General features: G+C 57.3%; 7 protein-coding genes across 7 annotated transcripts; 6 read left to right on the top strand and 1 right to left on the bottom strand.

Annotated features, from left to right (window-relative positions):
- The first annotated feature begins 1,159 nt into the window (after window positions 1-1,159).
- On the top strand, window positions 1,160-2,428 carry LOC133359812 (histone H4). Its single transcript, XM_061578348.1, has one exon. It carries the CDS (start codon window positions 2,065-2,067, stop codon window positions 2,374-2,376), a length of 312 nt encoding a protein of 103 aa, XP_061434332.1. The 5' UTR covers window positions 1,160-2,064; the 3' UTR covers window positions 2,377-2,428.
- Window positions 2,429-3,031: 603 nt separating this feature from the next.
- On the top strand, window positions 3,032-3,706 carry LOC133359800 (histone H2B type 3-B-like). The gene has a single exon (XM_061578332.1). The coding sequence runs from the start codon at window positions 3,241-3,243 to the stop codon at window positions 3,640-3,642; it is 402 nt and encodes a 133-aa protein (XP_061434316.1). The 5' UTR covers window positions 3,032-3,240; the 3' UTR covers window positions 3,643-3,706.
- Window positions 3,707-5,039: 1,333 nt separating this feature from the next.
- Window positions 5,040-7,138, top strand: LOC133359787 (histone H2A-like). Its single transcript, XM_061578317.1, has 2 exons — window positions 5,040-5,151; window positions 6,312-7,138. The coding sequence occupies exons 1-2, from the start codon at window positions 5,081-5,083 to the stop codon at window positions 6,718-6,720; spliced, it is 480 nt and encodes a 159-aa protein (XP_061434301.1). The 5' UTR covers window positions 5,040-5,080; the 3' UTR covers window positions 6,721-7,138.
- Window positions 7,139-23,483: 16,345 nt separating this feature from the next.
- Window positions 23,484-25,265, bottom strand: LOC133359760 (uncharacterized). The gene is made up of 2 exons (XM_061578291.1): window positions 25,238-25,265; window positions 23,484-25,001 (listed from the first exon to the last, which is right to left on the bottom strand). Exon 2 carries the CDS (start codon window positions 24,860-24,862, stop codon window positions 23,597-23,599), a length of 1,266 nt encoding a protein of 421 aa, XP_061434275.1. The 5' UTR covers window positions 24,863-25,001; window positions 25,238-25,265; the 3' UTR covers window positions 23,484-23,596.
- A 28,258-nt stretch (window positions 25,266-53,523) lies between these two features.
- Window positions 53,524-54,539, top strand: LOC133359768 (histone H1.5-like). The gene has a single exon (XM_061578299.1). It carries the CDS (start codon window positions 53,556-53,558, stop codon window positions 54,216-54,218), a length of 663 nt encoding a protein of 220 aa, XP_061434283.1. The 5' UTR covers window positions 53,524-53,555; the 3' UTR covers window positions 54,219-54,539.
- A 611-nt stretch (window positions 54,540-55,150) lies between these two features.
- LOC133359817 (histone H4) lies at window positions 55,151-55,572 on the top strand. The gene has a single exon (XM_061578353.1). It carries the CDS (start codon window positions 55,209-55,211, stop codon window positions 55,518-55,520), a length of 312 nt encoding a protein of 103 aa, XP_061434337.1. The 5' UTR covers window positions 55,151-55,208; the 3' UTR covers window positions 55,521-55,572.
- Window positions 55,573-56,220: 648 nt separating this feature from the next.
- LOC133359806 (histone H2B type 3-B-like) lies at window positions 56,221-56,806 on the top strand. The gene has a single exon (XM_061578340.1). The coding sequence runs from the start codon at window positions 56,372-56,374 to the stop codon at window positions 56,771-56,773; it is 402 nt and encodes a 133-aa protein (XP_061434324.1). The 5' UTR covers window positions 56,221-56,371; the 3' UTR covers window positions 56,774-56,806.
- Window positions 56,807-57,373: the final 567 nt, after the last annotated feature.

Below are 57,373 nucleotides of genomic sequence, written 5' to 3'. Positions count from 1 at the left end.
CGACCAGACGCAGCTCGAGCCAGCGACCCGAACGTCCGTGCGACGCACCGAGGCACGCGGTTAACACAAGGATCAGCGGACCGCCGTGGACACTTAACAGTGAGTAAGAAGGGGAATTAGAATCATAGCCGATAAATAGGGAATAGGTACAGGTTTAGTGGAATAGGCCAGCCTCGTCGACTCACTGATTCAACATCAATTCGCAGGTGGCATATAATAAATCATTAATAGCGAAGCGTGGTCTCGCGTGATCTTGTCGTGCAGTGTGAGCGTGTGGGGGCGCTGTGTGCACAGTGGTTCGCCACGTGAGTGAGCGCTGCGCGGAGCTGAGCGCGCGGGTTGCGTGTGGGGACGCGTGTGGTACTGTGTGTGCGTAAGCTCGCGGCGTGCGTAATCGGCGTACCCCAGGTGCGCGATTGTAACGTGAGCGGCCAGCGCGGCGCAGAGAAGCGCAAGAGTGAGTGCCGTACAGAGCTGTGTGTGTGGGTGTGCGCGTACGTAATTAACCATGCCTGCTACGCGGACCCGCGGTGGAGTGGAACCCTCGGGCGACGGCTCCCACACCATGGGTGAGGAACTTAGCAGCGGTTCGCTTAGCAGCGGGGGGGCGATTGATGATGCTAGCCCGGCCGTTAGCATTATCGAGGGAGGGATTTCGGGGGCTAGCGACCCCCACACATCCTAATTACTCCCTTACCCTTCCTAACAATGGGGCCTGCGCGCTCAAGCGCAATTATCCCAACCCCCCATGACTATGCGCAACAGCCCCTGTGACCCCGCTATTCATGCTGTCTCGTGCCTCCCCTGCTTGCCCCGTCGACTCGTGGGGGTGTGTGTGGGGGGAAATGCGCCTCAACCGCGGTGGCCGAATGCCCCACGCCGCGACCACACAATATTAAGGCCGGCAGCAGCGCCGCGGTACCACGTAGCACGGGGGAGGTCATCCAATTCCCTGATCGCCGGAAACCGTGAGAATTAATCCCGATAAGGGTCTCTCGGATAAAAACCGGTCGATCAGGTAACCTTCCCTTCCAGCTCTATGGGGGGGGGGGGGGATGCGTGCGGGTGTGTGCTTATGTGGGGCGGGTGATGGGGGGCAGTGCGGTGGGGGAAGCCGGGCGGCTCCCTGGCTCGGCAGAACGGCCCCGTCGCTGTGGCACCACAGCTGCTGCGCTTCAATTAGTTCAAATTAACTGTGTAACATTTCACCCACTCGATGTGTTTTAAGCATTGATGTGATGGGAGTGATCGAGCCCGAAAGCAGGGATCACAAACACAGGCGAGGCGGGTGGCAGCTCCCTCACTCGAACTGAGTGCAGAGTAATCTCAGCGACGTCAGCATTCTCGCTGGCGATTCTAATCTAAATCCAGATTCAAAATGATGCATTCTTGACGAACCTCCAATTTGATTATGTGTTGCACCTCTTCATTCCGTCATCATGCTACTGGTGCCAAATATGGAATTTAGTCTAAAAATGTATTGATTCCAGACAGCTTTACTCAATTTGCCTTCATTCGCTCGTTCCGCCTTTTCACTTTGTTTTTGTTTTGTAAACATTGCGGTGCACCATTTAAACTTCTATAAAATTAATTTCTATACGTAAATATCGCATTGTTTGCAATGTCTTTCTTACTTTGGGAGAACTAGTTGGTGACGTTCACTCAACTATTGTGTTGGAAGCCGTTAAGCTTCACACGATTATAAAGTTAGTTCATCTTGTTCACTTGAAAACAAGACCTTACACCGATTATTCACTGCACGTGCAATCTTGCAACAGATGGCGTTCCTCTGGCGTTCGCTGCGGGTGTGCCAATATCATTCCAGAGTGCTTCGAAGAAGGGCCATTGCCCAAAACGTCGCATATTATACATGTCAAGGAAGTGTTATTGACGACGGTGGAGGGTTTTCTTCGTCGCAGAGGTTAAAGGTGGAAGGTTTAAGGCGGAGCCATCGCGGAGGGCAGGGGTGGTCGGTGACGTCGCCACGCTTCGGGTATAAAGGCGGCTGCTGCTGCAAGCTGAGCGCGCAGTCTCTCGCGAGGAGCTTTGTCACAAGTAGTCGCAATGTCTGGACGCGGTAAAGGCGGTAAGGGGCTCGGCAAGGGAGGCGCAAAACGCCATCGCAAGGTGCTGCGCGACAACATCCAGGGCATCACCAAGCCCGCCATCCGCCGCCTCGCTCGCCGCGGCGGTGTGAAGCGCATCTCGGGCCTCATCTACGAGGAGACCCGCGGCGTCCTGAAGGTCTTCCTTGAGAACGTCATCCGCGACGCCGTCACCTACACGGAGCACGCCAAGCGCAAGACCGTCACCGCCATGGACGTGGTCTACGCCCTCAAGCGCCAGGGCCGCACTCTCTACGGCTTCGGAGGCTGAGCGCCCATCTCTCGCACACTAAGCCAACCCAAAGGCTCTTTTCAGAGCCACCCACCTCTTCGAAACTGCTTGCGCCAGTGTTGCCAAACACGCTCTGAATGGAGCACATGTCCTGGGTTGTTGTGAGCGTGCTGGACGTTCGCTTGTTGAGTTGGCGAATCTTCATCTGCTTCCACATGAATGAATGAAAGAAATCATGATATTCACGACACGTCACATTTAACAAGGCGTAATTCTTGAACGCCTTAATACAGTACCCATTTCTGGTATTTTTGCGTGAATTATTTCCAGCTGCAGCCGATTCCGATATTACGTAGAGCATTTGGCGCCACAATCTTACAGCACACTCGTCCTAATTGACGTAGCGTGCCGGAATGCTAATCTCCACCTGTACAGCACAACAGCGAAGTTATTTTTCTCCACCGAGCGCTTGTATTTTTCCAAATTGCGTTCATAAAACGCCCGTGCGCCGTATTAGACGAGTGGTGAAACAATCCCTCGTAAGAAACAAAAAAACCCACGCTCAAAACACAATATACTGAATTGGGTTTTCTAGTCATCCTTTTTAAAGCAAAGGCAATGCCATGGCTGCAATTCACTAATACACATGTTTGGACATTACATTGTGTTATATTCTCAAGTCCTTTTGGCAGTAAAATCGATATTAAAGTGAACATCGCGTCCGCGTTTCTCATTGGAGGCTGATGGAGAGGGACGGTACTAAAAGAGCCACTCAGCAGCGCCGCGCACTACGATCCTCTGATTTGCATCTCGCCTCCTATAAAAGGAGCTCAACGCGCGAGCGACATCCACATTCGCTTCCCGTCTGTTCTGACCTGAAGCTGCTGCCTACGACGCGTCGACATGCCCGATCCTCCCGCATCAAAGAGCGCTGGGCCGGCCAAGGTTCCTGCTCCCAAGAAGGGCTCCAAGAAGGCTGTGACCAAGGCTACGCGCAAGGATGGCAAGAAGCGACGCCACCGCAGGAAGGAGAGCTACGCCATTTACATCTACAAGGTGATGAAGCAGGTGCACCCCGATACCGGCATCTCGTCCAAGGCAATGAGCATCATGAACTCGTTCGTCAACGACATCTTCGAGCGCATCGCTTCCGAGGCGTCCCGCCTGGCGCACTACAACAAGCGCTCCACCATCACTTCTCGGGAGATCCAGACCGCAGTGCGACTGCTGCTCCCCGGCGAGCTGGCCAAGCACGCCGTGTCGGAGGGCACCAAGGCCGTCACCAAGTACACAAGCTCCAAGTGAAGCCTCGACTCCACCATTAATTACAAAGGCTCTTTTCAGAGCCACCCACCTCTCCGAACCTGCTTGTACCAGTCCTAGCAGGAGTACTAAACGAAACTTCCAACAAAGCCCCGGTTCACGCGGGGACATTGTTCGCTCATTGAGTGAAATGGAGAGATGGAACGCATTTTAACCTGTTTCCACGTGAATAAAAGCGATAACAATATTCATGGCACATCATATTCACCAGCAGGCATGTCTTGGACTTGTTTGTCCATTGATTTCATCTGCAGCCCATTCAGATACTACATTGGATATTTGGTGCCAAAACCTTGCAATGCAATATATTTAATTCGTGGTTGTATTTTCGGACAGGAACTAACATTTTGCACGTGTGCATCTATGTAAAAGTAAGCGCCTAGCATGGATGACTCGTGCAGTATAATTGATGATCATCATCTCAATGCCAAGAGAATAGATATCTATCCCTGTGATCACCTCTTTCCGTCAATTTTTACGTATTAACTTTGGAGCTTTCGTGACTGCAGGAATTATTCTTTGGTTCTTTCGGTAAAGTCACGTCTATAAAAAAAAAACAAATTGGTGATATCTGTCTACTTATATGTCTGTCTATAATTTTTTCTGGTTCGATTTTATGTCGCTATTTCATTATACCTGATGATGATTGCTTGTGTTGCAATGGAAACGTCGTATGCTATTATTTAATTTATTATTTTTTCTTTATACGTGACTTTACCGAAAGAACCAAATAATCATTTACTGCAGTCACGAAAGTTCTAAAATTAAGATTGATGAAGAAGAGTTGACGACTCGAGATCATTGCACGCTGCCAACCAATCAGCACGCGCCCCTTCTTCGCACGTCACGACTCCGCTGACCAGTGAGCGCGCGCTCTGGGCTACATAAGCCGCCTTCTCCTCCCCGCCTGTGAGAATCTTTGCCCTCACCAAGCCATGGCTCGCACCAAGCAGACGGCTCGCAAGTCCACGGGCGGCAAGGCCCCCCGCAAGCAACTCGCCACCAAGGCGGCCCGAAAGAGCGCTCCGGCCACGGGCGGCGTCAAGAAGCCTCACCGCTACAGGCCCGGCACCGTCGCTCTGCGCGAGATCCGCCGCTACCAGAAGTCCACCGAGCTGCTCATCCGCAAACTGCCCTTCCAGCGCCTCGTCAGGGAGATCGCGCAGGACTTCAAGACCGACCTGCGCTTCCAGAGCTCCGCTGTCATGGCTCTGCAGGAGGCCAGCGAAGCGTACCTTGTCGCGCTCTTCGAGGACACCAACCTGTGCGCCATCCACGCCAAGCGCGTCACCATCATGCCCAAGGACATTCAGCTCGCCCGCCGCATTCGTGGCGAGCGCGCTTGAACGCCCAGCTCGGCCCTCAAAGCACAACACAAAGGCTCTTTTCAGAGCCACCACTTACTCGTGAGAAAGCTTCCATGTGTGTCCTTCAAAGTTCGGGTGCCGGAAACCTTCGTTTGCTGGTCACGGCTCTCACGAGTCGTCAGGCGTAAGCGACAATGAAGTTCATTTTCTATACCCCGCCGCTCGTATTTTTCAACATCACACGTTGGTGTTGTATATAAGCGTTGTGAAACCATGTTTACATAGTGTACAACAAAAGGGTTATTTTGGTGAAATGTATTTTACCTCAGAGTCGCGTGGTGGGTGTGGAGGCCTCGCACCGTGCAGAGCCTCCCGCCTCGCCTGATTTTGCCACCCGGCTGACGCTGGGTACGGGTGCCGTTTCCCCCCCCCCCCCCCCCGCGCTTCAATAATACTGTGTAATCGCTATAATTTAATAATCTACCGACCCTATAATAGTAATAGCACACATTGTGGTCGGGGGGGGAGTAAAGAGGACGTGAAACTTAGATGAATTTACCTCAGAGTCGCGTGTTAATGCGTGCGCCTATTTTTAACGGGAATTAAAGATGGCGTCCACCCCGCAACTGCTAGCCCGGCGCTAGCCGTTGCCAGGGGCAACCGGCGTCGCTAGCCGTTGCCAGGGGCAACCGGCGTCCAATGAAAGTGCGTATGGTCCGACATCCACACACAGACAGACAGACATTCACGATTTTATATATATAGATTAAACCCAAAGATATTGGTGTATGCTGTTTCAAGCCCGAGCTGATAAGAAGTTCACATTTTGCAAACTGAGACTGAATTATTCACGCACATATATTTTTAGGCATTGCCCGAACAGGCGGTTAAAGAAAAATATCTATACACCGTATAGGCACGTGGGCGATCAATCACGAGCTCAAGGCTATCACAATGATTTCTTATAACCAATGCGGTCCCTCAAAATGATGATTATAATCAATAATACATTGATATTTGCGGAATCCGCTTATAAGTTTGACTTGCCAGCACGCGCCCATAAATTAACTCTATCATGCTTAAAACTTGAACCTATTAAGTACGTGTATCGCATTGTTTAATTCATAAGATGCGTGTGCGCATTAAAACATATATGGATACAAATAATGAAAGTCAACATCGAATCCTCGCGTCCCGGCTTGTCATTGGTGGCTCAAGGAGAGGGCGGGACTCGACCGAGAGGAGCCAATCAGCAGCGGCGCGCTCTACGATCCTCGTCTCCGCTATAAAAGCCGCTCCCGTGGTGCGTGTTAACGTCACAAATCGTTCGTACTTTGTCTCCAGTGCTTTTTGCATCCTAGGTCCCTTAACGATGTCTGGACGCGGCAAGACCGGTGGCAAATCTCGCGCCAAGGCAAAGTCCCGCTCTTCCCGCGCCGGCCTGCAGTTCCCCGTGGGTCGCGTTCACAGGCTGCTCCGCAAGGGCAATTACGCCCAGCGGGTCGGCGCTGGAGCACCCGTCTACCTGGCCGCCGTGCTCGAGTACCTTTCTGCCGAGATCCTCGAGCTGGCTGGCAATGCCGCCCGCGACAACAAGAAGACGAGGATCATCCCCCGACACCTGCAGCTCGCCGTGCGAAACGACGAGGAGCTCAACAAGCTCATGGGCGGCGTGACTATCGCCCAGGGCGGTGTGCTGCCCAACATCCAGGCCGTGCTGCTGCCCAAGAAGACCTCTCAGGCAAAGAAGTGAACGCGCCGCCGCCTCTACCACCACAACAACGGCTCTTTTCAGAGCCACCCACTTGCTTGCAAAGAGCTCGGACAGTCGTGCACAGGGGTTTTGTTATTAATAAGGACACCGTCGTCGAGTTGCCCTCGTCCCAAATTGCTCGCAATTAAACGAATGCTTTGCTCATTCCAGGATACCCTTATGTCTAATTTAGGAACGGTATTTGAGCAGCATTCCAACATTGCATCAATCATGGAACATGGTTTAGAATAAATTGGGATACCTATTGGAAGAAAGTATCGTATTTTTTAAAGAATAAAACTCGCTCTTTTTGAGCGGTCAGATTACATGTGAAGAGGAGTCGGTGAATGGTTCAAGCACTTTAAGGGATCTGCGAGCCACCCTCACGCACCACGCAAACACGACATCTCCGCTCTCACGACAACACGCACCAATCGCACGCGCGGGGAAGAGCTGGACGGGGGGGTCAGGGGTTAAAGGGCGGACACCGCTGGTTTCAAGTTCATTTTAAGTTCATTTATTAGGTATAGCCCTGTGAGCCATTCAGCTCTTGAATCGGGTGCAACCGCAACAAACAAAAAACAAAAAACATGAACAAAAAACATCTTAAAGTGAATATGTGACTAAGTGCAAACAGAAAATCCAAGAAAAGACAGCAAAAATATTGCAGAAAAAACACCGTACACCAACGCTGTGTGCAAAAATCCCAGTGGGATGCAAGTCAAACAACAACAACAACCACAAGACAACTTAGATTAAGGCCATCAGTCTAACTCTGTACTACAACAACACAAACATGGCTAAACCAATACACTTTTCGAAATCACCAAAATAAAGCCATGAAAGCAATGAAAAAGCAATCATAGGAACTGTGACGGAATTTTCACAATAAATGGCATAAACAACATGTACTACCAAAACCCTGCAGCCATAGCTGGCTGCATGAGTCACTCCACAGCAGGTCGCAAGAGACTGCGCGTGGCGCTTTGTGTTGCCGTTGCCATGAATCGTCGAAGCGCGTTCACGATCTGTTGTTCTCCTGTAACGCGGTGGTCATTTCGATTTAAAGCTTTCGTGACTGCAGGGATTCATCTGCTTGGTTCTTTCGGTAAAGTCACGTAAGATGGAAATAATAAAATAATAATAAAACAAAAAAGTTATTGTAAAATTTTATTATTAAAATAAAAATGCTATTTAATAATAAACTAATGAAAATAAAAATAATAAGTAAAAGGTTTCTTTTTATTATTTTATTATTTAATAATGACGTCAACACACCCCTCCCCACTGACTCGCGAGCCCACAGAGCGATGACGTCAACACCCCCCTCCCCACTGACTCGCGCGCCCACAGAGCGATGACGTCAACACCCCCCTCCCCACTGACTCGCGCGCCCACAGAGCGATGACGTCAACACCCCCCTCCCCACTGACCCGCGCGCCCACAGAGCGATGACGTCCACACCCCCCTCCCCACTGACTCGCGCGCCCACAGAGCAAGGATTGCAACAGGCGATGTCATTGGCTGCGCCGGATGCGACGGCCATCTTGTTTAGTTCATTTAGTTCACGGATCGCAGGGGGAGCGGGCGGCCATCTTATCAGACAGAGGGACGGCCTCGCGAAGCCTGTCGCAGTAGGCCTCGTGAAGCCTTCTGCACTAGGCCTCGCGAAGCCTTCTGCAGTAGGCCTCGCGAAGCCTTCTGCACTAGGCCTCGCGAAGCCTCCTGCAGTAGGCCTCGCGAAGCCTCCTGCACTAAGCCTCGCGAAGCCTCCTGCAGTAGGCCTCGCGAAGCCTTCTGCACTAGGCCTCGCGAAGCCTTCTGCACTAGGCCTCGCGAAGCCTTCTCTGCAATAGGCCTCGCGACGCCTTCTCTGCACTAGGCCTCGCGAAGCCTTCTCTGCACTATGCCTCGCGAAGCCTTCTCTGCACTAGGCCTCGCGAAGCCTTCTCTGCACTAGGCCTCGCGAAGCCTCCTGCAGTAGGCCTCGCGAAGCCTTCTGCACTAGGCCTCGCGAAGCCTTCCCTGCAGTAGGCCTCGCGAAGCCTTCTCTGCAGTAGGCCTCGCGAAGCCTTTTCCGAAGTAGGCCTCGCGCCGTGCTTTTCGTGCACAAATAAGGCGATTAAATGTATCTTGTCTCTGTGTTAATAAATGTATCTTGTCTCTGTGTTAATAAAACGTGCTGCGTTTCAGTAAAGTAAATTTGAAGCGAAGTTTATTATTACACTTGTTAAGCCAGGAAAGCCCCACTGAGTCAAAAGGTTTTTGTAGGGTCCTGCCAAGTGTTTGCAGTAGGGGGCGATGTTGCTACACCAAATCGGACGATACGAAGGGAGAGATTGAGGCCTAGTTCTAGGCTTTAGGCCTAGCTGTAGGCTTTAGGGCGCTGTGAGTTAATTTTTTATTTAAATGTTTTAATGATTTATATAAAAGCTTTAAATTTAAATGTTTCTATTTAAAAACATGAGGGAATGTAACATTGTTAAACATAACTCCCTTTCACACACGCGAGGGTACGATACGAAGGGAGAGTTTCAGGCCTAGTTCTAGGCTTTAGGCCTAGCTGTAAGTTTTAATTAAAAGCTATCTCAGGGAATAAGGGAATGTTACACGTGTCATGCCAAGTGTTTGCAGTAGTGGGCGATGTTGCTACCAGGATAGCGTCACTGAGTCTAAAGGTTTTTGTAGGGTCATGCCAAGTGTTTGCAGTAGGGGGCGATGTTGATACACGGACGGACGGACAGTCAGACGGACAGACGGATGGACGGACGGACGGACAGACACATTAATCTATTGGTGGTCTGGTCCACTTCGTTCCTTCCAGTATAAAACCCCACCCACTCCCCCCACCCCATCACCCCCCCCACTCCCCCCACCCCATCACTCCCCCCACCCCATCACTCCCCCCACTCCCCCCACCCCCCACTCCCCCCACCCCATCACCCCCCTTCACTCCCCGCCACTTCCCCCACCCCCACTCCCCCCACCCCATCACTCACCCCCACCCCCTCCTCCCCCCACATTGGGGAGGGCCTGACCTGGAGCGCCAACAGCACTGAGCTTCTGAAAAAGGCCCAGCAGAGACTTTACTTCCTGAGAATTCTCAGGAATAATAACATCACACAGAAACTGCTGGTGTTGTTGGGGCCGCTGGTCCCCGGAGTCCCTCCCTGCTCCGTGCCTATGGCAGGGGCTCCGCCGTGCGCCGACCCCTCGCTGCTCTGCGAGCAGCTGCTGCCGTCGCTGGGCTCATCGCCCGACGGCTCCCCTCCCTGGTCCGTCCCTCCGCGAGCTCGTGTGAGAGGCATAGCTCGCCGCACGCCCTCGTTCACCTGCAGACGCTGCGTTGTCTCTCCACGGATCACGCGCTATTAAAACGGGGGTCGGGGGCGAACGGCGCTGCCCTCACACTGCGCGAGTCCCGGCGGCGACAGACGGATCGGGGACCTGCGGACGCACCGACCCCTTCACCCACACTACGAGCGCACACACCTGCACACACGCGCACCCACACGCTCACACTGCACGACAATATCACGCGAGACCACGCTTCGCTATTAATGATTTATTATCTGATACCTGGTAATTTAATGTTAAATCAGTGAGTCGACGAGGCTGGCCTACGCTGATACCTTTATACCTATTCCCGATTTATCTGCTATGATTCTAATTCACCTACTTACTTCCTGCTGGATGCCCACGGCGGTTCGTTGATCCCGTGCTCGCAGCGCACCTCGATGCGTCTCACGGACGATCGGGTCGCTGGACTGGAGAGCGTCCTGTCGCCTGGCGCTGGAGAGAAGAGAGCTATTTTCCCTCTGCGCCCCTCTATTCATCCTCCCTACCTCAAAGGGGATGCTGCGCTAAACAATGGGCTCGCGATCCTCTGGCACGCGCACGGCGGTTCTGGGCGCTGTTGATATGCTAATCAGTGTGCTGCGTGCAAGGCGTAAATCCTACTTAATCCCTTACCCTCCCTAACAATGGGGCCTGCGCGCTCAAGCGCAATTATCCCAACCCTCCATGACTATGCGCAACAGCCCCCGTGACCCCCCTATTCATGCTGTCCCGTGCCTCCCCTGCTCGCCCCGTCGACCCGTGGGAGTGTGTGTGGGGGGAGATGCGCTTCAACCGCGGTGGCCGAATGCCCCACGCCGCGATCACACCATATTAAGGCCGGCCGCAGCGCCGCGGTGCCACGTAGCACGGGGGAGGTCATCCAATCCCCTGATCGCCGGAAACCGTGAGAATTAATCCCGATAAGGGTCTCTCGGATAAAAACCGGTCGGCCAGGCGACCTCCCCTCGGAGCTCTATGGGGGGGGGGGGAAATGAGTGCGGGTGTGTTAATGTGAGGTGAGGTGAGGGGGACGCGGGGTCGGCTCCGTTGCTTGGTGGTGGCGAGGTCGGGGATTTGGTGCCTGCCGAACGGCTTCGTGGCGGCGGCATCACATAGCCCCCCGAGGTGCCAGTCCCCGTCCCGGGTTGACTGGAGCACCTCGCTTGGGCCGCGCCCACGAGGAAACGTTGCGGGGTCCGGGGGATCCGTCCGGACCTGGTGGCTGGCCTCGGGGCGGGTGGTTCCGTCCTCTGTAGCTCCTGCGGCGGTCTCCTCCTCCACTCCAGCGGCTCTCCCCGTCCCCCGGCACCTGTGGGCTGGGGCACAAACTCAGCAGCGGAAGGGTTTAGTGGCCGTCGTCCGCGCCGTCTCCGGACTGGATCGGGGCGTCTCGGGGACCAGGCGGGGCCCATGTAGTGTGCGAGGCCCCCCAACACGAGGGGTGCGGGTACTCCGGGATTTCGGGGCTTTCGGGTGACGGAGTCCTCTCTCGCCGGGGCCGCTTTCCATGGTTTTAAGCGGCGGACATTGACCACCGTCTCTCGACCCCTCTCCCCGCCGTAAATTAGTACCGTCCAGGGGGATATCTGCCGCACCACGGTCCAGGGTCCCCGCCAGTAGGTCGTCAGTTTCCCCACCTGCCCGGCCCCGACGCGAGGGGTGTGTAGCCACACCTTAGCGCCTGTCAGGAATAAGGGGGGTTCCATGCGGGGTCGGGTGCCCTGTTCCTGCCGCCGATGCGCGGCTTCCCCTTGCGGGTATGCTCGGCCTCGGGCTTCTCGCAGGGTCTCCAACAGGTGTTCCACGGGGCGGCTTCCCTCCTCCGGCTGGGGGGAAGGGACGCCGAATAGCAGATCTGCGGGTAAACGAGACTCACGGCCGAACATCATTTAAAACGGGGTTTGTCCCGTCGACGTGTGTACGGTGGTGGCGTAGGCGAAAAGGGCGTAGGGGAGGTGTTCGTCCCAATCCCGTTGATTTGCGGCCGCCATACGTTTGAGTTTCCCCGCTAGGGTCTGATTCATGCGCTCTACCATACCGTTCGCTTGGGGGTGATACAGCTGTGGTTCGGTCCTTCTGGATTCCGAATTCTCGGCACAGTGCCTGGAACAGCTCGGCCTCGAACTCGCTACCCTGGTCGGTGAGGATGTGGGGGTCGCTAGCCCCCGAGATCCCTCCCTCGATAATGCTAACGGCCGGGCTAGCATCATCAATCGCCCCCCCGCTGCTAAGCGAACCGCTGCTAAGTTCCTCACCCATGGTGTGGGAGCCGTCGCCCGAGGGTTCCACCCCACCGCGGGTCCGCGTAGCAGGCATGATTAATTACGTACGCGCACACCCACACACACAGCTCCGTACGGCACTCACTCTTGCGCTTCTCTGCGCCGCGCTGGCCGCTCACGTTACAATCGCGCACCTGGGGTACGCCGATTTCGCACGACGAGAGCTTACGCATACCCCGTACCACACGCGTTCACACTTATAACACGTAACGAGCACACGCCAGCGGGGCACACGCCGACACAACGACTAAAGTCGCCGCCGCCGTGCGCGCGAGATAAACCGTACAACAATGCGCAGCCGATTACGCTATGATCGCGCACCTGGGGGACGCCGATTACGCACGCTGCGAGCTTACGCACACACAGTACCACACGCGTTCCCACACGCTCACACTGCACGACAAGATCACGCGAGACCACGCTTCGCTATTAATGATTTATTACCTGATAACTAATGTTGAATTAGTGAGTCGACGAGGCTGGCCTATTCCACTAAACCGGCACCTATTCCCTATTTATCGGCTATGATTCTAAGTCACCTTCTTACTCACTGTTAAGTGTCCACGGCGGTCCGCTGATCCTTGTGTTAACCGCGTGCCTCGGTGCGTCGCACGGACGTCCGGGTCGCTGGCTCGAGCTGCGTCTGGTCGCCTGGCGCTGGAGTAAGAGAGCGATTTCCCCTCTGCGCTCCTCTATTTATCCTCCCTACCTCCAAAGGGGATGCTGCGCTGAACAATGGGCTCGTGCACCCCAAGCCCGCGCACGGCAGTCCCCAGGCGCTGTTGATATGCTAATCAGTGAGCGACGTTGGCGGCGTACATCCTAATTACTCCCTTACCCTTCCTAACAATGGGGCCTGCGCGCTCAAGCGCAATTATCCCAACCCCCCATGACTATGCGCAACAGCCCCTGTGACCCCGCTATTCATGCTGTCTCGTGCCTCCCCTGCTTGCCCCGTCGACTCGTGGGGGTGTGTGTGGGGGGAAATGCGCCTCAACCGCGGTGGCCGAATGCCCCACGCCGCGACCACACCATATTAAGGCCGGCAGCAGCACCGCGGTACCACGTAGCACGGGGGAGGTCATCCAATTCCCTGATCGCCGGAAACCGTGAGAATTAATCCCGATAAGGGTCTCTCGGATAAAAACCGGTCGATCAGGTAACCTTCCCTTCCAGCTCTATGGGGGGGGGGGGGGGGGGATGCGTGCGGGTGTGTGCTTATGTGGGGCGGGTGATGGGGGGCAGTGCGGTGGGGGAAGCCGGGCGGCTCCCTGGCTCGGCAGAGCGGCCCCGTCGCTGTGGCACCACATAGCCCCCCGGGGTGCCAGTCCCCGTCCCGGGTTGACTTGAGCACCTCGCCTGGGTTGCCCCCACGAGGTATCGCCGCGGGGTCCGCGGGATTCGCCCGGCCCTTGTGGCTGGCCTCGGGGGTGGCGGCTCCGTCTCCTGGGGCTCCGGCGGTGGTCTCCTCCTCCATTCCAACGGCTCCCCTCGGCCTCTGGCACCTGCGGGCTGGGGAACAAACTCAGAGGCGGTGGGGTTTAAGGGTCGCCGTCCTCGTCGCCCCCGGCCCCGCCCGGGGCCCCTCGGAGCCCGGGGCTCCGTGGGGCCCATGTACTGCGCGAGGCCCCCGGGCAAGGGGGGTGGGGGGACCCCGGGGTTTCGGGGTACTTGGACGGCGGGGCTCCCTCCCTCGGGGGCTGCTCGCCACGGCTTCAGTCGGCGGATGTTGACCACCATCTCCCGGCCCCTCTCTCCTCCCTGAATCAGTACCGTCCAGGGTGAGATCTGCCGTCTCACAATCCAGGGTCCTCGCCAGTAGGTGGTCAGCTTCCCCACCTGTCCGGCACCGACGCGGGGAGTGTACAGCCACACCTCGGAGCCCGCAGTGTAGAAGGGGGGCTCCATACGGGGTCGGGCGCCCTGCTCTTGCCGCTGGTGCGCGGCCTCTCCGTGCGGGTAGGCTCGGCCCATGGCCCCTCGCAGGGTCTCCAGCAAGTGCTCCACGGGGTGGCTCCCTTCCTCCCGTTGCGGCGGAGGGACACCGAACAGCAGATCTGCGGGCAGGCGAGACTCGCGACCAAACATCATTAGGAACGGGGTCTGTCCTGTAGAGGTGTGAACGGTGGTGGTGTAGGCGAACAGGGCATAGGGAAGGTGTTCGTCCCAGTCCTGTTGATTCGCGGCCGCCATGCGTTTAAGCTTCCCGGCCAGAGTCTGGTTCATCCTCTCTACCATCCCGTTCGCCTGGGGGTGATACGCCGTGGTTCGGTCCTTCTGGATCCCGAACTCTCGGCACAGTGCCTGAAATAGTTCGGCCTCGAATTCACTACCCTGGTCGGTAATGACTCGTTCGGGGATCCCGCACTTAAGTACGTAGTTTTCCACGAAGGCCCGGGCCACTACGAGGGCTGTTTTATCCGGGATAGCCACCGCCACGGGGTAGCGGGTGAAGTATTCCACCGCTACGAGAATATATCGGTTGCCCCGGTGGGATCGTGGAAAGGGCCCCTGCAGGTCGATTCCGACCAACTGATTCGTCCGACTGACTCGGAACGGCCTCAGGGGTACCTGGTACCTCGCCGGCTTTTGCCCACACTGCTGACAGGCCCGGCAGCCCTGCACCCAGGCGGCCACATCTTGTGCCAATTTGGGCCAGAGATACTGGCGACGCAGGGTCTCTCGAGTGCGTCGTTCCCCATCGTGGCCCCCGAGTGGGTGGTCATGCACCAGCCGTAGCAGCTGGGGTCGCACCTGGGCAGGAACACAGATGCACCCCGGCTGGCCGGCCTCGGTTAACTCCCGTACCACTCCGTTCTGCACACACAACCGGGCATACAAACCGCTCCAGGGTCCTGGTAGTGCATCCTTCTTCTCTCGCAGTGCCGCCTCCACCGCCGCCAGATCCGGATCTCGCTGCTGGGTCTGTCTCAGCTGCTCGTCGTTTAGGCCCGGGAAGGCGCAGCCGACGTCCTCCTGGATCCGTCCGATCGGGTCCCGAGCCGCGGGTCCCGCGCTTGCCGGGCGGTCGACGGGATCCTCAGTGCCACCTGTGAGGGTCTCTGTGGCGCACACTGCACTCTCTCTCGCTGGGGGGGGGTCAGTGGCCGCGGCCTCTCGGGGGTCCGTTGCCTGCCGGCAGCGTCCCCCCGTGAAACACGGGCAGGCCTCCTCCGCCCTCGTCTCGGCGTACACCGTGGGTCGCCTCGACAAGGCGTCCGCGTTTGCATGCGTCCGGCCAGCCCGATACTCGATTTGCAGGTTGTACTCCTGCAACTGCGCCAACCACCGGGCCATCTGCCCCCGTGGCTCCTTGAATGTAAGAAGGAACTGAAGAGCATAATGGTCAGTGCGTACGCGACATCTCCTGCCGTACAAATACGGCCGGAACTGTTTGCATGCGAAAATCACGGCGTACAACTCTTGGCGGGTCACGCAATAGTTCAGCTCGGCCCCACTCAAGGTCCGGCTGGCGTACGCGATGACTCGTTCCGTCCCATCCTGTACCTGTGACAACACCGCGCCCAGCCCGCTGCTGCAGGCGTCGGTGTCCAAAATAAAATCGGTGGTAAAATCGGGGAAAGCAAGGGTGGGGGCGTGGGTGAGGTGGTCTTTGAGAGTGGTGAAGGCCGTCTGGCAGGCCCCCGTCCACTGGTAGGGGTGCTTAGGGGAGGTGAGTTGGGTGAGGGGGCGTGCAATCTCGCTGAATCCTTTTACAAATCGACGATAATAGGTGGCGAGCCCCAAAAATGATCTGATCTCCGTCAGATTCCTTGGCCGTGGCCACTCCACTACGGCGCGTACCTTCTCCCGATCGGTGTGCACGCCTGCCTCGCTGACGCGATGCCCGAGGTACCCCACCTCGCGTTGTGCGATGTAACACTTACGTGGCTTGAGCTTGAGATGAGCCGCTCGCAGTCGCTGGAACACCTCTCGAAGCCTGGACCAATGCTCAGACAAAGATCTACTGAACACTATCACATCGTCCAAGTAAATCAGGCACTGTTCCCACTGCAAGCCCCGCATCACCAACTCCATCAACCGCTGGAACGTCGCGGGCGCGTTAGTGAGTCCGAACGGCAACACTCGAAACTCAAACAGGCCCATCGGGGTGGTGAATGCTGTTTTTGGCCGATCCTCCTCCGCCATCTCCACCTGCCAGTACCCGGACGCGAGATCGAGGGTGGAAAAATATCGCGCTCCGGCGAGGCTGTCGAAGGTGTCGTCGATGCGGGGTATGGGGAAGGCATCGCCGAGCGTGACTGCATTTAGTTTACGGTAATCGACGCAGAACCGGGTTGACCCATCCTTTTTCGTTACTAGTACCACTGGGGCTGACCAGGGGCTCGCCGAGGGCTGAATTATGTTATCGCGAAGCATGTCCCCAACCGCCTCTTTGATCTGGGTGCGTTCGGGTGCGCCCACTCGGTACGCAGGGAGTTTGATGGGTCGGGCTGCACCGGTGTCAATTTGGTGCTTAACAAGGTCGGTCCGACCCACGTCCGAGTCGTGTTCGCTGAACACGTCGGCATACTCCCGCAGTAAATCGCGCAGCCGATCGGCCTCTCCCTTAGGTAAGTCCGCCCATGGTACATGTAACGCGTCGAGCAGGGGAACGACCTCGGCTCGGGGAGTCGGGCCGACTCGCCAGGCCAGGTCCTGCTCACCCTCCGGACGACCGGGGTCCTCAGCCCAGAGTGCGAACACCGAGTCGTTAGAGTGGCGTGCGTGCAGGGGGTGTACGGTGGCTATCGGGGTGCGCCGTCGCATTATCGCTGGGGTATTGTGGGGGTTAAACATCCGCATAAACAATCGGTCCCCATCTGCGTTTACCAACGTGGCGGATCCCACAATCCCATACCGTTTTGCCAACTCCGGGTGAGGAGTTAGCATTACCTCCCCTGATGGTCGGAGCGCGGGGTCGGTGGGGGATGTTGCCACCGGCACCAGCATCTCGGTGAGCGGGCCGATGGTGACTGCCGTCGCCAGGATAGCGGCCACAGGTGCGAAGCGGGGGCGCGTCGGTTCTCGTCCCAAGAACGGTATCCGCTCGCCGTTGCTCTCCATGGTGGCGCATCGCTGGCGGGGTTGCACGTTGAGTCCCAGCCGTTCTAAGAGGTCGGTACCTGCGATACACTCGTGACACAACGCACTCGACACGTAGAACTCCTGGGTGCACACCTGACTGCCTATGCGGACCTCTAGGGTGGCTTTCCCCAGCAGCCCCATTCCGGCTCCGCTCGCAGTGTGCAGCGCGCGGTCCGGGGCCTGCAGGTGACGCACGTCGACCCCGATCGCGCTGCAGTGCGCTGCGCTCACGAGCGAGGCCACCGCCCCCGTGTCCAGTAGGATGCGGGTACGCACTCCGTTTACCTCCCCTTCCACCAGCGACGTGGCCCCCGTGATCCCCGCCACCAGCTCCCGCAGCCAGTCGCCAGGAGTCACCGTTTCCGTGGGCGTTGTTGCTGGAACCTGTGTGGAGATCACTCGCTCGCCATTATTCTCATTATCGTCTATCTGTATCGGGACCGCGTCGATTGCACCCCTAGTTGGTCCGCTCTCTAGGGGGCGTTGGAGTTTAACCCCCCGTGTCTGTCTAGCTCGGGTGATTTCCGGACAATCCCTCACTAGATGCCCTCGGCGATCGCACATATAACATGCCCGGGGAGGGGGGGCGGCTCCGTAGCGGGTCCCCTGTCCGCTCCCTCTCCCTCCCCCAGTACGCAGTTGTCCCAAATCGGACTCTAATTGGGACACCCTCCCGGCTAGTCCCCCTACTGTCGAGCGTAGTTCACCCATCTCAGACTGGAGGGTCTTCATATTTTTATTTGCGTCCTCGCGTACCTGGTTTACCTTGTCGTCTATCTGGGTTACCTGGCCGGAGACATCCTTTATACCCGTTTGTATACCGGCAACCCATCCCGGGGTTGTCTCGCGGGACACTGGAGGCTCTCTTTCCCGGCCCCTTACCCTCCTCGCGAGCTCCTGTTCCTCCTCCTCATCTTCCGAGAGCAGGCTCGCAATGGCGCGCTCTCGTCCCAGCCCCCGGAGCTGCGCGCGTTCGCTGTGAATTCTTTCACACTTACGTGCGCGCTCGACAAGGGCGTTAAAGGGAAGACGTGGGCAGCTCATGTCTGGCTGCCACCACGCCGTGCGAGACAGGTACCGCTGGATTTTCTCGGCGGCCAGTTCCTCAATAACATCAGTTGCGTACCCCGGGCGTGCGATCTTTGTTAACTCGCGCACATCCTCGGCGTAATCACGTAGATCTTCGCCAGGTTGGCGCCGGCGCGCCTCTAAGGCCGATTTTGCTTCCTCCTCGTCACGCGTGCCAAACCGCTGATCGAGTCGGCGCATCAGCTCCTCTAGCTGTGTCTGTGCGCTCGCGGGTAACGCTTCTACAAAATCGGCTGCCCGCCCATCAAGATTCATATTAAGTTGACGTACTGCCTGCGCGTCCGTCCACCCATTAATTTCCTTGGCCCCTAAGAGATTGCGGGCGAATGCCTTCCACGAAGGGGCCCCCCGGCCGGTAAATATTAGTCTTATTTTAGCGTGAGGTAACGCGGGGGTCCGTACCGCTTCCGACACCAATTTGTGGGGGTCGCTAGCCCCCGAGATCCCTCCCTCGATAATGCTAACGGCCGGGCTAGCATCATCAATCGCCCCCCCGCTGCTAAGCGAACCGCTGCTAAGTTCCTCACCCATGGTGTGGGAGCCGTCGCCCGAGGGTTCCACCCCACCGCGGGTCCGCGTAGCAGGCATGATTAATTACGTACGCGCACACCCACACACACAGCTCCGTACGGCACTCACTCTTGCGCTTCTCTGCGCCGCGCTGGCCGCTCACGTTACAATCGCGCACCTGGGGTACGCCGATTTCGCACGACGAGAGCTTACGCATACCCCGTACCACACGCGTTCACACTTATAACACGTAACGAGCACACGCCAGCGGGGCACACGCCGACACAACGACTAAAGTCGCCGCCGCCGTGCGCGCGAGATAAACCGTACAACAATGCGCAGCCGATTACGCTATGATCGCGCACCTGGGGGACGCCGATTACGCACGCTGCGAGCTTACGCACACACAGTACCACACGCGTTCCCACACGCTCACACTGCACGACAAGATCACGCGAGACCACGCTTCGCTATTAATGATTTATTACCTGATAACTAATGTTGAATTAGTGAGTCGACGAGGCTGGCCTATTCCACTAAACCGGCACCTATTCCCTATTTATCGGCTATGATTCTAAGTCACCTTCTTACTCACTGTTAAGTGTCCACGGCGGTCCGCTGATCCTTGTGTTAACCGCGTGCCTCGGTGCGTCGCACGGACGTCCGGGTCGCTGGCTCGAGCTGCGTCTGGTCGCCTGGCGCTGGAGTAAGAGAGCGATTTCCCCTCTGCGCTCCTCTATTTATCCTCCCTACCTCCAAAGGGGATGCTGCGCTGAACAATGGGCTCGTGCACCCCAAGCCCGCGCACGGCAGTCCCCAGGCGCTGTTGATATGCTAATCAGTGAGCGACGTTGGCGGCGTACATCCTAATTACTCCCTTACCCTTCCTAACAATGGGGCCTGCGCGCTCAAGCGCAATTATCCCAACCCCCCATGACTATGCGCAACAGCCCCTGTGACCCCGCTATTCATGCTGTCTCGTGCCTCCCCTGCTTGCCCCGTCGACTCGTGGGGGTGTGTGTGGGGGGAAATGCGCCTCAACCGCGGTGGCCGAATGCCCCACGCCGCGACCACACCATATTAAGGCCGGCAGCAGCACCGCGGTACCACGTAGCACCGGGGAGGTCATCCAATTCCCTGATCGCCGGAAACCGTGAGAATTAATCCCGATAAGGGTCTCTCGGATAAAAACCGGTCGATCAGGTAACCTTCCCTTCCAGCTCTATGGGGGGGGGGGGGGGGATGCGTGCGGGTGTGTGCTTATGTGGGGCGGGTGATGGGGGGCAGTGCGGTGGGGGAAGCCGGGCGGCTCCCTGGCTCGGCAGAGCGGCCCCGTCGCTGTGGCACCACAAGGACTCGTTCCGGGATCCCGTGCTTGAGTACGTAATGTTCTACGAATGCCCGGGCCACCACCAAGGCCGTTTTATCAGGGATGGCCACTGCCACGGGGTAGCGGGTGAAATACTCTACTGCGACTAGAATATACCGGTTGCCTCGATGGGATCGTGGGAATGGCCCCTGTAGATCGATCCCGACCAGCTGATTCGTGCGGCTGACGCGGAACGGCCTTAGGGGTACCTGGTATCGTGCCGGTTTCGGCCCGCACTGCTGACAGGCGCGGCAGCCCTGTACCCAGGCCGCCACGTCTTGTGCCAATTTGGGCCAGAGATACTGGCGACGCAGGGTCTCTCGAGTGCGTCGTTCCCCATCGTGGCCCCCGAGTGGGTGGTCATGCACCAGCCGTAGCAGCTGGGGTCGCACCTGGGCAGGAACACAGATGCACCCTGGCTGGCCGGCCTCGGTTAACTCCCGTACCACTCCGTTCTGCACACACAACTGGGCATACAAACCGCTCCAGGGTCCTGGTAGGGCGCTCTTTTCCTCCCGCAGTGCCGCCTCCACGGCCGCCAGATCCGGATCTCGCTGCTGGGTCTGTCTCAGCTGCTCGTCGTTCAGGCCCGGGAAGGCGCAGCCGACGTCCTCCTGGATCCGTCCGATCGGGTCCCGAGCCGCGGGTCCCGCGCTTGCCGGGCGGTCGACGGGATCCTCGGTGCCACCTGTGAGGGTCTCTGTGGCGCACACTGCACTCTCTCTCGCTGGGGGGGGGTCAGTGGCCGCGGCCTCTCGGGGGTCCGTTGCCTGCCGGCAGCGTCCCCCGGTGAAACAGGGGCAGGCCTCCTCCGCCCTTGTCTCGGCGTACACCGTGGGCCGCCTCGACAAGGCGTCCGCGTTTGCATGCGTCCGGCCAGCCCGATACTCGATTTGCAGGTTGTACTCCTGCAACTGCGCCAACCAACGGGCCATCTGCCCCCGCGGCTCCTTGAATGTAAGAAGGAACTGAAGAGCATAATGGTCAGTGCGTACGCGACATCTCCTGCCGTACAAATACGGCCGGAACTGCTTACATGCGAAAATCACGGCGTACAACTCTTGGCGGGTCACGCAATAGTTCAGCTCGGCCCCACTCAAGGTCCGGCTGGCGTACGCGATGACTCGTTCCGTCCCATCCTGTACCTGTGACAACACCGCGCCCAGCCCGCTGCTGCAGGCGTCGGTGTCCAAAATAAAATCGGTGGTAAAATCGGGGAAAGCGAGGGTGGGGGCGTGGGTGAGGTGGTCTTTGAGAGTGGTGAAGGCCGTCTGGCAGGCCCCCGTCCACTGATAGGGGTGCTTAGGGGAAGTGAGTTGGGTGAGGGGGCGTGCAATCTCGCTGAATCCCTTTACAAATCGACGATAATAGGTGGCAAGCCCCAAAAATGATCTGATCTCCGTCAGATTCCTTGGCCGTGGCCACTCCACTACGGCGCATACCTTCTCCGGATCGGTGTGCACGCCTGCCTCGCTGACGCGATGCCCGAGGTACCCCACCTCGCGTTGTGCGATGTAACACTTACGTGGCTTGAGCTTGAGATGAGCCGCTCGCAGTCGCTGGAACACCTCTCGAAGCCTGGACCAATGCTCAGACAAAGATCTACTGAACACTATCACATCGTCCAAGTAAATCAGGCACTGTTCCCATTGCAAGCCCCGCATCACCAACTCCATCAGCCGCTGGAACGTCGCGGGCGCATTGGTGAGTCCGAACGGGAGTACTCGAAACTCGAATAGCCCCATCGGGGTGGTGAATGCGGTTTTCGACCGATCCTCCTCCGCCATCTCCACCTGCCAGTACCCGGACGCGAGATCGAGGGTGGAAAAATATCGCGCTCCGGCGAGGCTGTCGAAGGTGTCGTCGATGCGGGGTATAGGGAAGGCATCGCCGAGCGTGACTGCATTTAGTTTACGGTAATCGACGCAGAACCGTGTTGACCCATCCTTTTTCGTTACTAGTACCACCGGGGCTGACCAGTGGCTCGCCGAGGGCTGAATTATGTTATCGCGAAGCATGTCCCCAACTGCCTCTTTGATTTGGGCGTGTTCGGGTGCGCCCACTCGGTACGCAGGGAGTTTGATGGGTCGGGCTGCACCGGTGTCAATTTGGTGCTTAACAAGATCGGTCCGACCCACGTCCGAGTCGTGTTCACTGAATACGTCGGCATACTCCCGCAGTAACTCGCGCAGCCGATCGGCCTCTCCCTTAGGTAAATCCGCCCATGGTACATGTAACGCGTCGAGCAGGGGAACGACCTCGGCTCGGGGAGTCGGGCCGACTCGCCAGGCCAGGTCCTGGTCACCCTCAGGATGCCCGGGGTCCTCAGCCCAGAGTGCGAACACCGAGTCGTTAGAGTGGCGTGCGTGCAGGGGGTGTACTGTGGCTATCGGGGTGCGCCGTCGCAGTATCGCTGGGGTATTGTGGGGGTTAAACATCCGCATAAACAATCGGTCCCCATCTGCGTTTACCAACGTGGCGGATCCCACAACCCCATACCGTTTTGCCAACTCCGGGTGAGGAGTTAGCATTACCTCCCCTGATGGTCGGAGCGCGGGGTCGGTGGGGGATGTTGCCACCGGCACCAGCATCTCGGTGAGCGGGCCGATGGTGACTGTCGTCGCCAGGATAGCGGCCACAGGTGCAAAGCGGCGGCGCGTTGGTTCTCGTCCCAGGAACGGTATCCGCTCGCCGTTGCTCTCCATGGTGGCGCATCGCTGGCGGGGTTGCACGTTGAGTCCCAACCGTTCTAGGAGGTCGGTGCCTGCGATACACTCGTGACACAACGCACTCGACACGTAGAACTCCTGCGTGCACACCTGGCTGCCTATGCGGACCTCTAGGGTGGCTCTCCCCAGCAGCCCCATTCCGGCTCCGCTCGCAGTGTGCAGCGCGCGGTCCGGGGCCTGCAGGTGACGCACGTCGACCCCGATCGCGCTGCAGTGCGCTGCGCTCACGAGCGAGGCCACCGCCCCCGTGTCCAGCAGGATTCGGGTACGCACTCCGTTTACCTCCCCTTCCACCAGCGACGTGGCCCCCGTGATCCCCGCCACCAGCTCCCGCAGCCAGTCGCCAGGAGTCACCGTTTCTGTGGGCGTTGTTGCTGGAACCTGTGTGGAGATCACTCGCTCGCCATTATTCTCATTATCGTCTATTTGTATCGGGACCGCGTCGATTGCACCCCTAGTTGGTCCGCTTTCTAGGGGGCGTTGGAGTTTAACCCCCGCGTCTGCCTAGCTCGGGTGATTTCAGGACAGTCTCTCACTAGATGCCCTCGGCGGTCGCACATATAACATGCCCGGGGAGGGGGGGCGGCTCCGTAGCGGGTCCCCTGTCCGCTCCCTCTCCCTCCCCCAGTACGCAGTTGTCCCACATCGGACTCTAATTGGGCTACTCTCCCGGCCAGCCCCCCTACGGTCGAGCGTAGTTCCCCCATCTCAGACTGGAGGGTCTTCATATTTTTATTCGCTTCCTCGCGTACCTGGGTTACCCTCTCACCTACGTGGGTTACCCTCTCCCCTACTTGGGTTACCTTACCGTCCATTCGGTCTACTCGGCCAGCAATATCTCCCATGCCGGTCTGTAACCCAGCTACCCAACCCGGGGTTGTCTCGCGGGGTTTCTGGGCCTCTCTTGCCCGTCTCCCCATGGGGCTGGCGGGCTCATCCTCATCCTCCTCCTCGTCAGGGATCAGGCTCGCCACGGTGTACTCCTGTCCCGACCCTCGGAGCTGCGCGCGTTCGCTGGAGAGCTCCTCACACTCCAGCGCTTGCTCGACTAGGGTATCGAAAGGGAGGCCTGCGCTACTCTTTTTGGGCTGCCACCACGCGGTGCGAGCTAGGTACCTGAGTAGCTTGTCTGCAGCTAGCGCGTCAATGACCTCCTTCGAGAACTCTGGACGGGCGATCCGGGTTAGTGATCGCACGTCCTCAGCGTAGTCTCGGAAGTCCTCGCCAGTTTGGCGTCGGCGCGCCTCTAAGGCGGTCTTCGCCCGTATCACGTTGCGTGTGCCGAAACGCAGGTCTAATCTACGCATTAGTTCTTCTAGTTGGGTTTGCGCGCTTTCGGGTAGTGCCTCTACAAAGTCGGCTGCCCGCCCGTCTAAGTTTAACGTAAGATGTCGCAACGCCTGCGCGTCCGACCAGCCATTAAGCTCTTTAGCCCCTATGATATTACGGGAAAACGCTTTCCATGTAGGGGTCCCCTGGCCGGTGAACACATGCCTTACCTTTGCGTGGAGTAGCGCGCCACCTTCCCGTGAAGATGTGAGGGTTCGTCCCACTTCTGGCACCAAGTTGTTGGGGCCGCTGGTCCCCGGAGTCCCTCCCTGCTCCGTGCCTATGGCAGGGGCTCCGCCGTGCGCCGACCCCTCGCTGCTCTGCGAGCAGCTGCTGCCGTCGCTGGGCTCATCGCCCGACGGCTCCCCTCCCTGGTCCGTCCCTCCGCGAGCTCGTGTGAGAGGCATAGCTCGCCGCACGCCCTCGTTCACCTGCAGACGCTGCGTTGTCTCTCCACGGATCACGCGCTATTAAAACGGGGGTCGGGGGCGAACGGCGCTGCCCTCACACTGCGCGAGTCCCGGCGGCGACAGACGGATCGGGGACCTGCGGACGCACCGACCCCTTCACCCACACTACGAGCGCACACACCTGCACACACGCGCACCCACACGCTCACACTGCACGACAATATCACGCGAGACCACGCTTCGCTATTAATGATTTATTATCTGATACCTGGTAATTTAATGTTAAATCAGTGAGTCGACGAGGCTGGCCTACGCTGATACCTTTATACCTATTCCCGATTTATCTGCTATGATTCTAATTCACCTACTTACTTCCTGCTGGATGCCCACGGCGGTTCGTTGAACCCGTGCTCGCAGCGCACCTCGATGCGTCTCACGGACGATCGGGTCGCTGGACTGGAGAGCGTCCTGTCGCCTGGCGCTGGAGAGAAGAGAGCTATTTTCCCTCTGCGCCCCTCTATTTATCCTCCCTACCTCAAAGGGGATGCTGCGCTAAACAATGGGCTCGCGATCCTCTGGCACGCGCACGGCGGTTCTGGGCGCTGTTGATATGCTAATCAGTGTGCTGCGTGCAAGGCGTAAATCCTACTTAATCCCTTACCCTCCCTAACAATGGGGCCTGCGCGCTCAAGCGCAATTATCCCAACCCTCCATGACTATGCGCAACAGCCCCTGTGACCCCCCTATTCATGCTGTCCCGTGCCTCCCCTGCTCGCCCCGTCGACCCGTGGGAGTGTGTGTGGGGGGAGATGCGCTTCAACCGCGGTGGCCGAATGCCCCACGCCGCAATCACACCATATTAAGGCCGGCCGCAGCGCCGCGGTGCCACGTAGCACGGGGGAGGTCATCCAATCCCCTGATCGCCGGAAACCGTGAGAATTAATCCCGATAAGGGTCTCTCGGATAAAAACCGGTCGGCCAGGCGACCTCCCCTCGGAGCTCTATGGGGGGGGGGGAAATGAGTGCGGGTGTGTTAATGTGAGGTGAGGTGAGGGGGACGCGGGGTCGGCTCCGTTGCTTGGTGGTGGCGAGGTCGGGGATTTGGTGCCTGCCGAACGGCTTCGTGGCGGCGGCATCACAGTGTCCTTCTACCGAGCCTCCATCGAGAGCATTCTTACATACTGCATCTGTGTATGGTACACCAGCTGCACAGTGGCTCAGAGGAAAGCGCTCCAGAGGGTCATCAACACAGCCCAAAAGATCGCCGGCTGCCATCTCCCCACACTGGAAGAACTACACAGTTCACGTTGCATCAAAAAAGCACAGAACATTATAAAGGACTCTTCTCACCCTGGACACTCACTGTTTGAGCTGTTGCCATCAGGCAGACGATTTAGATCAGTCAAAACAAAGACAAACAGATTCAAACAGAGCTTTTATCCTACAGCGATCACCACACTCAATAATGCTAATTAATTATTAAGTAATAGTGTTTACAATTGACTGTGAAATAGAGATGTGCAATGACAAAATGTAACCTTATGTGGGTATGTGGGTATACTTGGGCTGTTTTTATATATAGTATAAATTGATTATCTTTCATTTAATTTAATTTTTATTTTCTTGTTTTATTTAATTTAAATTTATGAATGATGCCCTGACTGGTGAGCATTTTAAATTTCGTTGTACTGGTGACAATGACAATAAACGATCTATCTATTGTGGGGGCCGTTGGCCCCAGGGGTCCCTCCCGCCTGCATCTCCTATTCCGTTTACGTTACCCCACCTCCCTATTACTCGCTACGGTTTCGCCGGCATTCGAATGCGACGCCCCTACTGTTACAGCCTCGCGCCGCGCTCCCACGCTGCGAGCATACGTGCGCACATCATCGTCAATCAAACGCCGTGCTCGCAGTATAGCCCTGTGCGGCACGTTACCAATGCGCATCCGTATCCGACATGTAACGAACGTATGCACACACACACACGCCGCTCCGTGCACTCCAACTCCACACCAACTACGCAAGTTATGATCGCGCACCTGTATCACACACGGAGTGAACACACGCGACACCCACTCTTGCGCCGCTCTGCGCAGCGCTCGCCGTCTGCTGGCCGCTTGCGTTATGATCGCGCACCTGGGGTACGCCTATTACGCACGCCGCGAGCTTACGCACACACAGTACCACACGCGTTCCCGCACGCTCACACTGCACGACAAGATCACGCGAGACCACGCTTTGCTATTAATGATTTATTACCTGGTAACTGATGTTCAATCAGTGAGTCGACGAGGCGGGCCTATTCCACTAAACCGGCACCTATTCCCTATTTATCGGCTATGATTCTAATTCACCTTCTTACTCACTGTTAAGTGTCCACGGCGGTCCGCTGATCCTGGTGCTAACCGCGTGCCTCGGTGCGTCGCACGGACGTCCGGGTCGCTGGCTCGAGCTGCGTCTGGTCGCCTGGTGCTGGAGTAAGAGAGCGATTTCCCCTCTGCGCTCCTCTATTTATCCTCCCTACCTCAAAGGGGATGCTGCGCTGAACAATGGGCTCGTGCACCCCAAGCCCGCGCACGGCGGTTCCCGGGCGCTGTTGATATGCTAATCAGTGAGCGACGTTGGCGGCGTACATCCTAATTACTCCCTTACCCTTCCTAACAATGGGGCCTGCGCGCTCAAGCGCAATTATCCCAACCCTCCATGACTATGCGCAACAGCCCCTGTGACCCCGCTATTCATGCTGTCCCGTGCTTCCCCTGCTTGCCCCGTCGACTCGTAGGGGTGTGTGTGGGGGGGAAATGCGCCTCAACCGCGGTGGCCGAATGCCCCACGCCGCGACCACACCATATTAAGGCCGGCCGCAGCGCCGCGGTGCCACGTAGCACGGGGGAGGTCATCCAATTCCCTGATCGCCGGAAACCGTGAGAATTAATCCCGATAAGGGTCTCTCGGATAAAAACCGGTCGATCAGATAACCTTCCCTTCCAGCTCTATGGGGGGGGGGGGAATGCGTGCGGATTGTGCTTATGTGGGGCGGGTGATGGGGGGCAGTGCGGTGGGGGAAGCCGGGCGGCTCCCTGGCTCGGCAGAGCGGCCCCGTCGTTGTGGCACCACATAGCCCCCCGGGGTGCCAGTCCCCGTCCCGGGTTGACTGGAGCACCTCGCCTGGGTTGCCCCCACGAGGTATCGCCGCGGGGTCCGCGGGATTCGCCCGGCCCTTGTGGCTGGCCTCGGGGGTGGCGGCTCCGTCTCCTGGGGCTCCGGCGGTGGTCTCCTCCTCCATTCCAACGGCTCCCCTCGGCCTCTGGCACCTGCGGGCTGGGGAACAAACTCAGAGGCGGTGGGGTTTAAGGGTCGCCGTCCTCGTCGCCCCCGGCCCCGCCCGGGGCCCCTCGGAGCCCGGGGCTCCGTGGGGCCCATGTACTGCGCGAGGCCCCCGGGCACGGGGGGTGGGGGGACCCCGGGGTTTCGGGGTACTTGGACGGCGGGGCTCCCCCCCTCGGGGGCTGCTCGCCACGGCTTCAGTCGGCGGATGTTGACCACCATCTCCTGGCCCCTCTCTCCTCCCTGAATCAGCACCGTCCATGGTGAGATCTGCCGTCTCACAATCCAGGGTCCTCGCCAGTAGGTGGTCAGCTTCCCCACCTGTCCGGCACCGACGCGGGGAGTGTACAGCCACACCTCGGAGCCCGCAGTGTAGAAGGGGGGCTCCATACGGGGTCGGGCGCCCTGCTCTTGCCGCTGGTGCGCGGCCTCTCCGTGCGGGTAGGCTCGGCCCCTGGCCCCTCGCAGGGTCTCCAGCAAGTGCTCCACGGGGTGGCTCCCTTCCTCCCATTGCGGCGGAGGGACACCGAACAGCAGATCTGCGGGCAGGCGAGACTCGCGACCAAACATCATTAGGAACGGGGTCTGTCCTGTAGAGGTGTGAACGGCGGTGGTGTAGGCGAACAGGGCATAGGGAAGGTGTTCGTCCCAGTCCTGTTGATTCGCGGCCGCCATGCGTTTAAGCTTCCCGGCCAGAGTCTGGTTCATCCTCTCTACCATCCCGTTCGCCTGGGGGTGATACGCCGTGGTTCGGTCGTTCTGGATCCCGAACTCTCGGCACAGCGCCTGAAATAGTTCGGCCTCGAATTCACTACCCTGGTCGGTAATGACTCGTTCGGGGATCCCGCACTTAAGTACGTAGTTTTCCACGAAGGCCCGGGCCACTACGAGGGCTGTTTTATCCGGGATAGCCACCGCCACGGGGTAGCGGGTGAAGTATTCCACCGCTACGAGAATATATCGGTTGCCCCGGTGGGATCGTGGAAAGGGCCCCTGCAGGTCGATTCCGACCAACTGATTCGTTCGACTGACTCGGAACGGCCTCAGGGGTACCTGGTACCTCGCCGGCTTTTGCCCACACTGCTGACAGGCCCGGCAGCCCTGCACCCAGGCGGCCACATCTTGTGCCAATTTGGGCCAGAGATACTGGCGACGCAGGGTCTCTCGAGTGCGTCGTTCCCCATCGTGGCCCCCGAGTGGGTGGTCATGCACCAGCCGTAGCAGCTGGGGTCGCACCTGGGCAGGAACACAGATGCACCCCGGCTGGCCGGCCTCGGTTAACTCCCGTTCCACTCCGTTCTGCACACACAACCGGGCATACAAACCGCTCCAGGGTCCTGGTAGGGCGCTCTTTTCCTCCCGCAGTGCGCCTCCACTGCCGCCAGATCCGGATCTCGCTGCTGGGTCTGTCTCAGCTGCTCGTCGTTTAGGCCCGGGAAGGCGCAGCCGACGTCCTCCTGGATCCGTCCGATCGGGTCCCGAGCCGCGGGTCCCGCGCTTGCCGGGCGGTCGACGGGATCCTCAGTGCCACCTGTGAGGGTCTCTGTGGCGCACACTGCACTCTCTCTCGCTGGGGGGGGGTCAGTGGCCGCGGCCTCTCGGGGGTCCGTTGCCTGCCGGCAGCGTCCCCCCGTGAAACACGGGCAGGCCTCCTCCGCCCTCGTCTCGGCGTACACCGTGGGTCGCCTCGACAAGGCGTCCGCGTTTGCATGCGTCCGGCCAGCCCGATACTCGATTTGCAGGTTGTACTCCTGCAACTGCGCCAACCACCGGGCCATCTGCCCCCGCGGCTCCTTGAATGTAAGAAGAAACTGCAGAGCATAATGGTCAGTGCGTACGCGACATCTCCTGCCGTACAAATACGGCCGGAACTGTTTGCATGCGAAAATCACGGCGTACAACTCTTGGCGGGTCACGCAATAGTTCAGCTCGGCCCCACTCAAGGTCCGGCTGGCGTACGCGATGACTCGTTCCGTCCCATCCTGTACCTGTGACAACACCGCGCCCAGCCCGCTGCTGCAGGCGTCGGTGTCCAAAATAAAATCGGTGGTAAAATTGGGGAAAGCGAGGGTGGGGGCGTGGGTGAGGTGGTCTTTGAGAGTGGTGAAGGCCGTCTGGCAGGTCCCCGTCCACTGGTAGGGGTGCTTAGGGGAGGTGAGTTGGGTGAGAGGGCGTGCAATCTCGCTGAATCCCTTTACAAATCGACGATAATAGGTGGCGAGCCCCAAAAATGATCTGATCTCCGTCAGATTCCTTGGCCGTGGCCACTCCACTACGGCGCGTACCTTCTCCGGATCGGTGTGCACGCCTGCCTCGCTGACGCGATGCCCGAGGTACCCCACCTCGCGTTGTGCCATGTAACACTTACGTGGCTTGAGCTTGAGATGAGCCGCTCGCAGTCGCTGGAACACCTCTCGAAGCCTGGACCAATGCTCAGACAAAGATCTACTGAACACTATCACATCGTCCAAGTAAATCAGGCACTGTTCCCACTGCAAGCCCCGCATCACCAACTCCATCAACCGCTGGAACGTCGCGGGCGCGTTAGTGAGTCCGAACGGCAACACTCGAAACTCAAATAGGCCCATCGGGGTGGTGAATGCTGTTTTTGGCCGATCCTCCTCCGTCATCTCCACCTGCCAGTAACCGGACGCCAGATCGAGGGTGGAAAAATACCGCGCTCCTGCGAGACTGTCGAAGGTGTCGTCGATGCGGGGTATGGGGAAGGCATCGCCGAGCGTGACTGCGTTTAGTTTACGGTAATCGACGCAGAACCGGGTTGACCCATCCTTTTTCGTTACTAGTACCACCGGGGCTGACCAGGGGCTCGCCGAGGGCTGAATTATGTTATCGCGAAGCATGTCCCCAACTGCCTCTTTGATTTGGGCGCGTTCGGGTGCGCCCACTCGGTACGCAGGGAGTTTGATGGGTCGGGCTGCACCGGTGTCAATTTGGTGCTTAACAAGATCGGTCCGACCCACGTCCGAGTCGTGTTCACTGAATACGTCGGCATACTCCCGCAGTAACTCGCGCAGCCGATCGGCCTCTCCCTTAGGTAAATCCGCCCATGGTACATGTAACGCGTCGAGCAGGGGAACGACCTCGGCTCGGGGAGTCGGGCCGACTCGCCAGGCCAGGTCCTGGTCACCCTCAGGACGCCCGGGGTCCTCAGCCCAGAGTGCGAACACCGAGTCGTTAGAGTGGCGTGCGTGCAGGGGGTGTACTGTGGCTATCGGGGTGCGCCGTCGCAGTATCGCTGGGGTATGGTGGGGGTTAAACATCCGCATAAACAATCGGTCCCCATCTGCGTTTACCAACGTGGCGGATCCCACAACCCCATACCGTTTTGCCAACTCCGGGTGAGGAGTTAGCATTACCTCCCCTGATGGTCGGAGCGCGGGGTCGGTGGGGGATGTTGCCACCGGCACCAGCATCTCGGTGAGCGGGCCGATGGTGACGGCCGTCGCCAGGATAGCGGCCACAGGTGCAAAGCGGCGGCGCGTTGGTTCTCGTCCCAGGAACGGTATCCGCTCGCCATTGCTCTCCATGGTGGCGCATCGCTGGCGGGGTTGCACGTTGAGTCCCAACCGTTCTAGGAGGTCGGTGCCTGCGATACACTCGTGACACAACGCACTCGGCACGTAGAACTCCTGCGTGCACACCTGGCTGCCTATGCGGACCTCTAGGGTGGCTCTCCCCAGCAGCCCCATTCCGGCTCCGCTCGCCGTGTGCAGCGCGCGGTCCGGGGCCTGCAGGTGACGCACGTCGACCCCGATCGCGCTGCAGTGCGCTGCGCTCACGAGCGAGGCCACCGCCCCCGTGTCCAGCAGGATTCGGGTACGCACTCCGTTTACCTCCCCTTCCACCAGCGACGTGGCCCCCGTGATTCCCGCCACCAGCTCCCGCAGCCAGTCGCCAGGAGTCACCGTTTCTGTGGGCGTTGTTGCTGGAACCTGTGTGGAGATCACTCGCTCGCCATTATTCTCACAGCTTGTTTGTGTCGGGGCTACGTCGATTTCACCCCCCGGTGGTCCCCTCTCTAGGGGGGCCTTAGTGTTTGACCTTAGCTCTTGTCTAGCTCGGGCGACCTGAGGACAGTCCCTCACTAGATGCCCTCGGCGATCGCACATATAACATGCCCGGGGAGGGGTGGCGGCTCCGTAATGGGCTCTCTGCCCACTCCCTCTCCCTCCTCCAGTACGCAGTTGTCCCAAATCGGACTCTAATTGGGACACCCTCCCGGCCAGCCCCCCTACGGTCGAGCGTAGTTCCCCCATCTCCGTCTCAATGGTAGACTGTAGCTTGGCCATATTTCGGCTCATTTTATCGTCTACTTGGGTTATCATATCTCCCATGCCAGCCTGTAACCCGGCTACCCATCCCGGGGTTGTCTCGCGGGACACTGGAGGCTCTCTTTCCCGGCCCCTTACCGTCCTCGCGAGCTCCTGTTCCTCCTCCTCGTCTTCCGAGAGCAGGCTCGCAATGGCGCGCTCTCGTCCCAGCCCCCGGAGCTGCGCGCGTTCGCTGTGAATTCTTTCACACTTACGTGCGCGCTCGACAAGGGTGTTAAAGGGAAGACGTGGGCAGCTCATGTCTGGCTGCCACCACGCCGTGCGAGACAGGTACCGCTGGATTTTCTCGGCGGCCAGTTCCTCAATAACATCAGTTGCGTACCCCGGGCGTGCGATCTTTGTTAACTCGCGCACATCCTCGGCGTAATCACGTAGATCTTCGCCAGGTTGGCGACGGCGCGCCTCTAAGGCCGATTTTGCTTCCTCCTCGTCACGCGTGCCAAAACGCTGATCGAGTCGGCGCATCAGCTCCTCTAGCTGTGTCTGTGCGCTCGCGGGTAACGCTTCTACAAAATCGGCTGCCCGCCCATCAAGATTCATATTAAGTTGACGTACTGCCTGCGCGTCCGTCCATCCATTAATTTCCTTGGCCCCTAAGAGATTGCGGGCGAATGCCTTCCACGAAGGGGCCCCCCGGCCGGTAAATATTAGTCTTATTTTAGCGTGAGGTAACGCGGGGGTCCGTACCGCTTCCGACACCAATTTGTGGGGGCCGTTGGCCCCCGGGGTCCCTCCCGCCTGCATCCCCTATTCCGTTTACGTTACCCCACCTCCCTATTACTCGCTACGGTTTCGCCGGCATTCGAATGCGACGCCCCTACTGTTACAGCCTCGCGCCGCGCTCCCACGCTGCGAGCATACGTGCGCACATCATCGTCAATCAAACGCCGTGCTCGCAGTATAGCCCTGTGCGGCACGTTACCAATGCGCATCCGTATCCGACATGTAACGAACGTATGCACACACACACACGCCACTCCGTGCACTCCATCTCCACACCAACTACGCAAGATATGATCGCGCACCTGTATCACACACGGAGTGAACACACGCGACACCCACTCTTGCGCCGCTCTGCGCAGCGCTCGCCGTCTGCTGGCCGCTTGCGTTATGATCGCGCACCTGGGGTACGCCTATTACGCACGCCGCGAGCTTACGCACACACAGTACCACACGCGTTCCCACACGCTCACACTGCACGACAAGATCACGCGAGACCACGCTTCGCTATTAATGATTTATTACCTGGTAACTGATGTTCAATCAGTGAGTCGACGAGGCGGGCCTATTCCACTAAACCGGCACCTATTCCCTATTTATCGGCTATGATTCTAATTCACCTTCTTACTCACTGTTAAGTGTCCACGGCGGTCCGCTGATCCTGGTGCTAACCGCGTGCCTCGGTGCGTCGCACGGACGTCCGGGTCGCTGGCTCGAGCTGCGTCTGGTCGCCTGGCACTGGAGTAAGAGAGCGATTTCCCCTCTGCGCTTCTCTATTTATCCTCCCTACCTCAAAGGGGATGCTGCGCTGAACAATGGGCTCGTGCACCCCAAGCCCGCGCACGGCGGTTCCCGGGCGCTGTTGATATGCTAATCAGTGAGCGACGTTGGCGGCGTACATCCTAATTACTCCCTTACCCTTCCTAACAATGGGGCCTGCGCGCTCAAGCGCAATTATCCCAACCCTCCATGACTATGCGCAACAGCCCCTGTGACCCCGCTATTCATGCTGTCCCGTGCTTCCCCTGCTTGCCCCGTCGACTCGTGGGGGTGTGTGTGAGGGGGGGAAATGCGCCTCAACCGCGGTGGCCGAATGCCCCACGCCGCGACCACACCATATTAAGGCCGGCAGCAGCGCCGCGGTACCACGTAGCACGGGGGAGGTCATCCAATTCCCTGATCGCCGGAAACCGTGAGAATTAATCCCGATAAGGGTCTCTCGGATAAAAACCGGTCGATCAGGTAACCTTCCCTTCCAGCTCTATGGGGGGGGGGGGAATGCGTGCGGGTGTGTGCTTATGTGGGGCGGGTGATGGGGGGCAGTGCGGTGGGGGAAGCCGGGCGGCTCCCTGGCTCGGCAGAGCGGCCCCGTCGTTGTGGCACCACACAGTCACGAAAGCTTTAAATTGAAATGTATACATTAGTGTTTTTTTATGGAGCAGTCTAATTAGTGTCTTATTTTTATAATTTTTTATTCACTTAATTTGTATCATTTGAACTGCCTCTATTGGGAGGGTTTCCACATAACCATGAGATCTTTTAACAATCTCCGTGACAAGAAAGTTCATCTGATCGAGTCACTCACATTTCTGAAGAGATGCCGTGACTCTAACGTAATACCGATCTCATTGACACTGATTTCTGCTGCAGTCACATCTTCCAATGCCAGACGAATTTTGTTCAGGGCGAGCTTGGCCCTGATCTCAGAGAGAATTAGACTGCTCCATACTGAACTAGATCATGTAGACAAGACACTCTTGAAATCACACTTAACATTGACGGGAAAAATGTCGACATCTGATTGGGAACATGTAGATAACATGACCGCTTAATCAGCCACTACAATGTCAGTGAAATGTAAAGATCTGATTTTCGAGTTCAACCTCCTTTCTAACAAGAAACCAGATCCACACGTTAAAAGGTTAGACGTTGACAAGGTTGTTATTAATCTGAGTAATAGCCCAATGTGCGATGGTCTAAAGTCGGTTTTGGCTAAAGGGTTGAACTTCTCAGTCACCCCCAAACACATTCCAGTGGATGACGTTATTGCCCAGGTCGATGTCGCTCTTAAGGGTTTGGGGCGCATCGCTGCAGACGTTACAAGATCTGAAATTGCTGCAACCCTCAAAAGCGCTAAGATACCAGTCAGCAACATCAGTGAGGATGAACGTTTTTGTGGTTTTTGATTATTTTTATTCACTTTATTTTTCTATCTACGTGACTTTGCCGAAAGAACCAAAGAATATTTACAAAAAAATGTATTTTGTGTGTGTGTAATTTGTTTACCTGTTCTATACTTTGCACTCCTATCGTGTTTACTGTATTGCTTGGGGTTATTGTAGCAGCCAAATAATATAAATGAACGTAGTAGCGGTACACCGTTGCGCTGTATGAAATAATCATCACATTTTTGGCAAAAGTTATTTATTTCCTCGCGATTCGAGACCCCAGACAGAAGGATATTTTGGCGTGGTGGTGGTGCGTCAAAATCAGTTGTCGTGATGCCAAAGCGGTGGGAAGACGGAACGTGACATGAGCAGCACTGAACACGAAGCTTCGCAGTCTGTTGCCGTACAGCGGCGCCCAGTCTGATGACGATCGGCTGCTCCGTGCTCCAGTGGCAAGATTGGACTCCTCGTGCCCCTAGAGACTCGGTCGGACGGTGCCTCGATACGACTCGTGGTGTCGCCACCGCACGTTCGGAATGGGGGACGCGGCTGCTGAATCTGAGTGCAACTTCTGATGGAGAGTCCTGCAGCTCACTCAAGGGGCAACGGCGACATCGTCGGGACTATGAAAAATAAGAATCGGTTTTACTCTTTATGGGAATGAAACAGGAGGTGTTAAGATGTTCAAACACCAGATAGATTATAGCTTTTGCAAGGAATCAGGTTACTGCATTAACCACGTGTACTGAACACGCAAACAAACACTCTCTGATAACATTTAATCATTGTCTTTGATACTGATTGGTCTACCCCAGAGACAGCCTTCTTCATGGCCTAGTCTCACCAGTGTCAGACCAGAGAACAACACCAAAAGGCGACCAGTACAAAGACAATGCAGTGTCAAGAGCATTTATAGCTCGGGGTGAGTAGCTATATCATTGGACCTTTTTGCCAGAATCAAAGTATAAAAAATAGGAATCGGTTTAACCCTTTCTGGCATTAAAACAGGAGCTGTTAAGATGTTCACACACCAAATAGATGATTCCTTTTTGCAAGGAATCAAGTTACTGCATTAACCACGCGTACTTGTGTTGAACACGCAAACAAACACGCTCTGATAGTAATCACATCGTCAGGACTGTGTTACGAGGACCCGGTGTGTTGCTATGCTGCACGGGTGTACTGCCAATACGTACAAATAACAATGACCGACTGCCTCTGTGGGGGCCGTTGGCCCCCGGGGTCCCTCCCGCCTGCATCCCCTATTCCGTTTAAGTTACCCCACCTCCCTATTACTCGCTACGGTTTTGCCGGCATTCGAATGCGACGCCACTACGGTTACAGCCTCGCGCCGCGCTCCCACGCTGCGAGCATACGTGCGCACATCATCGTCAATCAAACGCCGTGCTCGCAGTATAGCCCTGTGCGGCACGTTACCAATGCGCATCCGTGTCCGACATGTAACGAACGTATGCACACACACACACGCCGCTCCGTGCACTCCAACTCCACACCAACTACGCAAGTTATGATCGCGCACCTGTATCACACACGGAGTGAACACACGCGACACCCACTCTTGCGCCGCTCTGCGCAGCGCTCGCCGTCTGCTGGCCGCTTGCGTTATGATCGCGCACCTGGGGTACGCCTATTACGCACGCCGCGAGCTTACGCACACACAGTACCACACGCGTTCCCACACGCAACCCGCGCGCTCAGCTCCGCGCAGCGCTCACTCACGTGGCGAACCACTGTGCACACAGCGCACCCACACGCTCACACTGCACGACAAGATCACGCGAGACCACGCTTCGCTATTAATGATTTATTATATGCCACCTGCGAATTGATGTTGAATCAGTGAGTCGACGAGGCTGGCCTATTCCACTAAACCTGTACCTATTCCCTATTTATCGGCTATGATTCTAATTCCCCTTCTTACTCACTGTTAAGTGTCCACGGCGGTCCGCTGATCCTTGTGTTAACCGCGTGCCTCGGTGCGTCGCACGGACGTCCGGGTCGCTGGCTCGAGCTGCGTCTGGTCGCCTGGCGCTGGAGTAAGAGAGCGATTTCCCCTCTGCGCTCCTCTATTTATCCTCCCTACCTCCAAAGGGGATGCTGCGCTGAACAATGGGCTCGTGCACCCCAAGCCCGCGCACGGCAGTCCCCAGGCGCTGTTGATATGCTAATCAGTGTGCTGCGTGCAAGGCGTAAATCCTAATTACTCCCTTACCCTTCCTACCAATGGGGCTTGCGCGCTCAAGCGCAATTATCCCAACCCTCCATGACTATGCGCAACAGCCCCTGTGACCCCGCTATTCATGCTGTCCCGTGCCTCCCCTGCTTGCCCCGTCGACTCGTGGGGGTGTGTGTGGGGGGAAATGCGCCTCAACCGCGGTGGCCGAATGCCCCACGCCGCGACCACACCATATTAAGGCCGGCAGCAGCGCCGCGGTACCACGTAGCACGGGGGAGGTCATCCAATTCCCTGATCGCCGGAAACCGTGAGAATTAATCCCGATAAGGGTCTCTCGGATAAAAACCGGTCGATCAGGTAACCTTCCCTTCCAGCTCTATGGGGGGGGGGGGGGGGGGGATGCGTGCGGGTGTGTGCTTATGTGGGGCGGGTGATTGGGGGCAGTGCGGTGGGGGAAGCCGGGCGGCTCCCTGGCTCGGCAGAGCGGCCCCGTCGCTGTGGCACCACATAGCCCCCCGGGGTGCCAGTCCCCGTCCCGGGTTGACTTGAGCACCTCGCCTGGGTTGCCCCCACGAGGTATCGCCGCGGGGTCCGCGGGATTCGCCCGGCCCTTGTGGTTGGCCTCGGGGGTGGCGGCTCCGTCTCCTGGGGCTCCGGCGGGGGTCTCCTCCTCCATTCCAACGGCTCCCCTCGGCCTCTGGCACCTGCGGGCTGGGGAACAAACTCAGAGGCGGTGGGGTTTAAGGGTCGCCGTCCTCGTCGCCCCCGGCCCCGCCCGGGGCCCCTCGGAGCCCGGGGCTCCGTGGGGCCCATGTACTGCGCGAGGCCCCCGGGCACGGGGGGTGGGGGGACCCCGGGGTTTCGGGGTACTTGGACGGCGGGGCTCCCCCCCTCGGGGGCTGCTCGCCACGGCTTCAGTCGGCGGATGTTGACCACCATCTCCCGGCCCCTCTCTCCTCCCTGAATCAGCACCGTCCATGGTGAGATCTGCCGTCTCACAATCCAGGGTCCTCGCCAGTAGGTGGTCAGCTTCCCCACCTGTCCGGCACCGACGCGGGGAGTGTACAGCCACACCTCGGAGCCCGCAGTGTAGAAGGGGGGCTCCATACGGGGTCGGGCGCCCTGCTCTTGCCGCTGGTGCGCGGCCTCTCCGTGCGGGCAGGCTCGGCCCCTGGCCCCTCGCAGGGTCTCCAGCAAGTGCTCCACGGGGTGGCTCCCTTCCTCCCGTTGCGGCGGAGGAACACCGAACAGCAGATCTGCGGGCAGGCGAGACTCGCGACCAAACATCATTAGGAACGGGGTCTGTCCTGTAGAGGTGTGAACGGCGGTGGTGTAGGCGAACAGGGCATAGGGAAGGTGTTCGTCCCAGTCCTGTTGATTCGCGGCCGCCATGCGTTTAAGCTTCCCGGCCAGAGTCTGGTTCATCCTCTCTACCATCCCGTTCGCCTGGGGGTGATACGCCGTGGTTCGGTCCTTCTGGATCCCGAACTCTCGGCACAGCGCCTGAAATAGTTCGGCCTCGAATTCACTACCCTGGTCGGTAATGACTCGTTCGGGGATCCCGCACTTAAGTACGTAGTTTTCCACGAAGGCCCGGGCCACTACAAGGGCTGTTTTATCCGGGATAGCCACCGCCACGGGGTAGCGGGTGAAGTATTCCACCGCTACGAGAATATATCGGTTGCCCCGGTGGGATCGTGGAAAGGGCCCCTGCAGGTCGATTCCGACCAACTGATTCGTCCGACTGACTCGGAACGGCCTCAGGGGTACCTGGTACCTCGCCGGCTTTTGCCCACACTGCTGACAGGCCCGGCAGCCCTGCACCCAGGCGGCCACATCTTGTGCCAATTTGGGCCAGAGATACTGGCGACGCAGGGTCTCTCGAGGTGCGCCGTTCCCCATCAGTGGCCCCCGAGTGGGTGGTCATGCACCAGCCGTAGCAGCTGGGGTCGCACCTGGGCAGGAACACAGATGCACCCCGGCTGGCCGGCCTCGGTTAACTCCCGTACCACTCCGTTCCGCACACACAACCGGGCATACAAACCGCTCCAGGGTCCTGGTAGGGCGCTCTTTTCCTCCCGCAGTGCCGCCTCCACTGCCGCCAGATCCGGATCTCGCTGCTGGGTCTGTCTCAGCTGCTCGTCGTTTAGGCCCGGGAAGGCGCAGCCGACGTCCTCCTGGATCCGTCCGATCGGGTCCCGAGCCGCGGGTCCCGCGCTTGCCGGGCGGTCGACGGGATCCTCAGTGCCACCTGTGAGGGTTTCCTGTGGCGCACACTGCACTCTCTCCTCGCTGGGGGGGGGTCAGTGGCCGCGGCCTCTCGGGGGTCCGTTGCCTGCCGGCAGCGTCCCCCCGTGAAACACGGGCAGGCCTCCTCCGCCCTCGTCTCGGCGTACACCGTGGGTCGCCTCGATAAGGCGTCCGCGTTTGCATGCGTCCGGCCAGCCCGATACTCGATTTGCAGGTTGTACTCCTGCAACTGCGCCAACCACCGGGCCATCTGCCCCCGCGGCTCCTTGAATGTAAGAAGAAACTGCAGAGCATAATGGTCAGTGCGTACGCGACATCTCCTGCCGTACAAATACGGCCGGAACTGCTTACATGCGAAAATCACGGCGTACAACTCTTGGCGGGTCACGCAATAGTTCAGCTCGGCCCCACTCAAGGTCCGGCTGGCGTACGCGATGACTCGTTCCGTCCCATCCTGTACCTGTGACAACACCGCGCCCAGCCCGCTGCTGCAGGCGTCGGTGTCCAAAATAAAATCGGTGGTAAAATCGGGGAAAGCGAGGGTGGGGGCGTGGGTGAGGTGGTCTTTGAGAGTGGTGAAGGCCGTCTGGCAGGCCCCCGTCCACTGATAGGGGTGCTTAGGGGAGGTGAGTTGGGTGAGGGGGCGTGCAATCTCGCTGAATCCCTTTACAAATCGACGATAATAGGTGGCGAGCCCCAAAAATGATCTGATCTCCGTCAGATTCCTTGGCCGTGGCCACTCCACTACGGCGCGTACCTTCTCCGGATCGGTGTGCACGCCTGCCTCGCTGACGCGATGCCCGAGGTACCCCACCTCGCGTTGTGCGATGTAACACTTACGTGGCTTGAGCTTGAGATGAGCCGCTCGCAGTCGCTGGAACACCTCTCGAAGCCTGGACCAATGCTCAGACAAAGATCTACTGAACACTATCACATCGTCCAAGTAAATCAGGCACTGTTCCCACTGCAAGCCCCGCATCACCAACTCCATCAGCCGCTGGAACGTCGCGGGCGCAGTTAGTGAGTCCGAACGGCAACACTCGAAACTCAAACAGGCCCATCGGGGTGGTGAATGCTGTTTTTGGCCGATCCTCCTCCGTCATCTCCACCTGCCAGTAACCGGATGCCAGATCGAGGGTGGAAAAATACCGCGCTCCTGCGAGACTGTCGAAGGTGTCGTCGATGCGAGGTATGGGGAAGGCATCGCCGAGCGTGACTGCGTTTAGTTTACGGTAATCGACGCAGAACCGGGTTGACCCATCCTTTTTCGTTACTAGTACCACCGGGGCTGACCAGGGGCTCGCCGAGGGCTGAATTATGTTATCGCGAAGCATGTCCCCAACTGCCTCTTTGATTTGGGCGCGTTCGGGTGCGCCCACTCGGTACGCAGGGAGTTTGATGGGTCGGGCTGCACCAGGTGTCAATTTGATGCTTAACAAGGTCGGTCCGACCCACGTCCGAGTCGTGTTCGCTGAACACGTCGGCATACTCCCGCAGTAACTCGCGCAGCCGATCGGCCTCTCCCTTAGGTAAGTCCGCCCATGGTACATGTAACGCGTCGAGCAGGGGAACGACCTCGGCTCGGGGAGTCGGGCCGACTCGCCAGGCCAGGTCCTGCTCACCCTCAGGACGACCGGGGTCCTCAGCCCAGAGTGCGAACACCGAGTCGTTAGAGTGGCGTGCGTGCAGGGGGTGTACTGTGGCTATCGGGGTGCGCCGTCGCAGTATCGCGGGGGTATTGTGGGGGTTAAACATCCGCATAAACAATCGGCCCCCATCTGCGTTTACCAACGTGGCGGATCCCACAACCCCATACCGTTTTGCCAACTCCGGGTGAGGAGTTAGCATTACCTCCCCTGATGGTCGGAGCGCGGGGTCGGTGGGGGATGTTGCCACCGGCACCAGCATCTCGGTGAGCGGGCCGATGGTGACTGCCGTCGCCAGGATAGCGGCCACAGGTGCAAAGCGGCGGCGCGTTGGTTCTCGTCCCAGGAACGGTATCCGCTCGCCGTTGCTCTCCATGGTGGCGCATCGCTGGCGGGGTTGCACGTTGAGTCCCAACCGTTCTAGGAGGTCGGTGCCTGCGATACACTCGTGACACAACGCACTCGACACGTAGAACTCCTGCGTGCACACCTGGCTGCCTATGCGGACCTCTAGGGTGGCTTTCCCCAGCAGCCCCATTCCGGCTCCGCTCGCAGTGTGCAGCGCGCGGTCCGGGGCCTGCAGGTGACGCACGTCGACCCCGATCGCGCTGCAGTGCGCTGCGCTCACGAGCGAGGCCACCGCCCCCGTGTCCAGTAGGATGCGGGTACGCACTCCGTTTACCTCCCCTTCCACCAGCGACGTGGCCCCCGTGATCCCCGCCACCAGCTCCCGCAGCCAGTCACCAGGAGTCACCGTTTCTGTGGGCGTTGTTGCTGGAACCTGTGTGGAGATCACTCGCTCGCCATTATTCTCACAGCTTGTTTGTGTCGGGGCTACGTCGATTTCACCCCCCGGTGGTCCCCTCTCTAGGGGGGCCTTAGTGTTTGACCTTAGCTCTTGTCTAGCTCGGGCGACCTGAGGACAGTCCCTCACTAGATGCCCTCGGCGATCGCACATGTAACATGCCCGGGGAGGGGTGGCGGCTCCGTAGTGGGCTCTCTGCCCACTCCCTCCTCCCCCAGTGCGCTGCTGCTCATACTCTGCTTCTAGTCGCGCTATCCTTCCAGTTAGCCCTCCTACCGTGGAGTCTAGTTCCCCCATCTCGGATCGGATGGTCTCAACGGAGGATTGCAGTTGGGTCATATTTTTATTCGTTTCCTCGCGTACCTGGGTTACCCTCTCACCTACGTGAGTTACCTTGTTGTCTATCTGGGTTACCTGGCCGGAGACATCCTTTATACCCGTTTGTATACCGGCAACCCATCCCGGGGTTGTCTCGCGGGACACTGGAGGCTCTCTTTCCCGGCCCCTTACCGTCCTCGCGAGCTCCTGTTCCTCCTCCTCGTCTTCCGAGAGCAGGCTCGCAATGGCGCGCTCTCGTCCCAGCCCCCGGAGCTGCGCGCGTTCGCTGTGAATTCATTCACACTTACGTGCGCGCTCGACAAGGGTGTTAAAGGGAAGACGTGGGCAGCTCATGTCTGGCTGCCACCACGCCGTGCGAGACAGGTACCGCTGGATTTTCTCGGCGGCCAGTTCCTCAATAACATCAGTTGCGTACCCCGGGCGTGCGATCTTTATTAACTCGCGCACATCCTCGGCGTAATCACGTAGATCTTCGCCAGGTTGGCGCCGGCGCGCCTCTAAGGCCGATTTTGCTTCCTCCTCGTCACGCGTGCCAAAGCGCTGATCGAGTCGGTGCATCAGCTCCTCTAGCTGTGTCTGTGCGCTCGCGGGTAACGCTTCTACAAAATCGGCTGCCCGCCCATCAAGATTCATATTAAGTTGACGTACTGCCTGCGCGTCCGTCCATCCATTAATTTCCTTGGCCCCTAAGAGATTGCGGGCGAATGCCTTCCACGAAGGGGCCCCCCGGCCGGTAAATATTAGTCTTATTTTAGCGTGAGGTAACGCGGGGGTCCGTACCGCTTCTGACACCAATTTGTGGGGGCCGTTGGCCCCCGGGGTCCCTCCCGCCTAGCATCCCCTATTCCGTTTAAGTTACCCCACCTCCCTATTACTCGCTACGGTTTTGCCGGCATTCGAATGCGACGCCACTACGGTTACAGCCTCGCGCCGCGCTCCCACGCTGCGAGCATACGTGCGCACATCATCGTCAATCAAACGCCGTGCTCGCAGTATAGCCCTGTGCGGCACGTTACCAATGCGCATCCGTGTCCGACATGTAACGAACGTATGCACACACACACACGCCGCTCCGTGCACTCCAACTCCACACCAACTACGCAAGTTATGATCGCGCACCTGTATCACACACGGAGTGAACACACGCGACACCCACTCTTGCGCCGCTCTGCGCAGCGCTCGCCGTCTGCTGGCCGCTTGCGTTATGATCGCGCACCTGGGGTACGCCTATTACGCACGCCGCGAGCTTACGCACACACAGTACCACACGCGTTCCCACACGCAACCCGCGCGCTCAGCTCCGCGCAGCGCTCACTCACGTGGCGAACCACTGTGCACACAGCGCACCCACACGCTCACACTGCACGACAAGATCACGCGAGACCACGCTTCGCTATTAATGATTTATTATATGCCACCTGCGAATTGATGTTGAATCAGTGAGTCGACGAGGCTGGCCTATTCCACTAAACCTGTACCTATTCCCTATTTATCGGCTATGATTCTAATTCCCCTTCTTACTCACTGTTAAGTGTCCACGGCGGTCCGCTGATCCTTGTGTTAACCGCGTGCCTCGGTGCGTCGCACGGACGTCCGGGTCGCTGGCTCGAGCTGCGTCTGGTCGCCTGGCGCTGGAGTAAGAGAGCGATTTCCCCTCTGCGCTCCTCTATTTATCCTCCCTACCTCCAAAGGGGATGCTGCGCTGAACAATGGGCTCGTGCACCCCAAGCCCGCGCACGGCAGTCCCCAGGCGCTGTTGATATGCTAATCAGTGTGCTGCGTGCAAGGCGTAAATCCTAATTACTCCCTTACCCTTCCTAACAATGGGGCTTGCGCGCTCAAGCGCAATTATCCCAACCCTCCATGACTATGCGCAACAGCCCCTGTGACCCCGCTATTCATGCTGTCCCGTGCCTCCCCTGCTTGCCCCGTCGACTCGTGGGGGTGTGTGTGGGGGGAAATGCGCCTCAACCGCGGTGGCCGAATGCCCCACGCCGCGACCATACCATATTAAGGCCGGCAGCAGCGCCGCGGTACCACGTAGCACGGGGGAGGTCATCCAATTCCCTGATCGCCGGAAACCGTGAGAATTAATCCCGATAAGGGTCTCTCGGATAAAAACCGGTCGATCAGGGTAACCTTCCCTTCCAGCTCTATGGGGGGGGGGGGGGGGGGGATGCGTGCGGGTGTGTGCTTATGTGGGGCGGGTGATTGGGGGCAGTGCGGTGGGGGAAGCCGGGCGGCTCCCTGGCTCGGCAGAGCGGCCCCGTCGCTGTGGCACCACACCTCCTTGCGCAGGGATGAACCCGGCCCAGCCCGAGTTCATGCGCGCACGCGGCAAGCGCAGGGCGAGGGGGAATGGAGCGGAGTGCGGGCGGTCGAGCGACTCCGACGAGGAGTGGACGGGGAGGAGGAAGAGGAAGGAGGTGGCGATGCACGGAGGACGAAGAGGTGGAGGCAAACGTAAAAGGGCGCTTGCAGACCGTGCAGAGACCCCCTGTAGACTCACACAGAGACCCCCTGTAGACTCACACAGAGACCCCTGTAGACTCACACAGAGGCCCACTCTCGACTCACGCAGAAACCCCCTGAAGACTCACAAAGAGACCCCGTGTAGAATCACACAGAGACCCCTGTAGACTCACACAGAGACCCCTTCTCGACTCACGCAGAGACCCCCTGTAGACTCACACAGAGACCCCCTGTAGACTCACGCAGAGACCCCCTGTAGACTCACACAGAGACCCCTGTAGACTCACACAGAGACCCCCTGTAGACTCACACAGAGACCCCTGTAGACTCACAGAGACCCCCTGTAGACTCACGCAGAGACCCCTGTAGACTCACACAGAGACCCCCTGTAGACTCACGCAGAGACCCCTGTAGACTCGCTTGATGAAGCTGGTTGTAATCACCAGCGGAACCAAGTTAAATGCCCGCTCACGGCCAACACCAGTGACGACGATCCGAACCGGTCCTGAGCTTCCCCTAGGTTGACTCAGCGTCAAAATGAGTACCCGGTGCAGTGGTGTGTAGTAAACATCACAACCGGGGAGACAAAGACGGTCGGGCGTGTTGCTAGCTGCCCATTCCCCCCCCGTGTGCCGTGCTGGCCTTCGTAGATGCTGCTTGCTGACAGCACTTGACCGCAACAGTCTGTGAAGGCTACACGGGGCATCTTTTTAATTGTGGACCGAGTTGGCACAGTCGCGGGCACAGGTGGTGCATCTGGCAGTCATCTCAGTAAACCTATGGCACCTGCAGGGTCCGTCTCGTGACTTGCACCTAGCCTGGCACAACAGTCAACCCATGGCATGGCACCTGGTTCTGTCCTGTGACAACAGTCTGTTAAGGCGGCACAGGGGAGATCATTGACTTTTTGGTAAATATGTGAGTGAGTAAATGTTTGCATGCGTAAATACGCGTGTGGGTGTGTTCACACGTGTGTGTGTGTGTTAATGCATTTCCGTGTGTTCACACGTGTGTGCGTGTGTTAACGCGTGTGCATATGGGGAGCGGTAGTGTAGCGGTTAGCGCGCTGCGCTATGAACCCGGCGACCCGGGTTCGATTCCCGCTCACGGTCAACACCAGTGACGATTATTTGAACCGGTCCTGGGCCTCCCCTATGTCGGCTCAGCCTCAACTGAGTACCTGGTGCGGTGTGTAAACATCACCACTGGGGAGACAAAGACGGTCGGGCGTGGTGCTGGCCACCCACCCCCTCGTGTACCGTTCTGGCCTTCATAGGTGCTCACTAACAGCACTTGCCCCTACAGTCTGTTAAGGCTATACGGGGGAGCTTTGTCCTTGCATATGTTCATGCGTGTCCGTGTGTTCACACGTGTGTTCACGTGTGTGCGTGTGTTCACGTGTGTGCGTGTGTTCACGTGTGTGCGTGTGTTCACGCAGGAGGAGGCAAGGGGGCTGCTTCACGCTGGGCCACCGTGGGAGAGTCTCACGCGAGGGCAGCTCCCAGCAAGTGCAAGGTCTCTGTGCACAGCGCACGGCACTCCTCTCGTTACAGCTGCTGCTGCTGTTGTCTTTAGTTTGTTGTCCTTCCCCCGCACCTCCCATTAGCGAGGTTGGCTACGTACGGTGACAAAGACATTCAACGTACATACATACTACTAGACACTGCTATACCAGGGACGTGCGGTCAGGGGAGACGGGCGAGGCAGAGCCTGACCTGTCATATACTCCAATGAAAATAGCTGTTACGAAAAGTACAAAAAAATGTTCCACTGGTCTGTGTTATAAAAGTAATTTCTATATAATTATACCAGAGACGTGCGTCATTATTGTGGTGGTGGTGGTATTGGAACGCGCGCACACCAGCTCCGGTTAACTCCCATTACTTACCTGTGCGGGGCGGTTGTGATATCCCTAGCCGGGGCCCCTCCCGAGGGGAGGGGGCTGTGGGGTGTGTGTGATCCCACAGAACCCCGCCCCTCAGTGGGGAATCGTATAAAAGGCTGAGAGGAGAGAGTTAGTTCGAACAAGCCAAGGACGAAGAACCAGCTGAAGTCCAGCTAGCTAGACCCTGGGACTCCTCTGACCCGCTGTCCTTCTAAAGGCCGGGCAGAGCAAGCCAGTGGTGCGACCCCAGAGCCGCGAAGGCTGATGTCCTTGTAAGGGCCGGATTCGTGTGGCTGGTGGTCGGGACCTGTGCCTTGGCTGGGCCAGGTCAGGTAGTCTCCTTGAGAGGAGGGTCGTAGTATTGGTGGGGAGTCGGTGAGTTAGCTTGGGGAGTTAGCTCCCTTGAGAGAACGGGTGAAGAGGCCGTTACCTCTTCAAGTGTGAAGCTGTAACGGGCTCAGAGTTAATAAATATGGGTTGCCTCTACTTCAACTGTCTCTGTCGTCATGGTGTCCACTACATTATTATAATTAGTTTATTAATTAGTTGAGTTGTGAAGAGGCATGGCCTGCCATACCCACCGAGGTTCAGCATGACGGCATGGTTCTGCTTGATGTATGGAATCAGATTTACAGATTCAGAATATCAGAATTAAAATATGTATTGTACTGGAGGAATCCGATGAGGTGTCAGGGTCGAGATGGAACCCGCGACCTCCTGCGTACCAGGCGAGGGAGTTAACATCTCCTAGCCACCGCTGGTCACCGCACCAACTCCGCCCCCCACACCCCCTCCGCCCCCTCACCCCACCGCCCCCTCCGCTCAGACTAAAGCGGAAGCCCTGGAGTACGTGTGGAGCATCTTGCAGGGCGTGGAGGAGGAGGAGCAGCAGGAGGAGGAGTTCAGGGGATTTGAGCTGAGGGAGGTGCACAAGGCCAGAATGGCGATGTTCAGGCTGGAGCGCAGAGCCACCGCCTGCAAGGAGGCCCTGAGGGTGGCGCTCCAGAGGATACGTGGAGGTGCGTAGCCTGCAGCGGTGATTTCTATTCCCACCGCAACTCCACACTCCCCTCTATTCTCACCGGAACTCCACACTCCCCTCTATTCTCACCAGAACTCCACGCTCCCCTCTATTCTCACCGGAACCCCACACTCCCCTCTATTCCCACCGGAACTCCACACTCCCCTCTATTCCCACCAGAACTCCACACTCCCCTCTATTCTCACCAGAACTCCACACTCCCCTCTATTCCCACCGGAACTCCACACTCCCCTCTATTCTCACCAGAACTCCACGCTCCCCTCTATTCTCACCGGAACTCCACACTCCCCTCTATTCTCACCAGAACTCCACACTCCCCTCTATTCTCACCAGAACTCCACGCTCCCCTCTATTCTCACCGGAATTCTACACTCCCCTCTATTCCCACCAGAACTCCACACTCCCCTCTATTCTCACCAGAACTCCACACTCCCCTCTATTCTCACCGGAACTCCACACTCCCCTCTATTCTCACCAGAACTCCACACTGCCCTCTATTCTCACCAGAACTCCACACTCCCCTCTATTCTCACCGGAATTCTAACACTCCCTCTATTCCCACCAGAACTCCACACTCCCCTCTATTCTCACCAGAACTCCACACTCCCCTCTATTCCCACCGGAACGCCACACTCCTCTCTATTCCCACCGGAACTCCACACTCCCCTCTATTCTCACCAGAACTCCACAGCTCCCCTCTATTCTCACCAGAACTCCACACTCCCCTCTATTCTCACCGGAACTCCACACTCCCCTCTATTCCCACCGGAACTCCACACTCCCCTCTATTCTCACCGAACTCCACACTCCCCTCTATTCCCCCGAACTCCACACTCCCCTCTATTCTCACCAAACTCCACACTCCCCTCTAACCGGAACTCCACACTCCCCTATTCCCACCGGAACTCCACACTCCCCTCTATTCTCACCAGAACTCCACACTCCCCTCTATTCCACCAGAACTCCACACTCCCCTCTATTCTCACCGGAACTCCACACTCCCCTCTATTCCCACCGGAACTCCACACTCCCCTCTATTCTCACCGGAACTCCACACTCCCCTCTATTCCCACCGGAACTCCACACTCCCCTCTATTCTCACCGAACTCCACACTCCCCTCTATTCCCACCGGAACTCCACACTCCCCTCTATTCCCACCGGAACTCCACACTCCCCTCTATTCTCACCAGAACTCCACCTCCCCTCTATTCCCACCTCCTCCACCGGAACTCCACACTCCCCTCTATTCTCACCGGAACTCCACACTCCCCTCTATTCCCCGAACTCCGACACTCCCCTATATCTCACCGGAACTCCACACTCCCCTCTATTCCCACCGAACTCCACACCTCCCCTCTATTCTCACCGGAACTCCACACTCCCCTCTATTCTCCACCGGAACTCCACACTCCCCTCTATTCCACCGGAACTATTCCACACTCCCCTCTATTCTCACCAGAACTCCACACTCCCCTCTATTCTCACCAGAACTCCACACTCCCCTCTATTCTCACACAGAACTTCCCACACTCCCCTCTATTCTCACAGAACTCCACACTCCCCTCTATTCTCACCAGGAACTCCACACATCCACTCCCCCTCTATTCTCACCAGAACTCCACACTCGCCCCTCTATTCTCACCAGAAACTCCACACTCCCCTCTATTCTCACAGGAACTCCACACTCCCCTCTATTCCCACCGAACTCCACACTCCCCTCTATTCTCACCAGAACTCCACACTCCCCTCTATTCTCACCGGAACTCCACACTCCCCTCTATTCTCACCGGAACTCCACACTCCCCTCTATTCCCACCGGAACTCCACACTCCCCTCTATTCTCACCAGAACTCCACACTCCCCTCTATTCTCACCGGAACTCCACACTCCCCTCTATTCTCACCAGAACTCCACAACTCCCCTCTATTCTCACCAGAACTCCACACTCCCCTCTATTCTCACCAGAACTCCACACTGCCCCTCTATTCTCATCGGAACTCCACACTCCCCTCTATTCTCACCAGAACTCCACACTCCCCTCTATTCTCACCGGAACTCCACACTCCCCTCTATTCTCACCGGAACTCCACACTCCCCCTATTCCCACCGGAACTCCACACTCCCCTCTATTCTCACCAGAACTCCACACTCCCTCTATTCTCACCAGAACTTCCACACTCCCCTCTATTCTCACCGGAACTCCACACTCCCCTCTATTCTCACCGGAACTCCACACCTTCTCTATTCCCACCGGAACTCCACACTCCCCTCTCTATTCTCACCGAACTCCACACTCCCCTCTATTCTCACCAAACTCCACACTCCCCTCTATTCTCACCAGAACTCCACACTCCCCTCTACTCACCGGAACTCCACACTCCCCTCTATTCCACCGGAACTCCACACTCCCCTCTATTCTCACCAGAACTCCACACTCCCCTCTATTCTCACCGGAACTCCACACTCCCCTCTATTCTCACCAGAACTCCACACTCCCCTCTATTCTCACCAGAACTCCACACTCCCCTCTATTCTCACCGGAACTCCACACTCCCCTCTATTCTCACCAGAACTCCACACTCCCCTCTATTCTCACCGGAACTCCACACTCCCCTCTATTCTCACCGGAACTCCACACTCCCCTCTATTCTCACCGGAACTCCACACTCCCCTCTATTCTCACCAGAACTCCACACTCCCCTCTATTCTCACCGGAACTCCACACTCCCCTCTATTCTCACCAGAACTCCACACTCCCCTCTATTCTCACCAGAACTCCACACTCCCCTCTATTCTCACCGAACTCCACACTCCCCTCTATTCTCACCGAACTCCACACTCCCCTCTATTCTCACCAGAACTCCACACTCCCCTCTATTCTCACCGAACTCCACACTCCCCTCTATTCTCACCGGAACTCCACACTCCCCTCTATTCCACCGGAACTCCACACTCCCCTCTATTCTCACCGATCCACACTCCCCTCTATTCCCCGAACTCCACACTCCCCTCTATTCTCACCAGAACTCCACACTCCCCTCTATTCTCACCGGAACTCCACACTCCCCTCTATTCTCACCAGAACTCCACACTCCCTCTATCTCACCAAACTCCACACTCCCCTCTATTCTCACCGGAACTCCACACTCCCCTCTATTCCCCGAACTCCACACTCCCCTATTCCACCGAACTCCACACTCCCCCTATTCTCACCAGAACTCCACACTCCCCTCTATTCCACCAGAACTCCACCTCCCCTCTATTCTCACCGGAACTCCACACTCCCCTCTATTCCCACCAAACTCCACACTCCCCTCTATTCTCACCGGAACTCCACACTCCCCTCTATTCCACCGGAACTCCACCTCCCCTCTATTCTCACCACCGGAACTCCACACTCCCCTCTATTCCCACCAGAACTCCACACTCCCCATTCTCACCGAACTCCACACTCCCCTCTATTCCACCGAACTCCACACTCCCCTCTATTCCCACCGAACTCCACACTCCCCTCTATTCCCACCGGAACTCCACACCCCCTTATTCCCACCGGAACTCCACACTCCCCTCTATTCCCCCAACTCCACACTCCCCTCTATTCTCACCGGAACTCCACACTCCCCTATTCCCACCGGAACTCCACACTCCCCTCTATTCCCTCACCGGAACTCCACACTCCCCTCTATTCCACCGGAACTCCACACTCCCCTCTATTCCACCAGAACTCCACACTCCCCTCTATTCTCACCGAACTCCACACTCCCCTCTATTCCCCGGAACTCCACACTCCCCTCTATTCCCACCAGAACTCCACACTCCCCTCTATTCTCACCGGAACTCCACACTCCCCTATTCCCACCGGAACTCCACACTCCCCTCTATTCTCACCGAACTCCACACTCCCCTCTATTCCACCGAACTCCACACTCCCCTCTATTCTCACCGGAACTCCACACTCCCCTCTATTCCCACCGAACTCCACACTCCCCTCTATTCTCACCGAACTCCACACTCCCCTCTATTCTCACCGAACTCCACACTCCCCTCTATTCTCACCAGAACTCCACACTCCCCTCTATTCTCACCAGAACTCCACACTCCCCTCTATTCCCGGAACTCCACACTCCCCCTATTCTCACCGGAACTCCACACTCCCCTCTATTCCCACCGGAACTCCACACTCCCCTCTATTCCACCGGAACTCCACACTCCCCTCTATTCCCCGGAACTCCACACTCCCCTCTATTCTCACCGGAACTCCACACTCCCCTCTATTCCCACCGGAACTCCACACTCCCCTCTATTTCCACCAGAAATCCACGCTCCCCTCTATTCCCACCGGAACTCCGCACTCCCCTCTATTCTCATCGGAACTCCACACTCCCCTCTATTCTCACCAGAACTCCACACTCCCCTCTATTCTCACCGGAACTCCACACTCCCTCTATTCTCATCGGAACTCCACACTCCCCTCTATTTCTCACCAGAACTCCACACCTCCCCTCTATTCCACCGGAACTCTCACACTCCCCTCTATTCTCACCGAAACTCCACACTCCCCTCTATTCCCACCAGAACTCCACACTCCCCTCTATTCCACCGGAACTCCACACTCCCCTCTATTTCCACCAGAACTCCACACTCCCTCTATTCCCACCGGAACTCCACACTTCCCTCTATTCCCACCGGAACTCCACACCCCCCTCTATACTCACCGGAACTCCACACTCCCCTCTATTCTCACCGGAACTCCACACTCCCCTCTATTCTCACCGGAATTCCACACTCCCCTCTATTCTCACCAGAACTCCACACTCCCCTCTATTCTCACCAGAACTCCACGCTTCCCTCTATTCTCACCGGAACTCCACGCTCCCTCTATTCTCACCAGAACTCCACACTCCCCTCTATTCTCACCAGACATGGCGCGCAGTCCTCACCATAGCGCGAGAGGAGGAATCGCGAGCGCGCGAGGCAAAACTTAAATAGAAAATATTTTGTTGGAATTAAATATGAGTAGTCTGTTGAAGCATCTTGTCTTGCAAAAAATTCGAGTGCGTTTTAAATAGTGTTCATCAGTAACACTTTTGAAAACCGACAATCATCATATCTTGCCCTGACCGAACAATGTCTCCCAAATGTGGTTGTTCACTTGTTTAGAATTATAATTTATATCGTGAGCATTGTCGTATATTGCATAAGTAACGTACATTAAAGAAGTGATCTTCGTGATGATGTATTAACTAGATGCATGTAAGTATGAACGTTACGGGAGTAATCGAGCCCAAAGGCAGGCGTGATAAACACAGTGAGTATGGTAGGCAACTCCCTCACTAGAGCTGAGTGCTGGATGATCTCAGCGACGTCCGCATTCAGTACGCCGCTTCTATAATAACCTCGGGCCTGGAGGACGCTCGGTTCGAATTCGTGAGAGCGCTGATTTCGAGTTTCCAAGAGGCGAGGCGATAAAAGCGACGTCTTGAGATGGCGGAAACTGCTCCTGCTCAACCACCAGCTGCGGCTACTTCAGCGCCTAAAAGCCCCAAGAAGAAGCGCGCCGCTCCAAAGGCCAAGAAGGTCGGCCCCAGCGTGTCCGAGCTCATCCTCAAGGCTCTGGCCAGCAGCAAGGAGAGGAACGGCGTGTCTCTTCCTGCGCTCAAAAAGTCGCTTGCTGCCGGAGGATACGACGTGGAGAAGAACAATGCCCGCGTGAAGTTGGCCATCAAGAAGCTCGTGGCCAAAGACGCCGTGGCGCAAGTGAAGGGCAGCGGCGCGTCTGGCTCTTTCAAACTCAACAAGGAAAAGGCTGCCGCAAAGGCGAAGCCCAAGTCGTCAACGGCAAAGCCCGCAGCTAAAAAGCCCGCGGCAGCCAAGAAGGTGAAGAAGCCCGCGGCAGCCAAGAAGACCGCGCCCAAGAAGTCTCCCAAGAAAGCAAAGAAGCCCGCGGCTGCCAAGGCGGCCAAGAGCCCCAAAAAGGTGAAGTCGGCTGTTAAGCCCAAGAAGGCGGCGAAGAGCCCAGCCAAGCCCAAGGCTGCGAAGCCCAAGGTCGCTAAGCCCAAGACCGTCAAGGCCAAGGCCGCCAAACCCAAGGTGGCCAAGCCCAAGAAGGCCGCGGCCAAGCCCAAGAAGACTGCGCCAAAGAAGTGAATCCGATGGGACGACCGACGCTCGATTCACTCCACCTCAACGGCTCTTTTCAGAGCCACCCACTTCGTTAAAAAAGTGAACCAGATGCTGCTGCGCTTCAATTAGTTCAAATTAACTGTGTAACATTTCACCCACTCGATGTGTTTTAAGCATTGATGTGATGGGAGTGATCGAGCCCGAAAGCAGGGATCACAAACACAGGCGAGGCGGGTGGCAGCTCCCTCACTCGAACTGAGTGCAGAGTAATCTCAGCGACGTCAGCATTCTCGCTGGCGATTCTAATCTAAATCCAGATTCAAAATGATGCATTCTTGACGAACATCCAATTTTGATTATGTGTTGCACCTCTTCATTCCGTCATCATGCTACTGGTGCCAATATGGAATTTAGTCTAAAAAATGTATTGATTCCAGACAGCTTTACTCAATTTGCCTTCATTCGCTCGTTCTCGACCTTTTCACTTTGTTTTGTTTTGTAAACATTGCGGTGCACCATCTAAACTTCTCTATTAAATTAATTATATACGTAAATATCGCATTGTTTGCAATATCTTTCTTACTTTGGGAGAACTAGTTGGTGACGTTCACTCAACTATTGTGTTGGAAGCGGTTAGCTTCACACGATTATAAAGTTAGTTCATCTTGTTCACTTGAAAACAAGACCTTACAACCGATTATTCACTGCACGTGCAATCTTGCAACAGATGGCGTTCCTCTGGCGTTCGCTGCGGGTGTGCCAATATCATTCCAGAGTGCTTCGAAGAAGGGCCATTGCCCAAAACGTCGCATATTATACATGTCAAGGAAGTGTTATTGACGACGGTGGAGGGTTTTCTTCGTCGCAGAGGTTAAAGGTGGAAGGTTTAAGGCGGAGCCATCGCGGAGGGCAGGGGTGGTCGGTGACGTCGCCACGCTTCGGGTATAAAGGGCGGCTGCTGCTGCAAGCTGAGCGCGCAGTCTCTCGCGAGGAGCTTTGTCACAAGTAGTCGCAATGTCTGGACGCGGTAAAGGCGGTAAGGGGCTCGGCAAGGGAGGCGCAAAACGCCATCGCAAGGTGCTGCGCGACAACATCCAGGGCATCACCAAGCCCGCCATCCGCCGCCTCGCTCGCCGCGGCGGTGTGAAGCGCATCTCGGGCCTCATCTACGAGGAGACCCGCGGCGTCCTGAAGGTCTTCCTTGAGAACGTCATCCGCGACGCCGTCACCTACACGGAGCACGCCAAGCGCAAGACCGTCACCGCCATGGACGTGGTCTACGCCCTCAAGCGCCAGGGCCGCACTCTCTACGGCTTCGGAGGCTGAGCGCCCATCTCTCGCACACTAAGCCAACCCAAAGGCTCTTTTCAGAGCCACCCACCTCTTCGAAACTGCTTGCGCCAGTGTTGCCAAACACGCTCTGAATGGAGCACATGTCCTGGGTTGTTGTGAGCGTGCTGGACGTTCGCTTGTTGAGTTGGCGAATCTTCATCTGCTTCCACATGAATGAATGAAAGAAATGATATTCACGTCACATTTAACAAGGCGTAATTCTTGAACGCCTTAATACAGTACCCATTTCTGGTATTGTGCGTTAATTATTTCCAGCTGCAGCCGAATACGATATTACGTAGAGCATTTGGCGCCACAATCTTACAGCACACTCGTCCTAATTGACGGAGCGTGCCGGAATGCTAATCTCCCCTGTACAGCACAACAGCGAAGTTATTTTCTCCACCGAGCGCTTGTATTTTTCCAAATTGCGTTCATAAAACGCCCGTGCGCCGTATTAGACGAGTGGTGAAACAATCCCTCGTAAGAAACAAAAAAACCCTACGCTCAAAACACAATATACTGTATTGGGTTTCTAGTCATCCTTTTTAAACAAAGGCAATGCCATGGCCTGCAATTCACTAATACACATGTTTGGACATTACATTGTGTTTATATTCACAGTCCTTTTGGCAGTAAATCGATATTAAAGTGAACATCGCGTCCGTGTTTCTCATTGGAGGTGATGGAGAGGGACGGTACTAAAAGAGCCACTCAGCAGCGCCGCGCACTACGATCCTCTGATTTGCATCTCGCCTCCTATAAAAGGAGCTCAACGCGCGAGCGACATCCACATTCGCTTCCCGTCTGTTCTGACCTGAAGCTGCTGCCTACGACGCGTCGACATGCCCGATCCTCCCGCATCAAAGAGCGCTGGGCCGGCCAAGGTTCCTGCTCCCAAGAAGGGCTCCAAGAAGGCTGTGACCAAGGCTACGCGCAAGGATGGCAAGAAGCGACGCCACCGCAGGAAGGAGAGCTACGCCATTTACATCTACAAGGTGATGAAGCAGGTGCACCCCGATACCGGCATCTCGTCCAAGGCAATGAGCATCATGAACTCGTTCGTCAACGACATCTTCGAGCGCATCGCTTCCGAGGCGTCCCGCCTGGCGCACTACAACAAGCGCTCCACCATCACTTCTCGGGAGATCCAGACCGCAGTGCGACTGCTGCTCCCCGGCGAGCTGGCCAAGCACGCCGTGTCGGAGGGCACCAAGGCCGTCACCAAGTACACAAGCTCCAAGTGAAGCCTCGACTCCACCATTCATTACAAAGGCTCTTTTCAGAGCCACCCACCTCTCCGAACCTGCTTGTACCAGTCCTAGCAGGAGTACTAAACGAAACTTCCAACAAAGCCCCGGTTCACGCGGGGACATTGTTCGCTCATTGAGTGAAATGGAGAGATGGAACGCATTTTAACCTGTTTCCACGGGAATAAAAACGATATTCATGGCACATCATATTCACCAGCAGGCATTTCTTTGACGTGTTTGTCCATTGATTTCATCTGCAGCCCATTCAGATATTACATTGGATATTTGGTGCCAAAACCTTGCAATGCAATATATTTAATTCGTGGTTGTATTTTCGGGCAGGAACTAACATTTTGCACGTGTGCATCTATGTAAAAGTAAGCGCCTAGCATGGATGACTCGTGCAGTATAATTGATGATCATCATCTCAATGCCAAGAGAATAGATATCTATCCCTGTGATCACCTCTTTTCGACATTTTTACGTATTACTGTTTCCAATGAAGTGCAGTTTTTCACACTTTATTTAGACCACGCAGAGCACTGTAAAGTTGTTTTCGGAAAGGTGTTTGCTTGAGAAAATAACATCCGTTAA

This window comes from Lethenteron reissneri, chromosome 66 (assembly GCF_015708825.2).
Source record: "Lethenteron reissneri isolate LAM-NWPU_2019-01 chromosome 66, ASM1570882v1, whole genome shotgun sequence".
Classification (NCBI taxonomy): Eukaryota; Metazoa; Chordata; class Hyperoartia; order Petromyzontiformes; family Petromyzontidae; genus Lethenteron; species Lethenteron reissneri.
Note: the sequence above shows the minus strand (reverse complement) of the source record. Positions and strands in the feature narration are given on the sequence as shown.

Coding starts and splice junctions, on each gene's coding strand:
- LOC133359817 (XM_061578353.1), top strand. CDS start 55,209: ATGTCTGGACGCGGTAAAGGCGGTAAGGGGCTCGGCAAGGGAGGCGCA.
- LOC133359787 (XM_061578317.1), top strand. CDS start 5,081: ATGTGTGTCCTTCAAAGTTCGGGTGCCGGAAACCTTCGTTTGCTGGTC. Junction 5,152..6,311: donor GCTCTCACGAGTCGTCAGGC/GTAAGCGACAAT, acceptor CTTTGTCTCCAG/TGCTTTTTGCATCCTAGGTC.
- LOC133359806 (XM_061578340.1), top strand. CDS start 56,372: ATGCCCGATCCTCCCGCATCAAAGAGCGCTGGGCCGGCCAAGGTTCCT.
- LOC133359768 (XM_061578299.1), top strand. CDS start 53,556: ATGGCGGAAACTGCTCCTGCTCAACCACCAGCTGCGGCTACTTCAGCG.
- LOC133359760 (XM_061578291.1), bottom strand. CDS start 24,862: ATGCCTCTCACACGAGCTCGCGGAGGGACGGACCAGGGAGGGGAGCCG.
- LOC133359800 (XM_061578332.1), top strand. CDS start 3,241: ATGCCCGATCCTCCCGCATCAAAGAGCGCTGGGCCGGCCAAGGTTCCT.
- LOC133359812 (XM_061578348.1), top strand. CDS start 2,065: ATGTCTGGACGCGGTAAAGGCGGTAAGGGGCTCGGCAAGGGAGGCGCA.